The sequence below is a fragment of the Rattus rattus genome, chromosome X (assembly GCF_011064425.1).
Source record: "Rattus rattus isolate New Zealand chromosome X, Rrattus_CSIRO_v1, whole genome shotgun sequence".
Classification (NCBI taxonomy): Eukaryota; Metazoa; Chordata; class Mammalia; order Rodentia; family Muridae; genus Rattus; species Rattus rattus.
In genome coordinates, this window is record NC_046172.1 from 59,893,407 (window position 1) to 59,954,354 (window position 60,948).

The 60,948-nt window shown below is 43.4% G+C and overlaps 2 protein-coding genes across 3 annotated transcripts; one reads left to right on the forward strand and one right to left on the reverse strand.

The window, feature by feature from the left end:
- Positions 1–19,557: 19,557 nt before the first annotated feature.
- Positions 19,558–26,332, forward strand: Pin4 (peptidylprolyl cis/trans isomerase, NIMA-interacting 4). 2 transcript variants are annotated; one of them, XM_032890047.1, is made up of 4 exons: positions 19,558–19,696; positions 21,755–21,828; positions 25,720–25,839; positions 26,156–26,332. In XM_032890047.1, exons 1-4 carry the CDS (start codon positions 19,654–19,656, stop codon positions 26,312–26,314), a joined length of 396 nt encoding a protein of 131 aa, XP_032745938.1. In that variant the 5' UTR covers positions 19,558–19,653; the 3' UTR covers positions 26,315–26,332. The 2 variants fall into 2 exon arrangements, with proteins under 2 accessions (XP_032745938.1, XP_032745937.1); XM_032890046.1 differs by having other exon boundaries at positions 19,584–19,729.
- A 6,744-nt stretch (positions 26,333–33,076) lies between these two features.
- Ercc6l (ERCC excision repair 6 like, spindle assembly checkpoint helicase) lies at positions 33,077–49,015 on the reverse strand. Its single transcript, XM_032890045.1, is given in 5 exon segments — positions 33,077–34,123; positions 34,126–36,099; positions 36,102–36,750; positions 36,752–36,938; positions 48,885–49,015. Coding segments are annotated over 5 exon segments (3,687 nt in total). The 5' UTR covers positions 48,953–49,015; the 3' UTR covers positions 33,077–33,314.
- Positions 49,016–60,948: the final 11,933 nt, after the last annotated feature.

The following is a 60,948-nucleotide window of genomic DNA, read 5'->3' on the forward strand; positions in this document are numbered from 1 at the left end:
ATTTGCTCCTCCATTGCCATTTTTTATTCTTTATTAAGCATCTATGTGGTGAGCTCCTACTACACACCAGACACAGCAGGAAGTTCTGAGGGGAGTCATGGCCCGTGCTGACCCCATGCACACTCTCATGGAGTTTCCCATCAGCTGGGCCATCCCCGGGGCCAGAAGCAACAAGCCCACATTCCTGTTATTGCAGAGTCACCACTGTAGCTCTCTGCTCCTGTGGTCACCTCCTCCTTTCTCAACATTTACTCCACATTGTTCTAAGCAAGAACCCCGATACCCCTGCTTCCCATCTTTCCATAAGCACCCACAGAAGCCTCAGTTATGGAGGCTGATAAGTAACTCCAAAGGCTCAGATAGGAAGCCTCCTTCAATACCTTTTCTTTTTTTTTTTTTTTTTTTTTTTTTTTTTTTGGTTCTTTTTTTTTGGAGCTGGGGACCGAACCCTAGGGCCTTCGCTTCCTAGTCAAGCGCTCTACCACTGAGCTAAATCCCCAGCCCCAATAATTTTCTTATAACCACCTGGCTGGCACCGCAGTATCCCGAGAAACCTGAGAATCTTCTGTATGCCTGTCCTCAGAGCATCCTACCTGCCTATCATCTGCATGTGGGAGTGGAGTAGACCCCTCCCCATCCTCACTGCATCGCCCAGCCCTTGAATACTGCCAGGGAGTCACATCCCAAGGACCCAGCAGTTCCACTCCCACGTACATCCTGAGAGCTGTGTATGCATTTTCCAAAGGCAAAGGTGCTCTGTGACAGTATTGTGTGCAACAACTCAAACTGTCCAATGTCCATCAAACGCAATGGAACTGAGCATCATGACACATTCCTGTAACCCCAGAACTTGAAAGGTTGAGGAGGCAGGGATGGAATTTGAGGCCAGTCTACACCTCAGTTTGTTTGTTTGGTTGGTTTTTGCCGTTGTTTATAAAGTAGGTGGATAAGCTGGAGACAGCGAAAGTGCTCCTGTAGTCCCAGCAACCCTGGAGACTAAGAGGGTTCCTGAAGCTAAGGAGCCCAAAGCCAGTTTGGGCTATATAATACGGCTTCTTCTCAAGACAAAAGAAGAACAAAAAAAGAACAAAAATTAAAAGGGAAAAATATGGACTACTATACAGAAATAACTGCAATTGCAGCCACACACAGCACATATGAGTCATGTAAATACAAAGCTGAGTGGGTTGAGGGCGTGCTTTAGTTTAGTGAAGTGCTTGCCTATCATGCATGAAGCTCTGGATTCAGTCCCCAGCACTACATACAATCGGGCAAGGTGATACGTGCCTGCAGTCCTAGCACTCAAGAGATAGAGGCAGGAGATCAGAAATTCGGGTCATCCTCACTGTGTAAGGAATTTTAAGCCATTCTAGGATAGGTAAGACTCTGTCTCAAACAACAGCAAGTGTGTGTGTGTGTGTGTGTGTGTGTGTGTGTGTGTGTGTGTGTGTGTGTGGGGGCAAGACAAAAAGAATACACATGCTATGATTCCACTCTAGATACAGTCCAAAACCAAGCAAAACTAAAAGAATTGTGTACATGAAGATACAACTATAAAGAAAAAATGTAAATTGTTATAAAAAGTTAGGAGTATCAGGAGTGGTGTCTCCATGCCTGTAATCCCACCATTTCGGGGACAGAGACAGGAAGGTCACAAGCTCCAGGTAGCCTGGGATACATAGAGAGGCCTTGCTTTTTAAAGGTTATGAAAATGGCTACTTCTAAGGGGTAAGCTACAATTAATAAAGAAAGAGAAATGGGTACATCCTTCTAATCCCGGCACTCAGGAGGCAAAGGCAGGTGGATCTCTTGAGTTCAGGGCCAGCCTGGTCTACAGATCAAGTTTAAGAACAGCCAGGGCTACACAAAGGAAAAAACAAACAAACAAAAACAGAATAAAACAAGACATGTGAAAGGCTCAGGATGCAGCTCAGCAGGGAGAGCATTTGCCCAGCATACATGAGAGCACTAAATTTAATCCCCAGTACCACATAAACGAGGCATGGTGGTGAAAGCTTAGAATCTCAGCACTCAGAAGGTGGAAACAAAAGTATCATAAGTTCAATATCATCTTTGTCTACATAGCAAGTTCATAGTAAGGTCATCCTGGATTACATGAGACTATCAAAGAAGGCATTCCATTAATAGGCATAATTTTCATGTCTGTTAAAAATAAATTTTAAAACCAGGTATGATGGTGCAAACCTATAATCCTGACACTAGGGAATTGAATGCAGGAGTACAGCAGTAAGTCTCGTATGTCTTATAATAACCCTCTTGCTATGACAAGACACCATGAACAAGGCTACTCAGAGAAGAGAGACTTTGCTTGGGAGAACAGTACCAGAGGGATAAGAGTTCGTCATGATAGAGAAGCATGGCAGCAAGAGGCAGGCATGAGAGTTGAAAGGTCAAACCCTCAAAGGTGAGCATGAGGCAGAGAGTGAACTGGAAATAGGGCAAGGCTATATAATCTCAAATTCCTTCCAAATGACGTACTTCCTCCAGCAAGGATGTACCAACCTAAACCTCCCACAAACTGGGAGCCAAGGGTTCAGATACCTGAGCCTATGGGCCCAAAGTTTGTGAGTTCAGCAAACACATGGAAGGTTTTCCCTGTACAAAGTTCTACTTTCTGAGCTGTGTGGCCATGATGTTCATTTGTTACTAGTTTATTATGTGCCAATTAAGAAGACGTTCGATTAAGGCACATGGTTTTATACATGTATGCTGTATGATGTTATTCTCTCTCTCCCTCCCTCCCTCTCCTCCCTCCCTCCCCTCCTCCTCTCTGTGTAGTGCTAGGAGAAAATGCAAAACATCATGTATGCTAGTCAAGCACTTCAGCATCAAGCCACACATACTCAGCCCACAATTGGTTTTTAAAGACTCAGGATACATTTCTGAGTTACCCTAAGTTTCAGGTGCCAGGGCAGGGGGATGTGTCCCTCAGAGAGAGATGGGAAAGGGGCAGCTGAGGGAGGGAGGGCAGCTGCAGAAATCCAGGAAATAAGCATGGCCTGCTTTTCAGAACAGAGAGCAGGGCCAAGAGCTGATAATTCAAGTCCTTGTGGCCATGATGAGAATACTCTTGCACATTAAGAAAAATAAGCTGAGACACGAACAGACAGGAAACAATCCTATCAGGAGGCAAGCATATGGGGAACCATCTTCACTCCCTAATGAGCAAATACATACACAACTCAAAGTATCCAATGCCCATTTTTTTTTCCAATTAGAGGTGAAACGAAAGCGGGTAGTGGAAGGAATGGCGATATGTCAGACTGGGTAGAGCACTGAATCGATGCATGGTTCCTGGCTGCTAACACTAAATAAATACCAGCCTTGAAAATCAAATCTGCCAGTATGCTCTGGGGGATTTGAAATGCTCTTATCGTTTTTACTCAGTAATCCTATTTCTGGGAGTCTATTCTAGGAAAATTATGTAAAGGAAAGAAGAGGCCATATGAATGAGTCTAGACATGAGTCCCAAAGCTCACTTTTCACCCCAACCCCTGTGGTGTGGCCAGTGTCTGCCTGACATCGATGCTCTAGGATTACATATGTTGAAAGCAGAATCATGACTTCCTTGGTCCTTCCCAAGCCAGCTGTCCCCCCCCCCATAAACAGCTACTATCCTGGCCCACACCACTGCCCTCTCCACCCAGACCCTTGCAGCCGTCTCCCAGTCTCCCGCTGGCCCACACTCCTGCTTCTCTCCAGTCTGTCGCCCACACAGCAGCCAGGATATTGCTTTGTCTTGTTTCTTAGGCAGGCGTGCTACGACATTCCCCTTTTGCTTTGAAATAGGCGTCTCGCTAAGTAGCTCACACTGGTCCCATTACGTTTTAGAAATCTTTAAAGCATTCTAAAGACAGGTGTGCTGGCTCATATCTGTAAACCCAGCACTCCGGAGACTGAGGCAGAAGGATTGAGAGTTTGAGGCCAGCTTGATCTTAAAAATAAACAAAAAGACCATGTCCCGATCCCATCTAAAACTGTGCAGTCAGTCAGTTCTCTGCTGGCTGGAGAGAATGCAAAGTATGCGTGTGGTTTTTTAAAGATGTATGTATATGTGTATATGCATGTGTGTGTGTGTATGTATGTATGTATGTATGTATGTATGTATGTATGTATGTATGTATGTGAGTACACTGTCTCTCTCTTCAGACACACCAGAAGAGGGCTTCAGATCCCATGACAGATGGTTGTGAGCCACCATGTGGTTGCTGAGAATTGAACTCAGGACCTCTGGGAAGAGCAGCCAGTGCTTTTTAACCACTGAACCGTCTCTCCAGCTGTGTGTGGTGTGTGTGTGTGTGTGTGTGTGTGTGTGTGAGGACAGGGTTTCTCTGTGCAACGCATGTCCTGAACTCCTGTAGACCAGCCAACCTTGAACCAGAGGTCCGCCAACCCTGCCTCTGAAGTGCTGGGATTAAAGGCACAAACCATCACCACCTGGCTTACACTGGGCTTTTTACTCTTACTATCCCTTGAAAATAACAAACTCTCTCCCTCCTCCAGATATTTGCATCTGCCACCTCCTATCTAGAATATTCATTCTTTAGACTTCTTGAGTGTTAGTCCCAGGCTTGCTGAAAGAGGTTCCAAGATCTAGTCTTTTAGAGCAGTAGTTCTAACAGTCTAGAAGTTCAACTTAGATGTCAAGCACATAGAGAAAGAGCAGCCGAGGAGGAACCATAGATGAAACCTACTGTGAGAAAGGTGTTAACATTTTGATTGTGCAGCCTCCATGATGAGGTGTTGGTACAGCAACACAGTGTGAGAAATGATGGCTCATTGCAACACTGGACAAGGGCCTGCAAAATGGCATGCAAACAATGCTTGTAACCATCAGCAGCCATGTGGAGAACATGCCTGAATGTGTGCTCAGTAAGTATTTGTTAAGAAGGGAATTGATGAATGAAAAGGAACATATACATGGACAAACACTCTTAAGGGGGGAATCACAATGGGGCGCTGGAGCTAGCTCGGTGGTTAAGAGTATTACTGCTTTTACAGGGGACCTAGGTTTGGTTCCCAGCACCCATGTGACAGCTCACAGTTATCTGTAATTCTAGTTCCTTGGAATTCTGGCATCGTATCTGGCCTCCATGAACATCAGGCATATGTGTGTTACACATACATATATGGAAACAAACTTTCACATACATAAAATAAAAATAAAGAAGGATGGATGAGTTATCTCAGCAGGTAAAGGTACTTGACACCAAGCCTGAGGACTAGAGTGCAATATGAGAACCTTTATTATAGAGAAAAAGAGAACCAACTTCTACAAGTAGCCCACTGACCTCCAAACTCATGCTGTTGCATACAAATAAGTGTACGAAGTGTCCAGAGGTCCTGAGTTCAGTTCCCAGCAACTGCATGGTGGCTCACAACCATCTGTAATGGGATCTGATGTCCCCTTCTGGCATGCAGGTTTACATATAGACAGAGCACTCATACATAAAATAAATAAATCTTTTAAAAAAGGAAAACATCAGTTTTTAGTAGTGTGCTACATAATTCAAAATAATTCCCCACATTTCTAGTGATGTGTTGTACTCGTTTTTTCTAATAGGTTTTTGCCACATCTGTGCATCCATTTTCTCTGCTGCATTCAGAGGCTCTGTTTCCAGAAGCCTCGGCCACTCTATCCTGTCTGTTCTCTCATGGCTCCTTTTAAAATCCTGAACAGCATTCCTGGCCTGCTTATTTTTGTCGTTTTGTTTTGATTTTATTTTTTATTTTTGAAACAGTGTCCCACACTATCTCAGGCTGGCTAGGAACTCACTACTTCACCCAGACTGGCCTGAAACTCATAGTGATCCTCCTGCTTCAGCTTCCTGAGTGCTAAGATTATGGCACTGGCTCTCTTTAAGTTTTACTCCATCCAGTTTCATCAACAAATACTTACTAGTCTCATGTCGCCTGTGGAAGCTCTGGAGAGAGCTCCTAGGAGCCCTAGCTATTGTTGTTTACAAGCAAAGGAGACGGATGTAGATGTTACCCAAATTCTACATATACTGTATTAGTTGGCTTATGTCAACTCTGACACAGACCCAGGCATATCTGAAAAATATCGTGAACTGACAAAATGCCACCATAAGGTTGGCCTGTAGGCAAGTCTGTAGGACATTGTCTTGATTAATGATTGATGTGGAAAGGCCCTTTTCTGCACTGGGCAATGCCATTCCTGGGCAGGTGGTCCTGGATGGTATAAGAAAACAAGCCATGAGGAGCAAGTCAGTAAGCAGCACTCCTCCATGGCCTCTGAATCAGTTTCTACCCCCAAGTTCCTGCCTTAAGTTCTTGTCCCTACTTCCCTCAGTGATAAAAGTGGCCTGAGAGTTGAAAGAACAAATAAACTCCTTCCCAAATTGCTTTTAGCCATGGTGTATATTATTGGAAACCCTAAGATACACGAGAATACATACAAACGTATACATACACCTGTATACCTGTACACACACACACACACACACACACACACACACACACACACACACACAGAGTCTTTCACACACTATGCTACAACTCTAACCCTATTTGTTCACACTTTCCTGCTTCAGTTCAGGTCCCTCCAGCTTCTGGATTTGGCACCAGCAAATCCTTGGAATAAAAGGTTCCACTGGGAGCTGGAGAGATGGCTCAGTGGTTAAGAGCTCTTGCTGCTCTTGTAGACAATCTGGCTTTGAATTCTAACACCCACCTATATCAGACAGCTCCCAACTGCCTGTAACTCCAGTTTCAGGGTCCCTCTGGCCCTCTGGTCTCCCAGAGCACCAGCACACATGTGGTACACATAAACTGAAGCAGATACACACACACACACACACACACACACACACACACACACACACTAAATAAATCTTTTTAAGAAAGTTTCCACTGGGTTCTTCATCACAAAAATGTGTGCCTGGGTAGACTGAGTAAACACTAGCTCAATGTTCTTAGCGAGTGTGCATGTATGTACACTTATGCTAATGTGACCCTTGTTTCCCTTAGTTGTCTGGACTACCTCTGACACAGGATTTCTATAGGTTTTGCTAGAGGGGGACACCTTGCATTGTCACACATACTGTCACTTCCCCATCCATCCTGGAAGACAGAACCATTCAGTCTCTGCAAGGCACTACCCTAGATTCTGTTCAGATTAATATATTTAACTCTCCCAAAAAACCTATGAGGAACACTTACCATCACTCCCTGTTTTTCCTGGGGAATGTGACAAATACTAGGTGACAAAGTGAGATTCTTCAGAGACATTCTCACTGCTATCTGTACACAAATTGGCATTTGTATTGTTTTTAAGTCACTAACGCTGCTTACTACCTGGGTCGAGCAGCCTGGCAAGACAAGCCTAACATCAGGTTAGAAGAACAAACCCATGACACCAAAATGACCTACAAGAACCCAGACTAGACTAGGTCAAGCAAGGCTCAAAGTCAGTTTTTAAGAGTGTTTTTGTTGAGATCACAAAAGAGTGCCAAGGCCCATGATGAATTCAGTTCATTTCAGGATGTCATTTCAGCGGAGAAAAGACTACTTACTACTTCAACATGGTACAGCTCCCAGTAAAGCCAAACTGGCATCAGGCCTTGGGGAGGATCCATGAGTCTTGTTGCTGTGATAAAATACCCTGACAAAAGCAACTCAAGGGAGAAAGGCTTTGTTTTAACTTATAGTTCAAGGGTACCGCGCATCATGATGGGGAACAAAGCAGCAGGCGCTTAAAACAGCTAGTCACATCACAGTCAGAGTCAGGAAGCAGAGAGGATGGGTGCGTCTCTATTTTTCTCCCACTCCCTTAACTAAGGCCTTAGATAGGGATCAAGGTCCTTTTTCAATGCTCCTCTCCAGAGGTCCTCAGTTGTACATGCCACCAATATAGTTCCATAGGTAGGCTTTAAAGGCATGGCTTATATGGGTCAATAACCCATACACTTATTACAGCCAAGAGCAGAGGACAGAAAGCTATGAGCATGAAACCTGAAGAAATGATTCTACTCAGCATGGCCAAGGAGACCACACACTGGGCTTGGCCCACCCTACAGCTATTGACCCAGGTGCTAGCAAAACACATGGAATTACTGGCGTCATCCCAGATTCGCTTTCTCCTTTTTATAGACTCGAGCCCATAGGAAGAAGCCACCCACTTTTAGGATGAGTATTCTAACCTCAATTAATTTCATCAACATAATCCCTTATTGGCATGCCCAGAGTCTAAATAATCCCTTAGAGGTGTCCCTGGAGGTGCATTGTCTCAGGTGACTCCAGATACTGTCAAGCTGACAATTAGCACTGACCACGAGAGTGCCTAAGGTGCTTGCTTTGCCATTAACTCGTTATTCTCACAATGCTTCATTTTAGTCTTCCTGGGCCTTGAATCCAGAGTTTCAAGTATGTTGGGGAAACGTTTTGTCACTGGGCCAAACCCCTTCCCACCCCAGGAAAAGAAACCAAGATAGGGACATGGTCAGTGGAATGTTAGCTATCCTCTCTCCTTAGAGGAAGTTTGACTGTTATGCAAATTCAAAATGTGCAGGTCCTGAGCCAGTGAGATGGATCAGCGAGTGAAAGCACCTGGTATCAAGTGTGGGGGGGACCTGCATTCAACCATGTAGTGGGACCCAGAGAGTGAATGGAAGAACCAGCTCTCACGAAAGGTGTTCTCTGATCTCCATATGTGCATTCATGCATCCACTCCCGCATGCACACAACTAAATGAGATGTAATAAAATGTGCATTACCTTATCTCGACTGTTGTTCAATCACTGGCACCACATAAATAAAAAAAAATAATACAATTTAAAAATAAGAAAATATCCCTGTAATTGTAATAACTGCAATTTTAAAAAGAGAATAAACGGAGGCTAGCTAGGGCTGTTAGCGGAGTGCTTGGCTAGCGTGCATGAATCGCTTCAAACCAAAGCACCAGGAAAAGAAACTACGACAGATACATGGTCAGTGGGCGTGTTGGTTGGTCCTCTCTCCTTAGAAGAAGTTTGACAGCCTTTGTCTCAAAGTCTCATGTTAATATCATATGGTAAGATTTTGTCGAACTCCAAAAAGTCTCCTAAAGTCTTCCAACATTTCAATACTTTAAAAAATCCAAACTCTCTTTAAAAGTCCGAAGTCTTTTTAACTGTAGGTTCTTATAAAATAAAGAAAACAAGTTACATAATCATTGTTATTCCAAAAGGGAAGTGCTAGGGCATAAAAATAATCAGACCAAAGCAAAAGCAGAATCTAGCAGTATAAAACTAAATTCTATAGTTCAAGGTCTAACATCTAGGTTCAAAAATCCTTGAGTAATAGCATTTTCCAGCTCTGAAATCCTTGAGTAATAGCATTTTCCAGCTCTGCCAAGCCCAAGAACATACGGATACTTTCTTTGGCTGTCTCCATTCCACACCGGAAGCTCTCCTTAACAGATAGCCTATAGTTCTGGCATCTTCCCTATCTTGGAGTCTCGAACTGAGGCTTCACCTCACCAATGGTCTCCCAGGGCCTCTCTGCAGGACCTCTGACCCTGCCAAAGGGTCTCAAACCTCAGCTGTTTTCCATGAACCCTTTCAATTTTGCATGTTTTATGGCTTCAAGCGGTACCATATGAATCACGTTTACATTGACGAGTTCAGCATGAGATGTAGCCTGGTCCCCTTGGGCCACAGCTGCGTTGGTTTCTGTCTTCTGACTTTGAGGAAACACTTTCCTTTGGTCCCAGGACACACAGGAACTTCTACCTCAAGGTGCTGCTTTTAACAATCACAGCTGCTGCTTCAGCCACCAGTGTGATCAACAAATGTGCAATTTTGGGGGTGGGGTGGGGTTGATTTTTCAAGACAGGTTCCCTGTGTAGCCCTGGCTGTCCTGGAACTCACTCTGTAGACCAGGCTGGACTCGAACTCACAGAGATCTGCCTGCCTCTGTCTCCTAAATCTCACACAAATAGCCAGCGGTCTGATCCCTGATGAAAATCCTTGCTCTCTTTTGAAACATTTGGTCCTTCATTAACTGTTTACTCTCAGTCTTCCAAGTCCCTGCAAAGATGGCCCATTAAGTTCTGCCTCCAGCATACAACAGCCCATAATCCCAAACGTTTCCGTGTTCCTTTCTTCAGAAGCAGTCTCAGACAATAAAAACTGACATGGTCAGGTCCATCACAGCAACAGCTCAATTCCTCTGTACCAATTTCTGTCCCACTTTCATTTCTGCTGCTCTGATAAAATACCCTGACAGAAAGCAGCCGAGGGGAGGAAAGGCTTTATTTGCCTTACAACTCCAGGTTGCAGTCCATTATTTCGGGGAGTCAAGTCAGGACCATAAAGCCTCATGTCCACAATCAAGAACAGAGGAAAATAAACATGGGGCCTTATGCTTGCTGCTTATGCTCTATCTGATTTTCTTCACTGTTGCTACACGTGTTCCTAATCCAGCCTGTGAACATTCATAATGGACCAAATTGAACTACAAAGAGATAGACAGATGGGCATGTGGTAGTAGGTGTAGGTAGGTAGTAGGTAGGTAAGGGTAGGTAGGTAGAAATAAAGAAAGATAGATAGATGGGTGGGTAGATAGATGCATGAACAGATGAATGGATAAACAGATAGAGAAATGCAGGACTAGCAAGATAGCTCAGCAGGTAAAGCTCCTTGCAAGGAGCTGGAGAGATGGCTTAGGGGTGAAGAGCACTGACTGATTGCTCTTCCAGAGGTCCTGAGTTCAAAGCACATGGTGGCTCACAATTATCTGTAATCCAGTTCCAGGGCATTGCCCCCCCATGCAAACATACATTAGGCAAAACACACAAAATAATAAAATAATCTTTAAAATTAAAACATGGATAAAGAAAGCTGGGCATGGTGTTACGTACATGCCTGTAACCTCAGCACTCGGAAGGTGGGGCAAGAGGATCAGTAGTTCAAGGATAGTGCAGGATGCACAACACTTTGAGACCCATGGAAATGAGCAAAGAACACAAAAAGACACTGAAGTTGTCTACAGATGGCAAACACATGAAAATCCATTCAACCTCACTAGTCTTACTGCATACGCAAAGAAAGATGCACAGAAGTTAAAAGTAAAATGAAGACAGGGAATGGGGAGCTGGAAGGATGGTTCAGTAGTCTGTAACCTCTGCTCCTGGGAATTTGATATCTTCTAATTTGTATGGGCAGCAGCAGTAAGTGTATTCTGTAACACAGAGACAAGCACAAAAATAAAAGAAAATTTTAAAATCTTTTTAAAGTAAAAAGGGATGCATGAATTTTTATCTCAGCACTCAGGAGGCAGAGGCAGGGTGATCTCTGTGAGTTCAAGGCCAGTCTGGCCTACATAGAGCAGTCCCAAGCCAGTCAGGGATACATAGTAAGACCCTGCCTCAAAGAAGAAAAAAGTAAAAAAGATGGGAAAGTACAATGGCTAATTTTGGTTGCCACATTGACTGGATCTAGAATCAACTAAGAGAGAAGCCACACGTGTGAGAGATTTTCTTGATCAAGTTGTTTATTTTGATTTTGATGTTATGCATGTGGGTGTTTTGCCTGCATGTATATCTGTGCACCACGTGCAGGTCTGGTGCCTGCAGAGCCCAGCAGAAGGTGTGAGATCCCCTGGAACTGGAGGTACAAGACAGTTATGAGCCATAACATCCAGTTCAGTGTTGGGAACTGAACTAGGGTCCTCTGCGTGAACAGCCAGTGCTCTTGACCACTGAGTCATCTCTCTAGCCTTTAATCAAGTGTGTTTTGTCAGCAGCCAAATAAATAGAAGTTTGAGGAATCGACCAATTGTCCTCAGGTTTCAATGATGAGTTTGTATACCCTGTTACTGATGTCACTAAGTGCCATGTTCCTTTGCTGATATCAAAACCCAGTATCTTCAAGCTTCCAACGCAGACAGAAAACAAGTGGCTTTCCATAAATCCTCCAGGCCTTCATTCAGCACCAGGATATGACTGTTGAGTCATCCAGACTATTGATTGGAACAGCTACTAGGTCCTTGACCTTTCCTTATAAAGACAGCCATTGTTGAACTGCCTAGACCACATCAAATAAGCCAATCGAATGACTCTCCTTTTCAGTATTTTATTGGTTCTGTTCTTCTATTGAACCATGACTAATACAAAAAGCCTATAACTTTAACATTAATAAAAGGAAATTTGGAATATTAGGTTAATATCAAATAAGTTTCTGAGCAAGTATTACCAGGATTGAAGAAAGTCATCTCAAAATGATCAAGTGATCGTTTATCCAAAAGATAAAGCAATCCTAACCATTTATGCACCTAGTAATGGAGTTCTAAATTATATGAAGTAAAAAAAAAAAAACAACAACACTACAACTGAAAGGAGAAAGGATAAATCCACAATAACATTAGAGAAATGTAATATTCCTCTTTTAATAATGTGTTACTACATTGATTTAGCGAGGATGTAAAAGAATTAAAAAGCACCATCAACCAATAGGAAAACACTGTCTTATACAGAAACTCCTCCAGGCCTGAAAAGATATCAAGAACACTTGCTGCACAATCTTGTGGAATAGAGTTCAGATCCCAGCACCATGTAGCAAGGCAGGCATCCTGAGCATGCCTACAGTCCACTGTGAAGGAAGAAAAGGCACGAGTCCCCCCGGAGCTGAGAAAACATTTATAAAATAATAAATACTTAAGGTGATGAAAATTAAAAAAAAAGTAAATAAGACAAGAAAAGAAAGAAAACATAAGCCCCAGGTTCAAGGACATATGCTGCCTGGAGAGATGGCTCAGCCGTTAAGAGGACTGCTGTTCTTCCAGAAGTCCCAAGTTCAATTCCCAGCACCCATATGGTGGCTCACAACCACCTATAACTATAGTCCCATGAAATCCAATGCCTTCTTCTGGTGTGCAGATGTATATACAGACAAAACACCTATAAACATAAGGTACATAAATGAACCTTTGCCAGTGGTGACACACCCCTTTAATTCCAGCATTCAAGAGGCAGAGGCAGGTGAATCTCTGAGTTCAAGGTCAGCCTGATCTACAGAGTGAGCTCCAGGACAGCCAGGACTCAAAGAGACCCTGTTTCAAAAGCACAAAACAAACAAAAACAACAACAACAGGGGCTGGAGAGATGACTCAGCAGTTAAGAGCACTGACTGCTCTTCCAGAAGTCCTGAGTTCAATTCCCAGCAACCACAGGGTGGCTCACAACTACCTGGAATGGGATCTGATGTCCTGTCTGAAGACAGCTATAGTGTACTTATATGTAATAAATAAATTAATCTTTAAAAAATTACAACAAAAAAGCCCTCAGTCTTGAAGGGTAAATATTTATCCAGATCAGTCAGCCTTGGCATCACAGGACGGTAATCTAATCATTCAGGAGGCAGAGCAGTAAGGTCACACATTTGAGGCCAGTCTGGACTACATTGAAAAATCTTGTCTCAGAAAAATTTAAAACATAAAAAAAAAGGAAAGCATCCCAGGCAGGGAGAACAGCATGGAGACTGTGAAATGGTACCCGGGTGTCTGGAACCCAAGGGGATTAGCAAAACATCAGGCTGCAAGGCATTAGCATAATGACATTGGGGCTGCAGGCTAAAGAGAGGGAAACCATTCTATTAGATGATAGGGGAACCACTGAAGGCCTCAGTTAGGAGAGGAACGGTGTCAGATCTCCGGATCTGAGAACTCCCTTTAAATGCTACTAGTGGGTAAGAATCAATGCAGACACTGCTCCAGAGTTATATAAAATGGGCAGGAAGCTGGCCCCGGGAAGGAGAAGGAACAGTGGCTAAGACCATCAGTGAGGAAGTTAAAAGTATGACTAATCAACTGTCCAGGAATGGAGTTCACAGAAGTCTGTCATTTTGAAATGCTACAAAAAGGGCTAGCAAGATGAATCATCAAGTAAAAGCACTTCCTGTCAAGCCTAATGGCCTGGGTTAAATCCGAAACTCACATGGCAGAAGGGGACAGCAACCCTATATGGCTGCTCCTGACTCCAATACTTACTGCAGGCTGCTTTGTATGGGTATGGGTGGGGAGGGGAGAGAGAGAGAGAGAGAGAGAGAGAGAGAGAGAGAGAGAGAGAGAGAGAGACTGAGAGTAACAAACACATAGGGGATACTTGGTTTCATTTAGTGTGTTTGGTTCTTTTGAGTGAGGGTTTTCTTTGTCGCCTGACTGACCTGGAAACCCTATATAACAAGCTGGCCTCATACCATGGAAATTCATCTGCCCCTGTCTCCTGAATGCTGTGGTTAAATGTGTACACCACAAGGCCCAGCCATAAACAAGTATTTTTTAAAAAGAAAAAGAAATGCTAGAACAACAACCAAAACAAACAAAGAAAGGTGAATTGATGGGTGGGTATGTGAAAAAAAAAATCTAACATTGAGAAGGCCCAGTTTGCATGCGAGTACTCCAGAGGTGGGATCATCACTTGAGCCCCAGAATTCAAGGCTAGTGTGGGCAAAATAGCAAGATCCTATCTCAAAAGGGGGATTGGTTTATGAGGCTAGCTCAGTTAAGAAAGTGCACACCATACAGGCATGGCGATTGAAATTCAGTCCTCCGCACCTAGCTGAAAAATTTGGTGCACTGGCACAAATTTAATCCTAGCTCTGGGGAGGTGGAGACAGGAGGCTGACTCCTTGAGGCTAGCTGGCCAGTCAGCCTCACCTAATCGGGTGAGTCCCAGGCTCCAGAAGGGACCCAGGGAAGTCTCCAAACCAGGATGGACGACTCCGAGGACAACACGTGAGGCTGACATCTGGCTCCACGTGACATCACCACCTACATGGCAAGAGAGTACAAGGCAACGTAGGTCCACAAAGCCATCCCTCAACATCCCCTCTGCTCAGCTACAGTGTTCCACTCCTGCACTCCTATCTGCACAGGGTTCCTCTCCTGACCTCCAGGCTTCTGTGGCCTGGGAAGTCCAGAACATCAGCTGGGAAGGGTGCATGCTAGGCTCTTCACGACCACATAAGCCAGAGAATGGCTTCTCGATGACCTGCTTTGGCCCTCACCCCACTGTCAGTGCCCTTCAATGGCCCCTGGGTGACTGACTTGGGGAACATACATGACAAGAGGAGCTAGGCATCTGTGGGTTTCCTTCGGGAGCTGGAAAGCACCATCTGGGCGACACACATACCTGAGAGCCCAACTGTGCCACAGAACCCCGCTCACAGAAAACTTGGAGCTGACCATTGACTTCTCCAACCTCTTCCTCTAAAGTGCTAGTGTCATTTTACAAACAAATCTGCTGCAGAAACACAAGGAGGTGCAGCTCAGAGGTCGAAAGTATGGGTGAGGCCCTGAGTCTAGTTCCCAGCTCTACACAGACCAAACCAAAACAACCAACTAAACAAACAAATAAACCAAACCCAAAGTTCTGCAGACGCTGAACAGAAAGCCTGTGGCTCCCCTAATGACACCCATTGATAGGGTGTTCCCTCACTGTCTCAGGGAAAATCCACCCACTTGATACACTGCTTACACAATGCTAAATAACGTGGATAGAGAGGTTCAGAGAGGAACACCTCTTGAAAAATCAGCGCCTCCGCCAGGCGGTGGTAACTATACCTTTCTTAATCCCAGCACTGGGAAGGCAGGTGCATCTTTGTGAGTTTGAGGCCAGCCTGGTCTACAGAGTGAGTTCCAGGACACCAGGGCCACATAAAGAGTTCCAAAAACTCAAACCAAACCAATCAAACTAACTGAGTAGAAAAGGGTCACATCTGATGATTGAAATCAGGAAGAAAAACAACCTGATTAAGCATGATTAAAGTTATGCTTCACCAGAGCCAGTTCTTTTCTACTGATTGCAGAGTGTGGGGCCCAGAGATCCCTATACACTGTCCACTGGAATGAGATCAACTCGACCTCTGGGTTGTTGCTTCAGAACAAGTATTGTTGGGATCACTGGCAGATGAGAAACCATAGCCTCTTGCTTTTGGTACAGGTGGAGTGGGCGGTGAGCTTGGGCCAAGGTTTGTGAACCTTTTTTTCCCCGGGAAGAGGGCTGCCAGCTTCCCTTCTTGATTTCCCTTGTTCAAATCATGCGTAGATGCCTCTGTCAGAGGAGATAATTACGAGAAAATACAGCTACCAGCCATTACTGGCTGTGACTCACTCCTGCACTCCAGCCGCTGTTACCATGGTTTCAAGACTGCATCTTCCTCCTCTCTGCTCCCTCTGCCCTCTATTCAGCTAATTTGTCACTCTGCTTCATACTCCTCCACAGTCAGACTCCACAGATTGATGCACATTTAACCCGTAGAGACGCTTTTTTTCATTGCTTCTTTCAATAATATCTTCTTTTTCTAGTTTTTTTTTTAAATAGGGCTCATGTACCATAGGCTGATCTAGCTATAGAGCCAAGGTTGGGCTTGAATTTCTTTATATTCCTACCTGTATCTCTCAAGTGTCAAGAATCCAGGCATGTGCCACTATATCTGCCTATTGCCTTTTTCTTGAGTTAAAAAAAATACATACCAAGAGATATAACAGCATATGTTAACTGTGAAAATGAAAATTATAAATTCACACTTCAAATACTACAATGTTTACCCTTATTTCACCCAATTTTTTATGATGTCTACTAAGACATCTTATAAAATTCTTGTTTGTTTGTTTCTAGTTTTTTTGCAAGGTTTCTCTGTGTCACCTTGGCTAATTCTGAACTCACTTGCACATCAGGCTGACCTCCAACTCAGAGATCTGCCTGCCTCTGTCTCCTGAGTGCTGGGTTTAAAGGCATGTGCCACCACCACCTGGCTATAGTTTTTTTTTTTTTTAAAGATAGGATCTCATATAGTCCAGGCTAGCCTCAAACTCACAATGTAGCTGAGGATGGTCTTGACCTTTTGATTCTCCCACACCCACCTCCCAAATCCTACCATCATAGGTCTATGCCAACCACATGCATACAGCTTACCATGGTACTGGGATCCAAACCCAGGGCTTAATACTTGCTACGCAAACACTCAACCAACTGAGCCCTAGTATATGAGTTTATATATGTCTGGTTGAACCTACAGTGGACCTTTATTCTTTTTCTGGAGCTATTACTCTTCAGGCACTGCTTTGGACAAATTCAGTGATACACACAGGCTTGATTATTGTCTTTGTAGCTGTGATTATCTACTGCAACTCACAGAAGTTTCACAATGTTCCACGCCAGCTGTATCATCCAGTATTTATCCTGCATGTGTGTGGGTACATGCACATGTATACGTACACGAGTGTGTAAGCATATGGAGGCCAGAGGTCAACCTTAAGAGTCATTCCTCAAGAGTTCTCCATCCTTTTGGAATCAAGTCTGTCACTGGGACTCACTGCTGCACATAGACTAGTGATCTTCCTGTGACTGACTCCCTAGTAGTGGGATGATGAGCATACACCACCAGGCCTGGTATTTTACATTGGTGCGAGGGATCAAATTCAGGTCCTTATGCTTGCACGGCAGGCACTTTACTGACTGAGCCCTAGTTCTGTAGCCTGGTTTTGACACCCCTGCCCCATTTAACAGATCCTAGCTGGGTTGTCTAGGCTGACCTCGATCATTTTGCCTCAACCTCCTTAGTGCTAAGGTGGTGTGTACCACCATGGCCAGCTTTCATAATGACTCTTCCCTGGGGCGGGCCTGAACACCAGCTCGTTTCATTCCCACTGTTGTAGCCGCTGCTTATAGGAAAGACCAGTCCCAACTAAAATCAAACAAAAAGCGAAGGCAAAGATGTTATCTGGTCCACTTGGCCCTAAGCAAGAGCCAACGCTATTATTGTTAACTACCCCACCCTACCTCTCAACCAGACCTGGGAAGTCAGTAGATGGAGGTTAGGGTTCCATTCTGATGTGGAGAAGCAAAAGAGCTCTTCCATACCAGGAGCATTCTCCACAGCTGATACTATCAATCTGAAACAAGGAGGGACCAGAATGCATCCAGGAGTCACAGCATCATAAAATGAAGGGGCCCATGAGTCACCTCCAAGTCCAGCAGAGACTATTCAAAAGCTAAATTTAGCTTAGTTTGGTGGGACAGACCTATAATCTAGCATTCAGGAGGCAGAGGCAAGAGGACTAAAAATTTAAGGCCAGTTTGGGCTGCAGCCAGACAGCCCAGATGATACAGTGATCTCAGGGAATAGAAGGAAACGTATCATATATAAAAATTATTGGTGGAGGTGGGAAGGATTGTGGGGAAAGATAAAAACATATCCATGTGGCACATGACTATATTCCCGCCACTTGGGAAGCAGAAGCAGGAGGACATTGGAAGTTCCAGAACATTCTAGGCTACTAAGTAAGACCTCATCTCAAAAAGAGAGATTGAGTGAGAAAGGGAGATAAAAAGCATATATGGATGCAAATTCAAAAGCCATTCATCTTAAGTAAAAGCCCCGAGTTAGCTATCGACTCTGAAATTGATTCTCTGATACTCTATAAGCAGATACTTTACCAACTCCATTTCCCAGAAGATGGAAACTGAGCCCAAGAGCTTCTTCAAGGTCACAGGACTAATAGAACGGGTTTTAAAGCAGGCCATGTGCTTCCAGAATCCAACCTTTAAATTGCATTATATGTGCTGTCATACAAAGTTTGAGGCTGGAGGTGGTAGCACATGTCTTTAGCCCCAGCAGCTGGGAGACAAAGGTAGGCAAATCTCTGCGAGTTCAAGGACAGTCAGGGATACACACAGAGAAACCCTGTATTGAAAGAAAAAAGAAAGGAAGGAAAAGAGAGAGGTAGGGAGGGAGGAAGGGAAGAAAAAAAGAAAAGAATTTTGGAAAATAAAGAGACATGAATGACTATATAGATGGACACCAGTGGTCACATGCTATCCTGCTGAACATTATTAATGGCTTGTCTTTTAAGTGTATATATTATGTACTACAGGATATATAACTTTAAAAATCACATTCTACACCTTGGTCTATAATCTTCTTTAAGGCTATTTCTGTATACACAGTTTATAATCATTATTTTAAAATTAATTTAGGCTGCTTCCAATGTTTCTCCATGACAGACTTCTGCCACAGGCAATGGGATGATAGGCTTAAAAAAATTCCATCTTTTGTACCCCATCAACTACTGCTGTGAAAATATAAATAAATGGCTAAATAAATAAATAAATAAATAAGAAAAGCCACTAGGGAGTGCAGTTCTGTGTCAGTCCGTGAAAGGACAGGAGAAGAAGGCCATTATCTAAGGTCCTTCTGCTATCCCTTTGTCTAGCATCCCCAAGGTATTAGCAAAAACCCACGCCAAGGAACTGCAGTGGCCTGAGGCTAGCACTGCGCATGCACAAAAAGTGGGCGGGGGTGAAAGAGAGCATAGAACGGGTGCATATGAGGGCAAGTGAAAGCCTTGAGGAACAGAACGGAGGCGGGGCTTTCTTGTCTCTGGGCAACCTTTGTTCCCGCCTCTCCTTAGGGCTTCGGCTTCTTATTGGTCAAACATCTTTAGTTCCTATAGGTCAAAGAGCCAATGAACTGGGTCTGTCCCAAGCTATGCCTGATTCCGGAACCGCAGCAGAAATAGTTGATTGTGAAGCTGCTTTCAGGCATTGCTTTGGACATATCTATGGGGCCTGAAGGGGCCTTTTTCTAGCACCGGAACAGCTGCCGGAGAGTTCAACGGCAAGCTTAAGAGATGCCGCCGAAGGGGAAAAGTGGTTCTGGAAAAGGAGGGAAAGGTAGACCGGCCGAGACAGTCAGAGAGCTTAGGGGTGAATGAGGAGAAGGGCAGGGGTAGGCCGGCAGGATGAGGAGAAGGGCAGGGGTAGGCCGGCAGCTGTGGGGGGGAGGGGAGCGCGGGGGGGCTTATAAGTTGGCCAACAAGGTAACCAAGAGCACCGTGAGCCGCTACGATTAATGTTTGGGGTTCTTTTAGTAAGTCAGAAAAGATAAGTGCTGTGATTCAGGGTACCCATGAAGTTTCAGTGCAGGGACCATCGTGGCGGGATAGAAGCTACTAGGGATGGTTCCTCGAGACCTGGAACTGCTCTTTTAAGGGTTTATTACCACTAAAATTGAATCTGATGAAACGCCAGCATTATTAACAACTAGTATTATGACATACCCCTTTCCCTTAGGAGGGAGTCACTTTTTGAAGACAGGTGTAGGGCACATGGCTGTGCTTTCAGGCTAGAAAAGTAAGACAACTCTTAGTCGTTCCTGGACGAAGTGGGGAAGATAGTACTGTGCTGAATGTAGTTCTAGGAGGTATATTATAGAAGGTGGAAAGAGGGTAAAGAAACAAACTGGAGATACTTTGGGCAGGCTGAAATAAGCAGCAGCAATAGGATAAAACATACTTGACCCGGAGTGTCCAGCCCCAGAAGCAGTTTGTATAATCTAGCATTACTGAAGTAAAAGTTCAAGACAAATAAGCCAGCAAGAGGGAGGTATTAAAGCAGAAGAAGACTAAATCATAGGGTGTGCTGTACATGATGTTAAGGTCGGGCACAGGCCAGGAGGTCCTTTAGAGAGCATTTCAGTAGTTCTGGTAAAAAATAGCCTGAAGAAAGATCGTGGTTATAGGAACCCAGAGAAGAGACAAATAAAGGGAGTATAGTAGAATGATGCTCCAGAGGCCCAAGGAACCAAGATGTTTTAAAGTATAAGAATGGGTGAGGTACCACAAAGCCATGCCTCAGCAATGGTAGACTGAGGAGGATGTGAGTTTGAGGTCACCAGGAGTACATTGTCCTTTAGCTGGTCAGCTCCTGTTCATCAATCAAATATTGCCTGTTTAGCTAAAATACGTGTCCCTTCCACAACTTTTCACTTGTTGGATTCTCAGAAAGTGTTCTGTCTTCCTCACTGGGATGTGAGCTCTTGGCTGCAGCTATGAATCCTATTCACCTTATACCGGAAGAACTGGAACTTGGGAATTATTGAGGAAACAATTGTTAAACTAAATACTTAGTCTTAGACACCTTGGCTTCTAGCATTTAATATACTGCCTTTGACACAAAACTTAAGAGTAGTAAGATGTGCTACCAATGCTTGATAACCTGAATGTCACAAACTCTAGGAGGATATCGGTAGCCATTGTGGTAGACTGCAGGGGGAAATTATATATATATATATATGTGTGTGTGTGTGTGTGTGTATACATATATATACACATACACACATATACATATATACACATATATACAATTTTAATATAATGATAAATATTTTAATATAATATATATGTGTGTGTATATATATATATATATATATATATATATTCATTAGCAAGCACTCTACCCCTGAGATACACCCAAACCCCTTAAAATTCTTGGAGATTTTGAATGTTAGAATTTCAAGTGTCGGGGTTGGGGATTTAGCTCAGCGGTAGAGCGCTTGCCTACCAAGCGCAAGGCCCTGGGTTCGGTCCCCAGCTCCGAAAAAAAAAAAGAAAGAATTTCAAGTGTCACACACTGTCACAGAACATAATAAAAATTATGTAATTTTATATAATGGTAGATTTGGAATGGGGTCTGAAGAATCTGGACCAGGCTTCTGGAGCTCCTTCATCCATGCCCACACTCATTTCTTTATTTTCTGCAAAGTATTTTGTAGGGTACATTTCCTGTTATTAGAGATGAGTCATAGAGTAAGTTAACTTGATTGCATGACTCACCATGTAGCCTTTTGAAACTTGGGACTGTAATGGATGGATTACCTTGTGTTATGAGTTAGACCTATCTATAAATGTCAAAGTACAGTTGAAATGAGTTTGTATCCTCTCTTTTCTAAAGGAGGTGCAGCCTCTGGGAGCGATAGTGCTGACAAGAAGTCTCAGGGTCCTAAAGGTGGTGGCAATGCAGTAAAGGTGAGTTATCTCATGTGTTGACTTTTTTCTATGTAAAGAATTGAGGTGTGTGTATGTGTGCATGTGTGTGTGTGTATATATGTGTGTCTGTGTGCATGTGTGTGTGCGTGCGCGTGTGCATGCACAGAAAAAGGAAGGATATAAAACTAGAAACCAAAATCCAGTCTTAGCTTTCAAAGGGTAGAATTTTCAAACTTCTAGCACTGTTCTTTTAAATGTGTTAACTTATGGACTAGGGTTTTAGCTCAGTCAGTAAAGTGCTTGAGAAAGGACCCAAGTCTAATTGGTGAGTTTTAATCCAGTGAAAAGACCTTATCTCAAAAAAAGAAAAAAAAATGGCACCTAGAAAGGATTATCTCCTGCCACTCCAGATGCACATGTTCACAAATTTGTTACTTTGACCATGGGTGGGAGATAGTCCCCAAATAATTACCTGAAGCACTTAAGCACCCTATCCCAGAGCACTGTCGGCAAACAGAACTGTACTAGTATGGCTATGTAACAAGGAGTTTCCATGTTTGGATCAAGATACAGGAGGTAAAAAAATTAGATTTCATTGCCTCTGCCTATAAATTCAACCATACACATATAATATAAAAGGAAGAGAGAAAGATGGGGATAAAATGTGATCTGGGCTGTTCTACTCAATATGCCTCAGAGATAGTGGAGATGAAGTGGTCATTATTACAGTCTGGGATGGGAGGCATCTGGCTCTGTTGGGCTTCATGAGAGCTGGCATGTTGGTCTTCATAATGGATGCGTTAGGCTCATTTGGGCTGTGTATACTCTTCACTGGTGTACTGTCAAACCCCCAACCTATGAGTCTACTGCAATGCATGGAGCTTTAAGTAGCAATCCGATCCCCTCTCGAAGAACCAAGTCCAGTGTGGCTCTATGGGAGATAAATGGAAAGGAGCGGCATACAGTTAGGTAAGAGGGTAGATCAGGGTTTTATTAAGCTTTTTGTTTAATACCTGTTTATTTTACCCTGATTCCCTCAGTAGTAACATCTTGTAAAACTAGTTCAATGGTGTGCTCAGAATATTGACACTGATACAGAATATTGAGCTACACCTCAGGCCTTCCACTCTATATAAAGAACACTCCTGTTACCCTTAATAACTAGACACCCCCCTCCTCCTGCCTCTACTTATTCCCCCAACACACATACATTTTTTCTTTTTGAGACAGTCTTTAGTCTAGGGTGGCCTCAAGTTCATTATGTAGCAAAGGATGGCCTTGGATTTCTGCCCCTCCTGTTTCTACCTCCCAAATGGCTTCTATCCCATCCCCAGTCTTTCTACCCCATTTTTGGTGAGATTTCTTTGTTGTTATTACTTTTGTGTGTGTTTGTTTTGTTTTGTTTTGTTTTTTGAGACAGTCTCAATGTGTAGCCCTGACTGTCCTGGGACTCACTATATAGACTAGGCTGACTTCAAAGTCACAGAAATTACCTGCCTCTTCCTCCCAAGTGCTGGAATTAAAGGCGTGTGCCACTATGCCCAATCTTTAATAATTTCAAGAATGTCACACTGGATGGAATCATATAGTTTATGACCTTTGGTGAGTGCCATTTTTTTGCACAGTGTAATTTTCTGGTGGTTTTGTTCACATCATTGTGACAGTAGTTTGTTACTGTGTGTTGCTAAGTTCTGTTTCGTGATACAGAAGTACCACATCTGTTTTAGCATTTACCTGCTAAAGGGTATTAGTGTTTCTGTTGTTTTCAAATGTTCTGGTACCACAAGAACCCTAAAACCAACCACACCCCTGTACCCACATACTGTTCCTGTGTCACTAAGAGCTCTGAGTCACACCTGCTGAGGCTCCCTCTTTCTGTTCCCTATCTGTTCAGATAGATTTCAGGTTCTAAAACCTGCCCTGCTCCCCAGCACCTCCTAGGCTTCCATATGTTTTATCCTCTATATCTCTTCACACTAAGAAGCCTTGACTGCTTTTCCTCATACTCATTCACCTGCTAGACCTCAACTTGTGTTCAGTCCAGTAGGCCGATTTCTCTGTACTGAACCCAAACTGCTAGGCCCTGGCAGGGAGATCCAGTCTTGGTGGTGGGAACCCCAAACCTGGTTTGTAACCTTAGCATGGATGGCCCTCAGTGTTGCTCAGCAGTCCGTTCCCATCTCCTTCAAGCCACCCAGCACTGTGCTCCAGTCAGCAGGCAACTTGGGCCAGTGTTTTCTTAACCTGGGTGTTGAGGGCTTAGCTTATCACATACCTGCAGAGCTTGACCCTCCAGTACCTGTGGGCACCTTAGGTCTGCTGCATCAGGATCTCTGGACTTGTTCCTGGACCTGAATATCTTAAGCTCTGGAGGTTTTTCAAATATACTGCCAGAGTTAAGCAAACACCAGTCTAGTCTCAGAGCTTGTTCATGTGAGGATTTAATGGGATCCATTCATGTAAAGCACTTAGCACTTTGATGTTGTCTTTAATTCAGGAGAGAGATAAAATAATAAAGGGCTTGTAGCATAACTGAACTAAGCATCTTTCTTTGAGAAAGTTCAGAACCCTTCAGTGTTTTCAAAAATCTTGAATATAAATGACCTGGATGGACGGCAAAGGAATCAAAAATTCCTTAAGTGAAAGTGTACTGATTTCACAATTTTAAAAAAGTTTGTATTTTCATAATATTTATAATGATTAAATTATTTAGTCATTAATTTAATTAGTTTGATAATTTCATTGTTAACTATTAAATTTAATAATGTACCAAGGAATAGAAGGGTTTGGTATTAACTTTTATCAACAACAGTTATTTTCCTTGGTACCCTGGGTTACTTTTCCTCTATCCACTCACTCACTTTCTTGTCTATTAGAGTTCTTAGCCGAGGTTGGCCTTGAACTCATTCCATACCTAGGACTGACCTAGAACTTATAATCGTCCTTCTCAGCCTCTTAGGTGCTGGGTTTATGGGTGTACATCACCATGCTCAGTGAAAGAACCAGTCTAGCAGCTGTAGTTAAATCAAATTGAGGTCTGAGCCGTTCTTGTCCCCCAGCATGCTGTCTTTGCTGTGCAGCTTGAATACCTGTGTCCTCTGGATAGGACTGCACACATTCTATACAAGCTGCTTGCCAGCAACTCCTGTAACCTGAATTCAGTCCCCAGGACTCACTCGGTAGACAGGAAAACTGACTCCTGCAACTGTCTTCTGACCTCCTGAGTATTATGGTACACATGCATCCTTACACAAACATGTGCAGTCAATTAAAGGAATACGTTTCTTTGAAGTGGTGTTCGTTGGGCTGGAGAGATGGCTCTGCAGTTAAGATGACTCTGCTCTTTTGGAGGACCTGATTTCAATTCCTCGAACCCATGTTACGTGCCTCACAGCCAACTGTAACTCTAGTCAAGGAAATCTGGTATCTCTGGCCTCCATAGGCAGACAGGAGGTCAGAAGACAATTGCAGGAGTCAGTTTTTCCTTCTACTCCATCGGTCCTAGGAATTGAACTGGGGCAGCAGTTTGTTGATGCTGACCGCATAGCTCCCTCCACAATCGCATGGGAAGAGTTTTGGAGGCTTAAGAGCATGCCCAAGGTCACACAGGAGAGCTGGGGTTGGACTCCAGGACCCAAACACTCAACCATCACATTTCTTCTTCCAGTTACCATTGAAGTACTTGGGGAAAGGTAGGAGATGCCCACAGATGACTGCCCACTTTCCATCTAAATCAGGGTTCTGAGATACTGTCTGATACAGAAATGGGTCTGTGGCAGTCACTCCACTGGGCAAACTTGTACTACGTTCAATGACTGTGAGTTAGATGTATTGTTTTGTAGTTACCGGGGATAATTCAGATATGACTCTGGTACCAAGAAGATTCATTTTCTTCTCCAAGTACTAACAGGGTATGCTTTTCCCTTGTAGGTCAGACACATTCTATGTGAAAAACATGGGAAAATCATGGAAGCTATGGAAAAGTTAAAGTCTGGGATGAGATTCAGTGAAGTGGCCACCCAATACAGTGAAGATAAAGCCAGACAAGGGGTATGTTGCTCTTTATCATTTGAAGGGTCTGTCATGAATTTTAGCAATATCTTTGTTTCAAAAAAAGTAGAAATGTCCAGCTTATGATCGGGACTAAGGATGTAGATATAGTACACAGATCACTTCCAAATGCAGAGGATTATGAGCACTCCTGCTCCATCCAGTCTTAGGCTTCTTCTTCCCATCGTCCCTTGTGAGGCAGTGAATAATACAGCCAGAGGGCCATTGTCTTTACATTGGGAAAACTTGGAAGCTATAGTAGAGCTGCTCTCTTCTTTAAGGCCACTTGACATTATATATCTTTTGGATTTTTCAGGGTGACTTGGGTTGGATGACCAGAGGATCCATGGTGGGGCCATTTCAAGAAGCAGCCTTTGCCTTGCCTGTAAGTGGGATGGATAAGCCTGTGTTTACAGACCCACCAGTTAAGACAAAATTTGGATATCATATTATTATGGTTGAAGGGAGAAAATAAAATCACATGAAAGACTGAGTAAGTGTTTTCTATTGTGTTTATCTCTTTGGAATGTAGGGAATAATCCTCATGCTTTGTGAAGTCAGTGCGGGTTCGTAGGTAAGATCGGTGTATGTAGGTACAGTCACTTTCGGTCCTTAGCAATGACTCGTGCGAACTCCTTTCACTTGTGTTCCCATTGTATTCCCATTTTCCCAGACTATTACTGACCCTCAGTGTGTCCCATAAATTAACTGAAAACATCTTCAGAGGAGTCAAACCTCAGGCCCTGAAAACCTTGTCTTAATATAGTACATGGTAGGCAAGCAGCCATTTCACGCCAAGTTTCTGCTTTTATTATTAAGGTGTGTGTGTGTGTGTGTGTGTGTGTGTGTGTGTGTGTGTGTGTGTGTGTGTGTGTGTGGATACCCACAAAGGACAAAAGTGGGTATCAGAGCCCCTGGAATTACAGATGGTTATAAACCACCTGATATTGCTGCCAGGAACCAAACTGGTCCTCTACAAGAGCGGTAAGCACTCTTTTGAGCCATGCCTCCCCTCTTCAACTTTCTCTTTAAATAAATGTCTGTCAAAGAAGGTACTTGGAGATCTTCAGGTTTCTCAGCAGGAAAAAGTGCCTACTGGCAAGTCTATTAGCCCCAGTTAGTCCTGAGCCCCACATGGTGGAGAGACCTGGTAACTGTAACTTGTCTTCTGCTTTAGTTAGGGTTTCCATTGCTGCAGTAAAACACCATGACCATAAATAATTTGGGAAGGAAAGGGTTTGTTTTACCAGTTCCACGTCCATCATTGAAGAAAGTCAGGGCAGGAGCCTGGAGGCAGAAAGTAAAGCAGAAGCTGTGGAGGAGTACTAGATACTGCTTGCTCCTCATGGCTTTCTCAGCCTGCTGTTTTCTTTGGTTTTTGTTTGTTTATTTATTTGTTTATTAGTTTTAGAACCAAGGACCACCAGCACAGGAGTACTCTCACCCACAATGCATCAGGCCATCTCATATTTTTATTATCAGTAAAAAATAAAAATCACTACAGGCTTGCCTACAGACTAATTTGGTGGTATTTTTTTTTTCCAACTGAAGCTCCCTCTTCCCAAATAAAATGGTCTAATTTAAAATTAGAGAAAAGGCACTTAATTCTCCCATGGGTTTATCTATACTAAACTAAGCAAGTATTCTCCAATCTCTAGCTAAAGGGACAAAATTTAACATAAAACACCTTTCCTAGCCAGCTGGCAGTGGCACTTAGGAGGCAGAGGCAGGTGGATCTCTCTGAGTTCTGGGACAGCCTAGTCTACAGAGTGAGTTCCAGGACACCCAGGGCTATACAGAGAAACCCTGCCTAGAGAGTGGGGACAAAATTAAAAAATGTACACTTTCCTTTTATGCTCATTGCATGCTGTCCTGGTTGGGGTTGTTTGTTGTTTTTTTTTTGTTGTTCAGAGTGCCTATAGTCAAATCTATGAGACACTTTCTTGGTTAATGCTTGATGTGGGAGGGCCTAGCCCATTGTGAGCGGTGCCACCTCTAGATTGTGTAAGAAAGCAAACTGAGCAAGCCCTGAGGAAGAAGCCAATAAGCAGTGTTTCTCTGTGACTTCTACTGCAGTTTCTGCCTCCACATTCCCGACAAGTTCCTGCCCTGACCTAATATCTGTAAGAAGAAAGAAACCCGTTTGGTCATTCTGGGGTTTTGTTTTGTTTTAAGAATTATTTATTTATTATATATAAGTACACTGTCACTGTCTTCAGACACACCAGAAGAGGGCATCAGATCTCTTTACAGATGGTTGTGAGCCACCATGTGGTTGCTGGGAATTGAACTCAGGACCTCTGGAAGGGCAGTCAGTGCTCTTAACCGCTGAGCCACCTCTCCATCCAGGTGTTTTGTCACAGCAATAGAAACCTAAGACTTGGGTTATATTATGATTCTCCTTTCTATAAGTAATATTCTGTTATCTATTTTAAAAATTATTTTTAAATCTGCATATGTGAGTGTTGTCGTGTGTATGTGAAGGCCAGATGTTCTTCAGGACCTATCCGCCTTAGTGGTTTTTTTAGGTGGGGTGTCTCTTAATGGCTAGGGGCTTACCAATTCAGCTAGACTGCTGGTCAGCAAGCCATAGGGATCTTCTTCTCTCTATCTTCCCAATACTGGGATTATAAACTTTGTCACCACACCAGATTCTGGAGAATGAACTTGGCCATCGTGCTTGTGCTTGTGCTGACTGAGCTGCTCCCCACCCCAATGGTATCTACATCTATCTCTCTATACATACATGTTCTTTTTTATTTAATGTGTGTATGTGCCACGACGCGTGTATGGAGGTCAGAGGACAACTTGCTGAGCTGGTTCTCTCTCCTCCATGTAGGTCCTGGGAATCAAACTCAGGTCCACAGGCTTGGCAGCAAGATGGTCACAGAGCCATCTCAATAGGACTTCGGATCTATATCTTAAAATTTTTAACTGCTGTTTTTATGACATATGCTGTACCTTGATAGTCATGACTATTGGTAGTTATTTTGAGATCTCTACAGACACCAAATTTGTCATTTCTATGGGTGACAATCAAGCGATGCTTTTGCAGTTCGTGGCAGTACAGGCTTTTAACCTCAGCACTTGGGAGGCAAAGGCAGGCAGATCTCTGAGTTCCAGGCCAGCCTGGTGTATGGAGTCAGTTTCAGGACAGCCAGGCAACACAAAACAAATTTATTTCAAAAGAACAAAGATTTTTTTTCAACAGTATAAAACTTGTTGGTGTTTCTCAAGTGTAAAACACTGGGGAGGCAGTAGTGGAGAATCATGGCCAGCCAATCTAGTGAGGTCTTGTCCAAACAAAGCAAAAAAAACCCAAACAACCCCACAATGTTATGAAATATAATGTGGTGAGGGGTACCTGGCTGGCCCATGCCAAGGTGTGCCCTTGAGAACTTATGCCATGCAACAGATCTGGTATAGAGGGGGTTTATTTGGAGAAGAGAGGGGGGTGAGGCTCTAGAGAAGGGGTGAAGGCAGACAGTGGACATGTAGACGAGCAGACAGGAGCAGAGCCATGAGGGCAATGAAGAGGATGGGGCACAGAGCAGGACAGAAAACAGGGTGGGGGAGAAAATGTGGGAACAGAGAGAGAACACTGGAGTGGTGGGCTGTCTTTCTATATACAGCCCATACCTGGAACACCTAGTGGCTGTGCTAACATGTGATGACATAAATCATTGGCTAGGTCCCTGGGAGGAGACTGCATTGTCACCACCCAGTTTGTTCAATTTTAAGTTTTAACATTTTATTCATTCATTCATTCATTCATTCATTTATTTTATATCCCACTCATTGCCCCCCACCAGTCACCCCATCCCACAATCCTACTCCCATCTGCCCTCCCCTTCTCCTCTGAAAGGGTGGGGCCCCTCCTGGGTACCTCCTGCCCCTGGCACATCAAGTCTCTGCAGGGCTAGGCACATCCTCCCCCACTGAGACCAGACAAGGCAGCCCAGCTAGAACATATCCCATGGACAGGCAACAGCTTTTGGGACAGCCCCCGCTCCAGTCGTTTAGGACCCACATGGAGGTAGAGCTGCACATCTGCTACATATGTGCTGGGAGGCCTAGGTCCAGCCTGTGTATGTTCTTTGGCTCCTGTCTGCAAGCACAACAGAATATCATTAATAGTGTCAGGGATTGGTCTTTACCCATGGGATGGGTCTTTAGTTGGGTCAATTATTGGTTGGCCATCATTTTCTGCCCATCCCCAATCCCTTCATTTTTTTTTTTTAGATAGGATAAATTTTGGGTTGAAAGTTTTGTGGGTGGGTTGGTGTCCCTATCATTCCAATGGGACTCCTGCCTGGCTACAGGAGGTGATACCCATACTATTTTCCACAGACCCAAAGAAGCTAAACAAGGAGGCCCAATTGAGGATGCTTGAATCTCACCTAGAAGGGGGAATCTTACTTAGAAGAGGCAGATGGAGGGAGGGAACTACATGGTAGAGGGGATGGGGAGAAGAATGGGGGGTTCAGGATCAGGTATTGGGAGGGACAGGAGAGATGACCAGATGGCCATGAGAATGAACGGAAATCTGCAACTGATTGGGGTCAGGAAGTGGGGAGCATTTCCAGAATGGGACAGTGACCTGGGATAAGGAAGGCACCCAAGAATCAATGGGCGTGACCTTAGCTGTGACTCCCAGCACTGGGGATATGGAACCTGAAGAGACTTGTTCTGCTTTTTAGAGTCAGGGTCTTATATAGCCCAGGCTGGCCTCGAATTTTCTATGTAGCAGAGGATGACCTTGAACTTCCAATCCCATCCTCCTGACATCGCCTCACAGTGCTGAGATTACAAGTGTGCAGAGGTGCCACCACACCAGTCACCCCTCGCCACTCTTGGAAAATGCACAAGCTTCAACAGCTGCAGGGCGCCCTGGGAGCCGTGCGGAATGCAAAGGCAGAGCTTCTGTGTGCTAAGTGAGGCTAGGCAGGAGCAAGGGTGAGGCCGTGGTGGGTGATATGGGAACCAGAGTCCAGAGTGCAAATGCCTTTGCTTTCCCCTTAAATCTTCATGTCAAGAGGCCAGAAGCTGGATATTTGGAGAAGTATTTTCTTAGGCATGGAGATCACTAATCAGGGAACCCAGAATGGCCCTTCAGTGAAGTCACTGGTAAGTTCCAATTGGTACCAAGCTGAACTGGCCCCCAGAGGTCAAGCCCGAGTGTTTTCCTCTGAACACTTGACCCAGAAGGTTTGTGTGGAGCATCTAAACAGGGACAGTCTCCCTGTCCTCACTTAATGACCCTGGTGGGAATAGGTACTTAGCAAACCTTTAAGTGAGTCTTCATTTTCAGATGTTTATTGAACAGTTGTCAACTAAATTGAATTATTCTAGACCGTGGGGATACACTAGTGCACAAGGTGAGTCCCTGCATTCACAGAACTTAAGAGTGGGGTAATAGTTAATCCACATCATTGGGGGGGGGTTCCTTCTTTAGGAGCAGGGTTGGAAACTTTAAATAGAGGGAGCTATGAAAAATTAATCTTTGTTCTTGGCTCCTGGCACATAGCTCCTAAAACCCTGAAAATCTACTGAATGTGTTTGCTGATGAAATGGTTGGTGGCTAGACACCCCTGCTCTCTGTCCCAGCTCTTGAATGTAAACAGGTAGCCATAAGACCAAGGTTCCATTAGGGTGGAGCTGCCCAACCTCCAAGGCTATAAACTTGGGCTAATTGCTAATAGCCAACCACTTAAGCATGCTTACTTAATTCATTAATTGTCCAAAAATATCCCTAGCACTGCATAAAACAATGGAGTTGGAGAAGATTTAGGTTAATGGTTCTCAACCTCACAAGGGTTGCCTAAGACCATTGGAAAACACATATTTATAATTCATAACAGTAGCAAAATTAGTTATGAAGTAACAATAATTTTATGGTTGGGGTCTTTACAACATGAACGACTGTACAAAAGGGTCTCAGCGTTAGGAAGGTTGAGAACCAGTTAGCTTAATGCACCTAGTTGAAGGGGTATTGGTGTTGCAGGAGGATGTGCAACCTCCTTCAAACCTACACCGAATCATCCTTTTTATTCCCAGATCCTAGGTTTACTTTCTTTAATAAACTAAGTGTAGCAAACTGTTTTTAGGAGTTCTGTGAACTGCAAGGGAATAAAAGCCCAATTTGTGGTAATGTGTTATTAAGCACTATCCTTTGAGCAGAACAACCACCATGTTATAAGACCAGCTGCATCTGCTTGCCAAAGATCATCACAGCTGGGCTTGGTGACATTCCTTCACAGGAAGGACAGAGAGGGTCACTGAACCCTTACCAAAATACTCACAGCCGCTCTAATTGTATATGGCCTCTGGGTTTTATGAAGGAGCTGCAGTATATAGACTAGAAAGGACTGGGGGAAGCGGGCTCCATCTTTGCAGCACAGGGGAAGTCATCACCACTCTGGGTGGACTTTTCCAGTGTGACTACTTTGCTTACCCATGCTTCAGTCAATAACTCCTCACTGTAAGCCCATAAAGTCATTGGTTCTCCAGGGTAAATCATACTTTGGTTTGTCATTAGGACCTTTAGAGAAGGGATAGACCTTGCTTAGTCCTTCCCCACTGGGAGAAAATTCTTTTAACACTACCCTGTAAAGGCAGACTTTGTAGAACTGAGGCCTAAAAATTGTAGATGTTTCAGTTCAAACAAACATTACCCTCCACCTCAAAGTTATGGTAAAAATTAAACAAGAGGCCTGTGTGATGTACTCAATATCCAGTAGGCACATTCTAAACACTAAGTCTTTGGTGACAGCATGTAGTATGTTTCTGAAGGTGAATCAGATTCTTATCTAGCTGACAATCCAAGGAGAGGATGTGGTAAGAGTAGTATAAATGAGGCATAGTGTTATATACCTTAATCCAGTTCCAGGAGGCAGGAGCAGGCAGGTCTCTATGAGTTCCAGCTAGTCAGAGCTTTGTAGAGACCTTGTCTTAAAACACTGAAAAAAAAGCCCCACAGCATAACTGGTTTGAAGAAAATTAGACAGTCGAGGGTGAGTGAAGAATGACTAATCAGTTGGTACAGTGACTCCAGGGCAGGCTACAAGTGCCAAAGAATGCTAGTACTGGTACTGTCTGTAGCTAGGCCAGAAGCACAAACACCACATTAATAGGGATATCTTAGATTTGGAATGCTAAATGACAAGCTTATTGGAACTAAAGAATTTCTGTATACATCTGCCTACCACCTTGTGAAAGAAAATGAATGGAAAAACACTTGAGAAAAGTCACTTTAATTTTCAGAACTGAGCTAACAGACAAGATGGTCCTTTTCAGAGTAAAAATAGCCGCAATAGCTTCACAAAAACTTTAGGTAATATCAATTAAAAGTAACACCTCTGAAAGTTTGCAAAGTATGCCTAAAGGGAAAAAATGAAATATTCAAGGGAAGAACTACTGAGCAAAACATTTATATTCAATTTCATTTTAGATGTAAGAAATAAGCTATAAAGTTTTCAAATGTTAAGTTGCTTATACAAACTCAGAGTCATGAGCATGACCTCAGGATCTGCACTTTTTATATCAAGTGCTTTAACTAAGCAGTTGAGAGCCTCCTGTATCTTCCCACACTCTTTCAGTTCTTTCCCACGAGCTACAAGACTCTCATAGTCATTAGCAGCCTCCACTGCTGGATCCTGGGGAGGATCAAGCAAAGGGTCACTTGGTGAAGGTTCAGGGGCACAGGGAGAGCTTTGTGGGGCTGGAGAAGTAGGCTCAGACTCGGTCAGGCTGCTGTGCTTGTTTCCTGAAGCCAGTGTTGCCCCGGAACGCTGCTCTTCGGTGCAGGCTACGGCTTCTTCATTGCTCTCTTCTGAAAGCTCTGGTTCACTTTCCTCCTCGCTACTGGTATCAAGCCTTTCCTCCATATCTTCCATGTCATCTAAAACCACATTGATCAGAGACCTCCTAGAAGCCAGAGACCTCCTAGGATGTAAGGACGTGTTCACATCATCAGGTATTTTAGGTGAAAAGAACCTTCGAGATGGATTACTGTCATTTTGGGGAGTTGAAGCATCAAACTGTTTGACAGATGAGAATGTTAAGGGAGAGACGCTAAATGAATTTGTGGAAGTATCTTTAAAAGCATCTTCTTCATCTTCATCATCTGAGAGGATCCTTCTAGCTTTGTTTTTGGTTTTCACAGTAATCACTTCTGATTCTTCATCAATTTTATTAGAAGAATCCAAACTGAGATTATGTGCTGACTCTTCCCCGGAGTTACCTGCAGGCCTTTGCAAGCTATTTTCTTTCTCAACATCTTCCAAAATTTGCTGGAGAGATTTTGTCTAGTGTCTGCAGAGTCTTCCAGGAAAAGATTGAAGTCACATTCATACTGTGGTGGTGATTCTAAAGGGTCCTTTTTCAATTCCAACTGGGCCTCCATTGCTTGAGCACCCTGCAGTGCACTCGGGGATGCTGACAAGTCATCAGATATTTCAATCATGGGTTCATTTGATTCTAGGTTTTGATTTTCATTTGCTGTGGGACTTTGGTGATATAAAACCACACTATCCTGTACATCTAAATTTGGCTCAAGATCAGCCTTGCTGGACTGTCTAGGTAAATAATGAAAACTTCCCAGGTTCTCTGACAGGGCCTCTTGCCCAGGTGATGCTTGTAATTCATTCTTCTGCACGGCTTCATTGTCAGCTGCAAAACCTTTTGCAGGGCTCAATAAGGAGTCAGTCCAAACTCCCCCTATACTTTCAGCCCCCTGGGGTAAAGAAGCGATAGTGCCAGCATCAGATGTACTTTCGAAGTGGTGCTGATCACCTTGCAGTGAAGTGACATCATGTGCCTCAGAGAGCTCTTGGGGCTCACTCTCTGTAGACTGATCATAAATGCTTATACTGGCCATTTGAGAACTGATAGCCTCTACCTGCGTAGGATTAGCCAGAAGGCGTGAAGGCTGAGGCTGGGGTTTGTTGCCTTTCTTCCTCTGTTGAGAAGGAAATTCCTGTGCTTTGAGCCAGTTTTCCTCACTTGGTCTTTCCTTTGTATTTTGAGACTCAGATTCAACAAGGAACTGAGCTTTCTGAACTCTGTGTTGAATGTACTGAGCGTCTTCTAGCATGTCAAGCTCTTCTTTAACAGACAGATCACAGGTGAACATCAAATCGTGGTCTGAGATTCCTGCTATGCCCAGCGAGTGTAGGTAGGCGATATGCTCATCGAGTTTCTCATCAGATTTCCGCTGAGCAGCATGCAGACACTGAAGCTGCATCTGGGTTGCAGAGTTCAGCAGATCCCCAACTGTGAAGAGCTCCTTTAACTCTTGTTTGGTGAAATAGCGGAATGGATTCTTCTTATCACCAGTAGTTTGTCTGATCAATGAGTCCTTGAAAACCTGTCTTCTATATATCTTTTCCTCTACAGTTCCACAAGTGATTAGCCGATAAACCACAACATTCTCTTTTTGTCCAATTCGGTAAACTCTATCCACAGCTTGAGCATCAGTTGCAGGGTTCCAGCTAGGGTCAAAAATGACAACTCTAGTCGCCGCAGTCAGTGTTAGTCCAACACCACCTACTTGAGTGGTAAGTAGAAAAACTGAGTATTCTTTATTTTGCTGGAATAACTGAATTCTTTTTTCTCGTTCCCAAAGATGAGTAACTGTGCCATCAATTCGCAATGTCTTAAAGTGCTTGTTCTTTAAGAGACGCTCAATGATGTTGAGAATTTGCCTCGACTGGGAAAACACCAGAGTCTGATGTCCTTCATCTTGAAGTCTCTCTAGCAGGGCCATTAAGAATATCATTTTTCCAGACTCCTGCATCAGTGCATTGTCACTTAAGTGATCAATGCTGCCCATATTTGAGGCATCTTCTTGCTCATTTTCATCCTCCGCAGAGAATGTGACAGTCCCTAGATTCAGCAAATGACAAGCTCGTGCAGATAGCAGCCTAGGGTGGTCACAGAGCTTCTTTAAGACACCCAGCTCAGCCAGAGGTGAGCGTGTCTCCATTAACAACTCCTTGATGTGATCTAAAGACACAAACTTCCTATAAATTTCCTCTTGTAAAGGCACAAGACGTATCCAAACAATTAAATCATTTTTCCTGGTAAGGGAAAACATCTCACACATGTCTTCGACGCCTGAATTCTTTCCACCAGGTCTGACCTCTGGCTTGTCTGCCTTTTTCATGTGCACTTCTTCTTTGGTCCTCCTTAGAAAATAGGGTTTTATAATTTCCATTAAGTTTTCAGACATCTTAAATCCCAAGGCTTTTTCCCCAGGGTAGCATCCTTCTCTCTTGCCCTAATAATAGGATTTTCATACTCCATTTTAAAAGTTTTTAATGTTCCTAACAAGGAGCCTTGGCAAGCAAAATCAAACAGGGACCACAGTTCTTGCAGATTATTCTGGATTGGTGTTCCTGTGAGAAGGAGACGATTACTTGCAGGAACAGCTCGGGCACATATTGCTGACTTGGTAGAGGCACTTTTGATCTTATGGGCTTCATCAAGGATGACATAGTCCCAAACAAATGCTTGTCCATTAAAGCTTGCAAGTTGCTGCCAATTATTGAGTAACATTTGGTAGGTAGTGATCACAACACCATTCCTCTGTTGAATCCGGGTCAGGTTTCTAATGCGTTCATTCTTGCTAGAGCCATGAAAGGTTTTGACTCTCATTCCTGGAGTCCACTTGGCAAATTCTTTGACCCATGTATTAATGAGATTGGTTGGCATGATCAATAGCACATGATTCACAAGTGAAGCATCAAACATACCTGACAGGAAAGCAATGATCTGAACAGTTTTCCCCAATCCCATATCATCTGCTAAGATGCCCCCTTTTCTTCCATTCTTATACAGGCTATAGAGAAAAGCGATGCCTTCTTTCTGGTGCTCAAAGAGTTTCTCATACAGCTCTCGGTAAAGCAGCAAAGTCGGAGTTGCACACATCTGTAAATTCATCATCATCATCTTCTGCCAACTGCTCCAAAGCTTCCTGTAGTTTCTGGATTCTGCTGATCACCTTCTTGGTGGGAAAAATGTCCTTTGCCAAATTGAAAAGTTTCAGTGCTTCTTCCAGATCTCCATTCTTAGCTGCTTCTTTGGCTTCTTGCGAATATCTATTTAAAAAAAGGTAAAAATAATGTGACATGGGACTCAGAAATTAGCTCAATAGAATACTTGTTTAGCATGAAGGAGTCTCTGGAGTCAATTCCCATGAAAAGAAACAAACTGAACATTTGACCTATGAAAACTTTGGAGTTCATTTTGAAATCCAGGCTGTAGTTGGACTTTTTTAAAGGCCAAGTATCCCTTAAAGTCTTTCTTTTTTTTTTAAATATTTATTTATTTATTATATATAAGTACACTGTAGCTGTCTTCAGATACACCAGAAGAGGGCATCGGATCTCTTTACAGATGGTTGTGAGCCACCATGTGGTTGCTGGGAATTGAACTCATGACCTCTGGAAGAGCAGTCGGGTGCTCTTAACCACTGGAGCCATCTCTCCAGCCCCCTTAAAGTCTTTCTTGAACTATCCTCTGGCCTCAATCCCACGTTATGAGTGCTGGAAATTTTAAGCATGTGCTACACTCAATTTTCTATGTGGTGCTGGGGATTGAACTCAGGGCTTCATGCATGCTAGGCAACCATTTTACCAGTTGAGGCTCATACAGCCCTGTAACTGAGTTGGGTTTCTAATGCCCTCAAGCAAATCCCCAAGCTGTCTTCTGACCTCTGCAACACACATATCACACACAGTAACAATAAGTAAACAATTGCTGTTGGAAATGTTCATTATTAAGTCTCTATGGAAGACATTCTCAAAAATGAGAACAAAACCCCTTTATAATCCAATTATATCACTGTGGAGCATTTGCCCACCAAAAGCAGTTAGCTTAGTATAGAGACCCCTTCATACCCATGTTCATCATAGTGCTATACATGGTACCCATGTTGTGGAATCAGCCAGGCTCCCCAGCAACATGTGAATAAATAAAATGTAATATAAGTATACAATTGAGGGGGACCTCTGAAAGAGCAGTCAGGGCTCTTAACTGCTGAGCCATCTCTCCAGCCGGTAAACATTGTTTTCTATCACCTCTGATTGGTTAATAAAGAGCTGATTTGAGACTGGAGAGGTGGCTCAGAGGCTAAGAGCACTGACTGCTCTTCCAGAGTTCCTGAGTTTAATTCCCAGCAACCACATGGTGGCTCACAGCCATCTGTAATGGGATCTGATGCCCTCTTCTGGTGTGTCTGAAGACAGCTACAGTGTACTCATATACATAAAGTAGGGGTTGGGGATTTAGCTCAGTGGTAGAGCACTTGCCTAGCAAGAACAAGGCCCTGGGTTCGGTCCCCAGCTCTGAGAAAAGAAAAAAAAAAAAAAAAAGAAGAAAGACAAAATAATGTAAAGTAAATAATTCTTTTTTTTTAAAGAGCTGATTCACCCAATAACGGGGCAGGAGAGGAGAGAGAAGACTTCTGATCCTAGTCAGAACAAGACGTAGATGGCAAGTAACAGGACAGGTGGCTGGGAAGTAGGCCAGGCCAGCATAGTTAGAATAGATGAGTACCCCACCCAGCTATAGTGAAAGAAGCTTATAAGATACCAGGTCATTATTTCATGAGCAGGGCAGACATAGAAAAGACCCTTACCTTTACAAAAAATTATAAAATAATAATAAAAAACACACAATTGGGGTTGGGGATTTAGCTCAGTGGTAGAGTGCTTGCCTAGAAAGTGCAAGGCCCTGGGTTCGGTCCTCAGCTCCGAAAAAAAAGAAACACACACACACACACACACACACACACACACACACACACACACAATTGAGCATTATTTGACCGTAAAAAAAAAAGAATGAAATTTTTTTCTCCATAGTTCAGCCCCCAAGTCATCTTATTTGCAGCAAGATCAATCTGACCCAGAATGGTAAGTAGTTCTGTCTCTGTCTCTGTCTCTCTGTCTCTTTCTCTCAGAAGGGAAAAGCAACAAAACAACATGAAGCCTAAAGAAGAGGTACTATTGGGAGGGAGGTGGGATGGAGAAAGAGAAGAGGGAAAGGAAAGGAACAGGGGAAGGTATAAAAGTAGGTGAAACCAGGTATGGTGGCACATGTTGTTAATCTCAGCATAGGAGAGGCAAAGGCAGGTGGATCCCTGGGTTCCAGGCCAGCCTGCTCTATAAAGGGAGTTCAAAGTGATCCTCAGTTACACAGTGAGACTATATATATATAATATATATATTATATAATGATTAATACATAGGATAAACATGTATTAATATTTGTGTACCCCATTAATCATTATTTGTATATTTACTCTGGACTAAAAATTATATTTTCTAAAAAAGATAAGAACATAAAAAAGATTCTCCATGTTAGTTATCAGGGAAATGGAAACCACCAAGGCTAGAAGAATAATGACTAAACAGTTAATAATTTCTTTTTTTATAAGATATATTTCTTTTACTTACATTTCAAATGTTATTCCCTTTCCCAGTTTCCTGTCCATAAGCCCCAAGAATTTCTTTTTTATGGGGCTAGAGAGATGGCTCAGAGGTAAGAGGACATGAGTTCGATTCCCAGCACCCACATGGCAGCTCACAACCGTCTATAACTCCAGCTCCAGGGCTCACAGACATACATGCAGACAAAACACCAATGTACATAAAATAAAAATAAATTATATGCTTTTTAAAAAAATAATGTCTTTTGAAGTTAATGAAAATGTCCAAAAATTGGCTATAGTGAAAGGTGCACAGTTATTGGAACACACCACATTCACTATTATGTGTCTATAATGAATGTCACTGAACTGTACAGTATCAATAGGCAAAATGTCCAGCATAGGCATTCAATAAAGGTGTTAACTTAAAGATGTCTCTGGTGGACCCATAGTCTACAAAGTTTAAGCTGCTTAATCTGGTATTACAAGTTCTCTCTGACATAGCCAGCAGCCTATGACCCCTTTAGTCTTACTGGTCACATCCTACCTTATACAGTTTGTTTTGTTGGGTATGTCTGGCTATTCTGATACTCACTGTGTAGATTAGACCAGCCTGCCAGGCCTCAGAGGCCTGCCTAATTCTGCCAGCTGAGTGCTGAGATCAAAATCATGCATCATCACGCCTGGCCCTTCTAAGTCCTTACATCTGTTATGCTTCTCTGTTACCTCAAAGTCTAGGCTCTCACCACTGTCCTCTTGCTAAAACACTCTCCTCTTTTACTAAGCTAACTTGACCTCACTCATCCTTAAACATTTTCAAAGCCAGGTGTGACGTTTCGCATCTGTAATTCCAGTGTAGGTAGAAAGATCACGAGCTCAAGGCCAGCCTGCTCTCATGATCATTGTCTCAAAAGGCTAAAAAATTGATTCTCAGGCTGGTGATATAGCTCAATCGTAGGACACTTGCTTACCAGTCACAAAGCCCTAGGTTCAATCCACAGTACCACAAAAAATTAAGGACAATGATTCTCAATTTTCTATTTCTAGAGTTTCTTGGAATGGGGGTTTGTTAAGACACAGAGCTCTAACCTCAACATCATATTTTCTGACTGCATTGAGATGCAAGAATGCATAAATCAATGAAAGTAGCCAGCCAGGTGATTGACATTAGTGCTTGTCCCCAGAAGCCATAGGCTATATTATATAGGATGTATGAATAAGAGAGATACTCAGATATTACTAAGAGGAAAATCATTAAGCATGGTAGTGCACACCTTTAATTCCAGCATTTTGGAGGCAGAAGCAGGCCAATCTCTGAATTTAAGGCCAGCCTGGCCTACATAGCAAAATCTAGGACAGCCAGGGCTACATAGAGACTTGTCTCAAAAAAAGAAAGAACAGAAGGAGGAGGAGGAGAAGGAAGAAAGAAAACATGTTATTAACTCAAAAACTGATGGCACTACAAATCATTTTAAGTATAGGTAGTGGGGAGATGAATACCATCAAAGTTCTGAACATACATATATCAACACATGAAAGTTTCATTGTGAAAGCTACTTTTATATAATTCATACATACCACTAAAACATCTTGAAAAGATACAGTTCAGGCTTCACTTACGGTTCATTTCCTACTCCATGCCCCAGGTGGAACTGTTATTTTGCCTCAATATTCCCAATGAGTGTACTTAAGTGTGTCTTAGTTAGGGTTACTGTAAACATCAAGACCAAAAGCAACTTGGGGAGGAAAGGGTTTATTTTGTTACACTTCTACATCATTGTTCATCATCAAAGGAAGTCAGGACAGGAACTCAAAACAGGGCAGGAACCTAGAGGCAAGAACTGGTGCAGAAGCCATAGAAGAGTGCTGCTTACAGGCTTGCTCCTTGTGGTTTGCTCAGCTTGCTTTCTTCTTCTTTTTTTTTTTTTTCCCAGAGCTGGGGACTGAACCCAGGGCCTTGTGCTTGCTAGGCAAGCGCTCTACCACTGAGCTAAATCCCCAACCCTTTGCTTTCTTATACTATCCAGGACACCAGCACAAGGACGGTACCATCCACAGTGGGCTGGGCCCTCCCCCAATAATCGTTAAGAAAATGCCCTATAGGCTTACCTAAAGCCTGATCTTATAGGCACATTTCCTTAATTGAGGTTCCCTTTTCTCAGATGACTTTAGCTTGTATCAAGTTAACATAAAACTATGTAACACACAGTACATTTAACTCATATTAAAATCATTACAGGGGCCTCTGTGGATAAGAAACCTCTCTTGCAGAGAACATGGGCTCAGTTCTATCTTTAACTACAGTTTATGCAGTGAGTTCCAGAATAGCAAGGGCTATATAGAAAGGCTCTGTCTCCAATGTATAAGGTAGGAAGTGACCTCCAAAGATTCCTGCACATACATGGTGCAAATACATATACTTAGGCACACACATATAAAATAGAATGTTTTAAAAGTTGCAAACAAACTAAGGACAGTTCAGCCAGTACAATGCTTGCTGCATGTCATGGTTTGAATATGCTCAGCCCAAGGAGTGGCACTCTTAGAAGGTGTGGCCCTGTTGAAGTAGGTGTTGCACTCTAAGAAGATGTGGCCCTGTTGGAGTAGGTGTGTCACTGTGGGTGTGGGCTTTAAGACTCATCCTAGCTGCCTGGATATCAGTATTCTGCTAGCAGCCTTCAGATAAAGATGTAGAACTCTCAGCTGTGCCTGCACCATGCCTGCCTGGATGCTGCCATGCTCCCGCCTAGATGATAATGGACCTGTAAACCAGTCCCAATTAAATGCGGTCCTTGTAAGAGTTGCCTTGGTCATGGTGTCTGTTCACAGCAGTAAAAGAGACACTGTTTGTGAGACACTGCACAAACACGAAGAGCAGAGTTTGCTACTCAGTACCCATGTGGGAGTGAGAGTGGTGGCATGCACTTGTGATGCAAACCTGGGGCATAGAGACAGGAGGATCCCTGAATCTTGCTGGCCTGCCAGCCTAGCCTAATGACATGTGAGATCCTATTACAAAAAGCAAGGTAGACAAGAGCTCAAAGAATGGCAGCAAAGGCTATCCCTGACCCACACATATTATATACACATATGCACCCACACATCCATACCTAATACTCCTCACACCTATACACCTAACACACATACACACAAATCATTACAGACTATTAGAAGTATTCAGATCAAGGAGTTAGGACTTTTAGCCTGTATTGGTTGGTTTTTGTCAACTTGACACAAACCTATACATACCTGAGAAGGCACTTTTTTTTCTTTTGAGATAGGGTCTCTGTATGTAGCTCTAGATAGCCTTAAACTCAATATGTAGCCCAGAACTCAGAGTTCTGCCTATCTCTGCCTCCCAATTGCTGGATTAAAGGTGCATACCACCAGTCTGAGTAAAAGGAGGTTATTCCTCTTTTTCCAGACAGCGTTTTCTCTGTGTAACCCTGGCTATTCTGGAACTTACTTTGTACACCAGGTTGGACTTGAACTCAGAGATCTGATTGCCTCTGCTTCCTCCTACACACCCAAATTCTGGGATTAAAGGCATGCATCACTACCACCCAGCCTAGAAACAAGGAAGTTTAAGGAATGTTTCCATAGCTGGGCAGTGGTGGTGCATGACTTTAATCCCAGCACTCAGGAGGCAAAGGCAAATGGACTTCTGTGAGTTCGAGGCCAGTCTGATCTACAAAATGAGTTCCCGAACAGCCAGCCAGTGCTATTACAAAGAGAAAATATGTCTCAAAAAACACAGCTGAAATTGCTTGAAAGTATATGTGCATATATGTGAATTTCCTCCACCCATCTTATATCACAAATGATCTATGGGGGCTAGAGATGGCTCAGCAGTTAAAAGCACTGTTCTTCTAGAGAATCCATGTTCAAATTCCAGCACCCACATGGCAGCTCACAACTGTCTGTAACTCCCAGTTCCAGGGGATCTGGCATCCTCACACAGACATACACGCTGGCAAAACACCAATGCACATAAAATAAAAATAAATACATTTCAGTAAGATCTTACGTCAAAGAAATGGAATGAAGAGTGATAGAGCAGGGTAGCCAGTGTCCTTTGGTCTTTATGCATTTGCACATAGCTGCCGGCATCTGCACATATACATGCACATACATTACACTCACAACTACCCCCTACTCCCAAATAAAACTGCAGGCCAGCAAGATGGCCCAGAGGGTGAAGGAAATTGCCATCAAGTCTGACAGCTTGAATTCAATTTCTGGAACCCATATTGTGTGAGTGGAGAGAATCAACTCATTAAGTTGTCCTCTGACTTCATATTCATGTGTGCAGATGCATGCATGCTCACAAATAAATGAAAAAGAGAAGAAAAAAACCCTAATGCATTAAAAAAGGAAGAAAAATTACATCGGAGGATTAGTCCCAGTGTAATGTTCAAAGGTGCAGCTTTTGAGCCCCAAATTGGATCCAGAACTCTGGCCTAATAATCTCTTGATGAAGTCATAATCTAATAGCGTTATTGGGAGGCCGTGAGAATTAGAAGACAGGACTCAGGTGGAGGAAGCATGTGACTGCAAATGTGACCAGGAAGGGTATACATTGTCTCAGGTCATTCCCTCCCCTTCCTGCATCCTCTGCCACGCTATCCCTCCTGAAGCTTTGCCTTGCCCAAGGAAGACCTAAAAACAATGGAGCCAGCTAAACATGTACCAAAACCTCTAAAATCATAAGCCTAAATAAATCTTAAGCTGTTTCCTCCATCTATTCTGCTACAGCAACAGAAAGTGACTAACACAGAAGCAAACTTGTTTCTTTTTTTTTTTTTTTTTTTTTTTCGAGCTGGGGACCGAACCCAGGGCCTTGCGCTAGGCAAGCGCCCACCGCTGAGCTAAATCCCCAACCCCCAAACTTGCTCTTCTGAGAGGTGTTCTCATCTATTCTCTAGATGAGAACAGAGAGCCAGACATCCAGCCCATTACTTCTCAAGATCATTATTTAGGCAATTAAATCTCTACCAGAGTTTTGGTGGAATCAAGCCTTGGTCAAAACACAGAAGGATTGTTGCCAGCCATGGTGGCACATGTCTATATTTGAGACACTCAGAAGCAGAGGCAATCAGATCTCTGTGAGTTTGAGGCCAGCCTGGTGTACAGTGAGTTTCAAGACAGCCAGGGATGTTACACAGAGAAACCCTGTCTTGAGAAACAAAAACAAGGGCCTGGAGAGATGGCTCAGCGGTTAAGAGCACTGACTGGTCTTCCAGAAGTCCTGAGTTCAAATCCCACCAACCACATGGTGGCTCACAACCGTCTGTAATAAGATCTGATGCCCTCTTCTGGTGTGTCTGAAGACAGCTACAGTGTACTCATATACATAAAATAAATAAATCTTAAAAAAACAAACAAACAAACACAAACCACAACAGGATCTTTCCATGTCTCCGAAAGATGATCAGTACCGGAAGGATGGTAGTAACTGGTAGTAGCAAGGCATACGGTACAACTATTATGTTAATTGTGCAAAGAGAAAGGATAAGAGAACCTCAAAAAAGGGGATCAAGAAACTGAAAGAACAATGTACTGGTGAGACAAGCTGCATGGACACCGAAACTGAAGTGAACGTGATGACCTCATGCTATATTCTACTTCTTTAACAGCTTGATGGTATACCGATGTATGGATATAAATGCAATAATATTTACTCCACAATTTTCCTGTCAACGGGTATACAGTTAGGGTTGAGGATGTAGCTCAAGGAGAAGGCACTTGTCTAACATATAGAAAGCCTAGGTTCCATCTTCAGCATAATCAATAAAGGATGGAGATTACTGTTTCCTTCTAAAAATCATTATCAATAAGGCATGCTCATGTGTACACACACACACACACACACACACACACACACACACACACACACACACACACACACACTTTTGTCCACCCATATTTGTAGGAGAAAAGAACAGAATTTCTATCCAGAAGAAGTAAAACAAAACGCGGCATGGTAATACATGTCTATGCTCCCAGTATCCAGGAGGCTGACATACAAGGACCTCTAGTTTCATGACAGCCTAGGATACACTAAGAGACTCTCAAAAACCAAGAGTTGTCCTTTGACCTCCACACCCAGGCCACTATAATGTGTATGCCTGTACTCACACATGATACACACACAGACACTAACACATTTATAGAGAAAAAACTTTAAGTGGATGGAGAGGTTGCTTAATGCTAGAGAGCACGTGCTACTATTGCAGAGGACATTGATTTTGGGTGCACGTATACATGAACACACATAGGCAAAACATCCTTATACATAAAAATGTTAATATACCAAACTACACCTCTTTTATAAGTGAAATTCTGCTATTGTTAGGCCTGGAATAATATTTACATTTTATTTACTGAATATTTAATTTTAGGAAAAAAACTTGAGGGGGAGTCAGGTGTAGGGAGAGACAGGGGAGATGGCCATGAGAATGAAAGGAATTTGCAGCTGGTGAGGGTAGGGGGCATCTCAAAAGCATATGTGCATTCATTTCTCTCTGCCCTTGACTGTGGATATGATGTGGCTACCTGCCTCAGGTTCCTGAGATGTGACTTTCCCATAGTAATGGACTGTAATCTGGCAAAGTAAGCTAAAATCAACCCTTTCTGTCCTAAAAACCAAACATAACTCAAATGCTTGTTGGATATGCTGGCACACACCTGCAATCCCAGAACTTCCCAGAACTCAGGATGAAGTAGCAGGACCACCCATAAGTTCTGGGCTAGCCTGGTCTACATAATAAAACCCTGTGTCTCAAAAACACATAAAAACTGAATATTTGTAACCTTTAATTCTATGATTTTATACTACCTTAAATTTTTCTCTTAAATTCATTTAGGAATTTATAATTACTAAATGAAGCCTCTGCCTCCTGAGTGCTGGGATTAACAGCATGCACCACTATGTCTGGCAAAAAGCTTTCTTTCCTAGTTTGGCTCACATTTGCAAGAAGCCTGTGCGGGGCTGTCCTCTTTGTACTCAGTGGCACTGAGTATCTAGTGGCCCCTATGGCCTTGGCCCTCCATCCTGACAAATAAGCTGTTCATACTACTTTAGGAAACCAGGCTATTTTATGAGTAAAATAAATGATGGCAAAAATAAAATCTGTGCGTCAAATAACTTAACCCAGTAAGAAGTCATCTTACACAATAAAATGGCTTACAGAAGGGGTTGGGGATTTAGCTCAGTGGTAGAGCGCTTTGCCTAGCAAGCGCAAGGTCCTGGGTTCGGTCCCCAGCTCTGAAAAAAAAAGAAAAGAAAAAAAAATGGCTTACAGAGAAAAGGCAGGCTGGCGAGATGGCTCAAGTGGGTAAAGAGGCTTGTAGCCCTGCATGAAGATTTGAGTTCAATCCCTGAAACTGATTTACATGGGAAGGAGAAAACTAACAGGATTCTTCCCTGGACTCCATATTCACTCCAGGGCATTCAGTCTACTCCGTGACATAAGTAATTACATGGAGAAATTTAAATTGGGGCAGCATACCATGCTAGTGCATCAAACAACCTGAGTCCAATCCCAAGGGCCTATACTGTAGGAGAAAACCAACTCTAGCCAGTTCTCCTTTGACCTCTGACCTCTGATTTCTACATGTACCATTGTGCAAGTATGTGCTCAAGGTCACACACGAGTACACACATGATACTCTGGTGTGTGTGTGTGTGGGAAACAGAACAAAATTTAAAGAGATCAAAGGTAACATATAATGGGGGAAATATCTGCAAATCGGATGAGTTCGTGTTCAGATGTCTACTTTGCCTGTCCTGCTGATAGAGCACTAAAAACTTCAACACATTGACCAAGCCAAACTCTGTACAAGGAATGTGTTTCTCCAAGGACATTTCTTTTTTGTTTGTTTGGTTTTTTTTGTTGTTGTTTTTTGTTTTTCTGGAGCTGGGGACCAAACCCAGGGCCTTGTGCTTGCTAGGCAAGCGCTCTACCGCTGAGCTAAATCCCCAACCCCTCCAAGGACATTTCAAACAAGAATGTTAACAACAGCAAACAGTGCTTATTCCAGGCCAGAAGTTGTACAAACTTGACTTTGACTGAATTAGCACTCTTCTCATCCTAAACCTAAACAATGAACCACCTTAAATCTCAATTGTAAAGGAACGTTCTTTAAGAAAAACAAGTAAACCAGCTCATTTATGTTTTAATTTAACTACATTTTAAGCTTGATTGAATCTTTAAACCGTTGAGATATTAAACTTGGAAATCCACAGACATGTTTTATACAGATGGGCATTCTGAAGACACCTGAGAGTCAACTGTCCTTTTCTTACATGACTCCAGGTTTAAATATTTATAGACTCACTAACTCTGCTTCACTCTGGTTTATCTGAAAATTCTTTTCTCATTTTTATCTAAGAGGAGGGAAAGCTCCTTAGAATACTGGCAGCTCTGTCCACTGCTGACACTGACTGATCTTTAATTCAGTGGGACATGGGGTTCCACACCTGTAATTCCATCACTATGGGGCCTGAGAGAGAAGGATGGAGAGAGTTCAAGAGCAGCCTGGGCTTAACATAGTAAGAACCTGCCTCAAAAAACAAATCCATGCCTGGTGGTGATGGCACTAGCCTTTAATCCCAGAACTGGGCAAAAGTTAGTGGCATGTGGATCTCTGAGTTCAAGGCCAGCCAGGCCAGCCAGGCATAGAGAAACCTTGTCTCAAAGAAAATAACCAAAACTACAGTCAACAACATAAACCTACATACTGTAGAGATGACTCTGTAGCTAGGAGCACTGGCTGCTAGTTCTTCCTGAGGACCCTGGTTCAATTCCCAGCACCCACATGGTGGCTCACAACCCTCTTTATCTCCAGTCCCACGATGCCACACACCCTATTATAGATGTGTTTTTTTTCTCTCTACACATGAGTGGTTCTGAGCAATCTTTCATGTGCCTATTTGCCATTATTAGTATGTTTTTAAGAGAAGTGCCTACAAATCTTTTGCTTATCTTATGTAGATTTATAAAATTAATTTGTTTTCATTTTATAGGCATGGGTGTTTTGCCTGTATGTATGTGAGTGCACCACATAGGTACATGTGATAGCCAGAAGAGAGCACAGGATCCTGTACGATTGTGCTAAGCTCAACTTAGCCAACAGGTGAAAGCATATTCATTCACAGAGCTTAACGGTTCCTATAAGAGCATATGTCTTCCCTTCGTTCACTGACCATTATAATTGGCCATCCTTCCCTTTAATGCCAACACTCTGGCCAGGAAATGAAGCATCTTACAGCATCCATCATACACTATAAAGTATTTCTTCTACAGATCCCATTTCCACTATCCGATTGCTAACAGCTTGGGGACTACTTTTCCTCTTTTTCGCCCAGGTCTAACGGTTGGCAAATTAGACTCAAAGACTCCATCAGTTAATTGAAATTCAGGCTCTTAAAGAGTTCATACTCGAGTTATTTGACTAATAGTTATCTGATTGGCGCGCGGGGGCAGAGGAGCTCCCCGAATTAGAAATCTGGTCAAATCCACAAACAGTTCTTAGGGGAAGGTGGGAGCCATTCCACCTAAACCCCAGGCCAGGGACTGCAAACTAGACCCGTCCGGGGACCCAAGCATACCTCAGGTAACTCTCAGCCAGTTGTGGGCTCAAAGTCCCCACTTCCGCTAAACCTTGGGAAGCCTCCATGGCCCAGGAAACTAGAAAGCCAAGGAAACCGGATTCTCCAAGTCGCGCTTGAATTTCGCTCGCTCCCGCCTTACCCAGGCTGGGCGTAGGAACTAGACCGGTAGAACCAACCGCCTGCCGCGAGGCTGGCCAATCCCGGATCTGGTGCTCGAGCGCTGTTTCCTGAGCCCCGCCCAGGAAGGTCTTGCGCCTGCGCACTTGAGTATTGACTCTCGCTTGCTACCTTAGCTAGTGTGGCCCTTCATTTTGAGCTGCTGAATCATATGACCGGTGTTGATTTCACTCCCAGCCTAACCGCGCGGCGATGAGTGTGAATGTTTGAGTACTGAGAGCGAGGGAAAGGAGTTGAGAGAGTGAGTAAAATGCGCGCGTGTTTCTCGTGTCCTTGTGAGTGGAGGCTATCTTATTGTAATGGCCCATAGAGGTCTCCGTTGCCCCTTTTCCTCCCCGCCAGTGCTTGGCACTGAACAAACTTTGAATTCACAGACATAGAGGTGCAGTCCTGCAACCTAAAGCTGACACTGAAGAAAGGTTTTCAAAGACAAAGCCTAAGCCGCTCGTGGTGGTACACACCTCTGATAGCAGTGTTTAGGAGGCAGAGGCAGGAGGATCTCAAGACCCAGCTCACAGAGAGAGAGAGAGAGAGAGAGAGAGAGAGAGAGAGAGAGAGAGAGAGAGAGAGAGAGAGAGAGAGAGAGAGAGAGAGAGAGAGAGAGAGAGGCCCTTATTTACACAGTACTAAATAGATTCAGCAGGTTTTCTATAGAAGAGGTTGTGTATTTCAGAGGTTAGAAGGAATGGAAATCTTGTTAACACAGTACTCATATATGAAATTCTGAAGAATTTTCAATGTAAAAAAAAATAATAGCTGGATTTGGCGGCACAAGCCTGTTAGGTTTCAGATAAGGGACAAATGGCTAAGGTGCATATATAACATACCACCAAAGTGGGCCTGGCCTCTAGATTTTCCCAACATCCTTCAGTCCTTACTTGTTAAAGGACATGACTGGCAAACCCCACTCTCTACACTGAACTTTCCAACCCAGGGGCTGGGCCACCCAGCGGCTCTTCACTATGTAATCCAGACTTTTTTTCCCTCTTTTCTCTCTACATGCCTGCTTTCTCTTTTTTTTTCTCTTCCTCTTCTCTGTCTACCTTTCCTTGGTGACTTTACTGACCCCCTTCTGTGTGGTGAGTGAACTTGCCTGAAAACTGCCCCCAATACACCTGCCTTTATAATTTAATTTGACTTGAATTGGCTCATTTCGTCAATGGAGGTACCTTATCAAAGCCCAGGGTTCCAGCACCTTTGAGATGGAAACAGAAGGATTACAAATTCAAAATCCGTGGTTCAAGCCATCCCAAGCATCTTATTGAGACCCTGTGAGTGCTGGGGCTATATACCTCAGTAGTAGAGGTATTAGCTCTGTGAGTCTCTGGGGTCCTTAGTTTTGTAAGGATAAACAAATAAACACAATTATAATGTGCTCACCCCTTCAGAAGTTCTAGTTAAGATGCAGTCATTTTCAAAGGCAAAGCTCAGGCCTTAGGGAAATAGGTAAGACGGATACAGAAGAGGTTGTGAGCCAACAAAAATCATTCTGGTTTATTTACTGCTAACAACGCCACTCCTAAACTCTGGAAACTGAGGTAGGATTGTGATGAGTTCAAGGCCAGGAAAGACTAAAAACACACTGATGGGGACATGGACATTGTGATTTCCTCAGAAATCAGTAGAACTGTTTTGTATAGTTACTCACAGTAAGCTTGTGAAATAACCACCCAGCAGCACTTCCTGCACCTGTGTATAAGTTTTTATGGTATAAGCTGCCCCTGGGATGGACCCCAACATATGAGACACCTGCACCGATATAAGAAACTATTTGGAATAAGACTTCCATTTTGAGTGTGGTGGAGTAAAGTTCAAGTTCCCAAGACTTCCCTGGGAACTAACATCCTGGTTGGCAAGTTAAGACATGAATGTTAGACAAGGCAACAAGACACAGTTGAATACCCTAGCCTATAGGAATAAGGTAAGTGTACAGCAAAGACACATTCCCAAGGAAACCCCCCTGTCTCTAAATCCTGACTGGTAGAATAATTTGGCACAGATGTTTATGGATTTGGGGCTTTCAAACCCTGTGGGATCTTAACTCATGGTCATGGTTCAGTTCCTGAATCTGGACCATGGCCCTGGTTGATAAAGTCCTGGGGCATAAGCTCAATAAACTATCCCTGCCTGAGTGAGGTCAGTGTTTGTGTGGTATGTGAGGCAATTCCTGGATCCCAACATTAGCTATTTTTAGAAAAAAAATGATAAACATCCGGAATTTACACTAACCGAGTCCAGTAGGGATTAAAAAGAGAGGGGTAAATAAAATTTGTTGATAATTCTGAGGCTCCTTACAGAGTTTCATAATCCTCTTTGGACTTCTCTCTGTGTGTGTTTGAAAGTGTCTGCATCAGAGGCATCTTAAAACAAAACAATACAAACAAAAAATTATCTAATCTGTAAATGACACTTGAGTCACCTATGCCGGCAAAATAGAAATAAAATAATGAGGCATAGTGGGAGAGTTCAGAAGGTGTACAGAGAGAGATGAGGCAGAATTGCACCAGTACCACTGCCCAGGCCCTGTTCTACACACTGCCTATATTAAGCTTTGTACTCCTTACATGATCTTTCTGGGCGGCGGCAGCAGCAGCAGCAGCAGCAGCAGCAGCAGCAGCAGCAGCAGCAGCAGCAGCAGCATCCCTTTACAGATGAGAAATTTGAAGCACAGAAAAATTAAGTTAAACAAGTTTATGGGCTGAGAATATGGCTCTGTTGTGACAATGCTTGCATAGTATGGGAGGTGGAGGTAAGAAGATCAAAGTTCAAGATCTGCTACATAAGACTAACTCAAAAGAAAAACAAACTACTAAGGGGTTCCAAAAACAAAAGCCAAAACAAAACAAAACTCCAAAGCGTTTTGACAGACCCTGGGACTTCCCTTCCAAAGAACACTTTTTTTGTTGTTGTTAACATAACAGGCCTTTTGTTCTTTTGGCATTTTAAAATGATTTTAACATACATTTACTTATTTAGGGATGGTGCTGTAGGTAGGTTGGTCAAAGGACAGCTTGTAGGAATCAGTTTTCATCCTTGCCCTGTGAATTCCAGGGATGGAACTCAGGCTGTCAGACTTGGTGACAAGCACCTTTCCTGACTGAGCCATCTCATCCAGCCTTTTTTGGTGTTTTTAGGACAGGAAAACTATGTAGCTGAAGATAACTATAGATGTCTGCACTTCCAGGTGCTGGGCTTACGGGCACACCTAGTTACATGCGGAGTGGAGAACTGAATCCAGGTCTTTATGTATCCTATGCAGATACTTGACTGACTGAACTATATTTCCAGCCCCTACTGCTTCTTCTTCCTCCTTCTCTTCTTTTTCTTCCCCCTCCTACCCCTCCTCTTCTTCTTTTGGTTTTTTTTTTTTTCAGTGATCTAATCTGAGGATCAAACCTAGAGAATCAAACACATATGTGAGACAAGTGCTGTACCATTGAGTTCTCTGCTCTTAAACACTCCACAAGTTAGCTATAGAAAGCAGTTGAGGGCTGGAGAGATGGCTCAGCCATTAAAAGGCTAGGCCCACAAGCAAAATTATAAGAGCACAGGTGAAGCCGTATGCCGTACCATACACCTACAGTCACAGCACTCAGAAAAGTGAGGCAGGAGGAACGAGAGTTCCAGACCAAGCTGAGCTAGTGAGAATTGTCTCGCAAATGGGAGCCTGGGGTTGTAGCTGTGAGTGAGCACTTGCATACTTTATTAAGTGAGCTGTGCCAGAATTCTGCACATGTTTGTGTGTTTACACAATGGCAGAGTTACTTAATGATAATAAGTAAGTTATAGGAATCACACTGGCTATAATTCAACAAGTCCTCCAAGTCTCATTTGTTATTCATGACTGTCACAATCACAGGTTCATTTATCCCAGTCTCTCACTTGCTGGGTGGCTCTGACTAGCCTGGTACTCACTTTGTCACCCGGCTAGTCCAGTATTCCACTTGAGATTATAGGCCTGAGCCACCCCGCTAGGCATGGCAGGAAGGTTTTTGAGTAACAAAGTGGGCTGTGTGACACAGGTAAGGGAAACTGAGCTCAAACCAGGGAGCAGTGGCAAAGGTCCTTTACTGTAACAGTTTTCCTGGATGAGGCTTGTGTTGATTGACTGAGTAACAGGTCAGAAACCTGCCATATCTTATTCTTAAGGTGCTTTTCTTAAAAAAAATATAGTCCCAGATAATAGGGTTATATCTCCCCATATCCAGGATTGGTAAACTCCTGTATCTGGTGTTTCTTACAGGGTTTGACATATTTGCATATGTGATTATTTGTTGGTACAAATACATTATTTATCAGTTTGTATTCATGCTGTGCCAGCAGATAAAGGTTGTTTATTTCTCTAAACAAGATATACAGTCATTTTGCATTGGTGTTCATTCTTAAAATAGAGTAAGTCACAGCTAAGCACAGCCTGGAAGCTACAGTTAGTTCTGCCCAACATAGAGGAACCCAGACCAGGTCCAATCTGCTTTCCTTTCTAGCATATGTGAAGCCCTATGTTCAATCCCCAGCACTACAAAAGAATAATTTTTAAAAGAATCAGTATTCTCTCTGCTTCCTGTCTGACACAAGATGAGACCTCCTTCTGCCACACACTGCCACCTCCATGTTTTGCCCAAGCCAGTGAGGACAAACTCCAGTGACATAAGCAAGAAAGAGTAATCCTACCCTGAAGAGGAAAAAGGAAGAGGTGGTTGTGGTGGTGAAGAAAAGGGTTCATTTACCCCTTTACAAATGCATTTATTCAACAATTTTGTGTTGATCCTTTACCAGGAAGGCAAGCAGGGTCCTGAGTGCTTGGGTAAAGTGTCAGGCCAGACAGTTCATTGCTTTCAGAGAGTTTATGAAGGAGGTGGACTTGTAAAGATAGCCACACAAACATGTGGACACTGACCGGCTCGATGAAAGTTCAGAAGCAGAATTAGAAGTAGTTATGACAGCATGTTAGGAAGTACCTGGTCCAGAGAGAAGCCACAGAAAGAGAAGGAAGAGCCCCCTCAGGGAACAGGGTGATGGAAGACCCTGAGGTTGGACGAGGACTTGGTATATTTACATAAAACTGAAAAGGCCAAGGTAGCTGCAACAGAGACCAGAACGCTATGGTCGGAAGGCTCTTTTTGAGTCCAGTTTGGTGGTGTAGGTGAGGGAATGGCTCTGTAGAAAGAAGGAAGTGATCATATGCTGGGTCGGTGGCAGAATCGTGACTCCAACCTGGATTTCTAGCCTGCCTAAATAAGCTCTTTCCATGCTTATTTATGAAAATAATAAGAATAAATAAGAATAGTCCATGCTTCCCTATTTATGAAAAGGCAAAAGGCAAAGTAGGTGCTAGCAAAATACTGCTCTTGAGGACTAAGAACAAGAGAAGGTTTTTATTTTGTTTTGAGACAGTCTCATTGTATAGTCCTGGCTGGCCTAGAATTCAGTATTTAGACTAGACTGGCCTTGAATGCACAGAAATCTGCCTGGCTTTGGAGTGCTTACGGTTAAAGGCATATACCATCAAAGGCAGCACGAGAGAAAAGTTTTTAGAGCTAGGTATAAGAATCAAATGAAGCCTTCATGAGCAAGGAAGGGAGTGAGTTTGGGAAAACAAAACAGAAAATGATGGGGGACCAGAAAGATGCCTTAGATTGTTGCAGGCCCTTGCTGCTCTTCTTAGGACCCAAGTTAGTTTCCCAGCACCTACTTTGGGCTGCTCACAATTCCCTGTAACTCCAGCTTCAGGCGATCCATCACCCTCTTCTGGCCTCTATGGGCACCTGCACTGATGTGCACTTACCAATACAGATGCATATACCTACCCCTGACAAAATAAAATCGTTTAAAAAAACGATTATTTTAAAACTTAGGAATTTAAACTCTGCTTCCACATAATCACTTAGCCTTCCATGTTTCCAGCGCCTGTTCTTGTAAAGTAGATGGGAGGACGCTTCTTGTTGCTGCAGCTTGTTTCTTTTTTGAGACAAGATTTCCCAGCCGCGGCTCCAGCTGGGAACTCCCTGTGTGGACCAGGTTGGCCTACAAACTCACAAAGATCTGTCTGCCTCTTCTGGGATTAAAGGTCTGCTCCACAAGAGGGTTCTTCGGGAGGGCGGAGGAAAAGGCTGGAATGAGAAGAGCCACAGCCGGAAGTCAGTTCTGACGCTGCCAGCAGGGGGAGCCATAAACTGAATTTCCGAAGAATGCGAGTGAGTTTGGCCCCTTGGCCCCCTGGGTAAATTCTTCTGAAACTCAAGTTAGCTCAGCAGCCAAGATAACAGGAATGAGGATAGAAGAGGAAAGTAAGGATTTCCTGCAGGGTCTTTGCAAAATCTTTGCTATGCTGTCCAATCTTGGTTGTCATCCTGACTACATCTGAAGTCAACTAAAATCCAAGCAGCTGGGCATGTATGCGGGTGAGGGATTTTCTTGACTGGATAATTTGAAGTGGCAGGAGGACCAACCCTAAATCTGGGTCATACCTTCTGGTGGCAACCCACATAAAAGGATACGGAAGCAGGAAGCTTCTACTATTTTTTGTCTGCTTAAATTCATTTTTAAAGATTTATTTATTTATGCTTATGAGTGCTTTGTCTGTATGTTTGCCTGCATGCCAGAAGACAGCATTGGGTCCCATTATAGATGGCTGTAAGCCACCATGTGATTGCTGAGAATTGAACTTGGGACTTCTGGAAGAGCAGTCAGTGTTCTTAACTGTTGGGTCATCTCTCCAGTCCTCTACTCGTTCTTACTGGCAAATTTATCTCTCCTATATCCTGATGCTGAGGCATTGCTGGTATTATAATCTACTTCTTTAGGATTTCCTGGGACTCCAGTACCAGATGGGGACTATCGAGACATTCAGCCTCATGGACTAAACAACTACCAGAATCTTTTCTGTCAGGAGCTAGGGATTGTTGGACACTAGTGCCACATAACCTGTAATCCACTGTAATGAAGTGTGTGTGTGTGTGTGTGTGTGTGTGTGTGTGTGTGTGTGTGTGTGTGTGTATACTCTATCAGTTTTGTTCCTTCAGAGAACCCTGGCTAATACAAGTGCCAAAGGGTAAGGACTCCTTAGAATAGTTTCCGTACCTGAAGCATGGCATCCTCCACTCTGGGCTCCTCACCCACTCTCAAGACCTCACAACTCTTACCTATAGGCTCATCTTTTTCTGACTTTCATACCATGATGGCAAATTGGCTATAGGATTTGTCACCCTAGAAGCTCAAAGTCAGCATGACACTAAATTCATCTCACACCTTCCCCTTGATAATCTCCCTCATTAGTCCTCGTCTCTATGAATAGCACTACCAGCATCTCAGTTGTCCAAGGGCTGCAAGTGTGCCTCAGTGTTTGCTAGGGATTTACCTAACAAGAGGTTCTGGGTTCAATTCCCAGCACAGGGAAGGAAAGAAGAGGGGGTAAAAGAGGTTGGAGAGGTATCCCAAGTCATCTTGGCCACCCTGAAGCCCACAGTCACCCTGGCTCTACCTCCCAGGGGCTGGGATTACAGGGCATGCTACAAGGTGTCCAGTTAAAGTGGTTTCAGGGTTTATTTTTCAGTACTGGGGAATCAAAGCACAGGTCTTCTGCCTGCTAAGCAAGTACTCAACTACTAAGATAAGTTTGTGAGACAGGATCTCACTATGTAGTTCACATATGTGTGTGGGTGTGTTTGTTACTGGAAAGGGAGCCCAGGATATTACACATGCTAGGCAAGCCCTCTATCAGTGAGCTGCACCCCAAGCTTTCACTGCAGCTGCACACTGATTTGTGTTACAGTTTCTATTTGTACTTTTCCCCTACTGTCTGATTGCCAGGAACTTACAGGGATCGAATCATGCCCTTATTTCAGCTTCCAAGCCTTCAAGATCAGGTCCTACCTTCTCATCATGACTTAAAAGCTTCCAACAACCTCTCCTACCTCATGTCTCACCCCTTCCCACCCGCGCTCTGTTCAAGGTGAGCATCTGTAGCTACTTGGCTTTCCTCTGGGCCTCCTCATACTGTTTCCTCTTCCTGGACTCTTCCTTGTTTCCTCAGGTCTCCTTTCCAAGAACTGCCCCTCATCCTTCCCAAGAATCATCCCCTGTGACCACCACATCCTGTTTTTATTTTATTCCATGGATTGATTCCATGGAACATAGCAGCTTAGTAACTTATATCCCCACACCCACCGCCCGTGAAGACTTGAAGACTTAGCTGTTTTTTTTTTAAAGATTTAATATATATCTGGAAGAGCAGTCAGTGCACTTAACCACTGAGCCATCTCTTCAGCCCTAGCTGTTCTTTTCAAAGGGTTGGCCAAGGACAGAACTTGGTGCATAATAGCACATCAGTGAACGTGTTAGATGAATGAACAGATGGATGGTTTTTTTAAATATCTTACTCCAGAAAGGAAGCAGTGGGCACCATGTTAGGGTCAAAATAAAACCTTGGGGGGGGGATTGATACATTCAAAGCCATAATTGGGACCAGACACCAAGGAAGCGGAAAGGGAAGCACATGCCCATTCTAGTCATTCTTCTTGACAGTACTACCCCTGTCTCCCTCTTATACCCAGCTCAGGGTGGCACAGAAGAGTAAGTTACACTCAGGATCTGGACATTCTATTCCCCTCCTAGAACTTATACTGAGACAGAACCGCTCATACTTGGCTGCAAGATGGGTGGCTCCAGCCATTGTCAAGTGTTGGTGGACCCTAGGTTCCCAGAATCCCCTCTTCTTAGCCCATAGACACTCCTGGGAATTCCACAAACTTTCTCTTGGCTTCTATCTCCAATGAAGAATAACTCGTCCTCTGCGTCAGAGTCCGGATCCTCCACATAGACACCTAATTTGATGTTTATTCTTCTTTCCCTTCCTTCACTGGCACTGAACAGAGCCCAGCAGTAAAACATATAAGCTCTCAGGGACAACTGGGGGGAGCTGGGATGAGAGCTAAGCTTTTCTAGAGCCTTTGAAGGCCTTGGCCCCCTGCCTAGATCTGAGTCAGGGACTGTATGTCCTAGAGAACTAGCTTGCTAGCCATCTGCTCTGAGCTTTAAGAGCCTAGGGACCCTTGGGATGTTTTGTTCAAATTCATCAAGGCAGAGTGAGAAAACAGCCAGGAGCTAGGCCAGTCTCGGCCTTTGAAGGTATGGAGAAAAGGCACAGAACTAATACCAGGGTGTGTTTATAGCATGGCAGGTCCCAGAGTGGAATGGACAGCCCCCAGAGCCGTACCTCTCAGCATTCCTTCCAAGAACCGGTGTGTTATGAACAGCTGTTTGATGCCAGGCCCTTCCTTTCCCAGTAATCAACAGTGTGTTCTTTACCAGGTGAAGGAATCAGGGTCCAGAGGGTCATACAGCAGTGCCTTGTGTATTCAGTGAGACGGGATACCCAGGTGGCAAGAAAATGAAGATCATACCTTTCAGTGAGCAAACAGCTCGAGGAGATAGATTTGGGACCTATAACAGTAAGGAGCTTCTGGGGCTGATCTTTACTTTGCCAGGAATTCTCAACTCTGGATTTGTAGTAGATTTACTAGAGATCTTTTCTCTTTTCAGACAGGAACTCAGTGTGTAGCCGTGGCTGTTTTAAAACTTGATATGTAGACCAGGATGGCCTGAAGTCAGAGATTGGCCAGTTTTTACTAGAGATCATTTTTAAGGATTTATTTTGATTATATTTAATGAACATGTGTGTTTGCCAGTGTTCTTGGGGACCAGAGGTGTTGGATTCCTTGGAGCTGGCAGTTGTGCGCTGCCCATCATGGATGTTGAGAATTTTCTGGTCCTCTGCAAGAACACATTCCTAATCACTGAGCTATCTCCCCAGCCCCACTAGAGATATTTTTGACATCTTTTTTTTTTAAAAAAAGCTTATTAATTTACTATGTAAATAGTATTCTGCCTACATGTAGGCCTACACACCAAAAGAGGGCACCAGATCTCATTCTAGATGGTTGTGAGCCACCATGTGGTTGCTAGGAATTGATCTTAGGACCTCTGGAAGAGCAGTCAGTGCTCTTAACCACATTTATGCTGAGTCTGGTGGTACATGCCTTTAATCACAGCACTAGGGAGTTAGAACTCTATGAGTTTAAGGCCAGCCTGGTCTACATAGCAAGTTCCAGGTCAGATAAGCCTACATAGTAAGACCCTCTCTCAATAAAAACAAACAAATGATATAGATAGGTTTTTCCATTATAGCAATAGCAGAAACAAACACAACTTCCCAAACAACAATGATACCATACAAGGGAATACCATACATAAAAGAATAAACTGCTTGATTGATGCACCGGTTCGGGTGACTATCAGTGGTCCTACACTAAGTGAGATAGGCCAGTCTCTAAATGTTACTCCTGCTTGATCTGGTTTCTGCGAAGCTCAAGAACAATCAATATGAATCCCTAGTGGAAAGCAGGATGGAGGTTGCCTCTGGCAGGGGTCCACATATTCGGTGACACTAGAGCAATGGAAATGTTTTTATCAGGATACTGTGTTAAATTGGGTTTACTATTGCTGTGATGAAACCCCATGGCATTGGTAAGAAAGGGTTGATTTGGCTTACATATCCTGAGTCACAGTCCATTAAGGGAAGCCAAGGCAGGAACTCAAACCATGTGGGCACCTGCCCAGAGCTGACAAAGGAGTGCTGCTTACTGGCTTACTCCTCGTCACTCTCTCAGCTTGTTTTCTTATAGAACCTAGGACCTCAGGCCCCTGGGTGACCTCACAATGGACTTGGCCCTTCCACATCAATTACCAATTAGAAAATGCCCCACCAACTTGCTAACAGATTTTTAAAAAGATTTGTTTGTTTGTTTGTTTGTTTATTTATTTATTTATTTATTTATTTGAGTACACTGTCATTGTCTTCAGACACACCAGAAGAGGGCATCAGATCCCATTACAGATGGCTGTGAGCCACCATGTGGTTGCTGGGAATTGAACTCAGGACCTCTGGAAGAGCAGACAGTTAGTGTTCTTAACCACTGAGCCATCTCTCCAGCCCGTGCACACAGATATTATGGAGGCATTTTCTCAACTGAATTTCCCTCCTCTCAGAGGACTCTAACTTGTGTCAAGTTCACATAAAACTAGGCATGACAGGCACTTAAGACCTGTATATTTATATTGTATCTAAATTATGCCTCATTTTAAAAAAATGCCACAATCCATCCCTAACTAAATCAAAGTCTCTAGAGGTAGGGCCTGAGGAAAGATACTTTAGAATTTTTCCTAGGGCTAGGATTCTAGTTAGAGAGGTAGAGCACTCATTTAGTACCTGTAAGATAGTGGGTCCAATTCCTACCACTGGAAAATATATGTGTGTCTTAGACTGGTGTGATGGCACGTACCCTTTATTCCAACACACAGGAGGCTGCAGCAAGAGAATTGTGAGTGCAAAGTCATTCTGGGCTACATAGCCTACTTAGAGTTCAGGCACAGACTCGTTGGAGCAAGAACTATTTGGATCGTGCTCTTATTTTCAAAGCCTTCTGGCAAGGCTTTCAGATTTGGAGGGGAAGAAGGGGTTGGAGATGAAAGGGTTATTTTTCAGCTTCTTGAAGGGAACAGAACCGAATTTAATCTTAAGGTCTGGATCTGGCTAAGTGATTAACACAGTCTTACCTATTCACTAGCTGTGATTCTCCTTGACTAGGAGAGCTGCTTTTGAATTATCGCCTTTGAATTATAGTGAGTCATCGCAGGCAATAAAACAGCACCTCTTTGTCAATATTCTCTGCTTCAAATTTGTCACTAATTCGAGCTGGCCTCATCCCCAGCAGATCTGAACAACCGGAAGGCAGAGGAATAGAATTTGATCAATGCTTCCCCCTGCAGGATGAGCTTGAGGTTGTCTCTGTGGGCCCTGTCCTTAAAAGGTTTTCCTGTAGGGGTG

Coding starts and splice junctions, on each gene's coding strand:
- Pin4 (XM_032890046.1), top strand. CDS start 19,654: ATGCCGCCGAAGGGGAAAAGTGGTTCTGGAAAAGGAGGGAAAGGTAGA. Junction 19,730..21,754: donor GACAGTCAGAGAGCTTAGGG/GTGAATGAGGAG, acceptor TCTTTTCTAAAG/GAGGTGCAGCCTCTGGGAGC. Junction 21,829..25,719: donor GTGGTGGCAATGCAGTAAAG/GTGAGTTATCTC, acceptor TTTCCCTTGTAG/GTCAGACACATTCTATGTGA.